Here is a 60,948-nt window from a genome sequence, read left to right on the forward strand (position 1 = left end):
ACAGAACTAGAACAGAACTAGAACAGAACTAGAACAGAACTAGAACAGAACTAGAACAGAACTAGAACAGAACTAGAACTAGAACAGAACTAGAACAGAACTAGAACTAGAACTGAACTAGAACTGAACTAGAACTGAACTAGAACTGAACTAGAACTGAACTAGAACTAGAACTAGAACTGAACTAGAACTGAACTAGAACTGAACTAGAACAGAACTAGAACTAGAACAGAACTAGAACAGAACTAGAACTAGAACTGAACTAGAACTGAACTAGAACTGAACTAGAACTGAACTAGAACTGAACTAGAACTAGAACTAGAACTGAACTAGAACTGAACTAGAACTGAACTAGAACTGAACTAGAACTGAACTAGAACTGAACTAGAACTGAACTAGAACTGAACTAGAACTGAACTAGAACTGAACTAGAACTGAACTAGAACTGAACTAGAACTGAACTAGAACTGAACTAGAACTGAACTAGAACTGAACTAGAACTGAACTAGAACTGAACTAGAACTGAACTAGAACTGAACTAGAACTGAACTAGAACTGAACTAGAACTGAACTAGAACTGAACTAGAACTGAACTAGAACTGAACTAGAACTGAACTAGAACTGAACTAGAACTGAACTAGAACTGAACTAGAACTGAACTAGAACTGAACTAGAACTGAACTAGAACTGAACTACAGAACTAGAACTAGAACTGAACTGAACTAGAACTGAACTAGAACTGAACTAGAACTGAACTAGAACTGAACTAGAACTGAACTAGAACTGAACTAGAACTGAACTAGAACTGAACTAGAACTGAACTAGAACTGAACTAGAACTGAACTAGAACTGAACTAGAACTGAACGAGAACTGAACTAGAACTGAACTAGAACTGAACTAGAACTGAACTAGAACTGAACTAGAACTGAACTAGAACTGAACTAGAACTGAACTAGAACTGAACTAGAACTGAACTAGAACTGAACTAGAACTGAACTAGAACTGAACTGAACTGAACTGAACTAGAACTGAACTGACTGACTAGAACTGAACTAGAACTGAACTAGAACTGAACTAGAACTGAACTTTACAAACATCCTAAATCCATAATACCCTTGCTGTAGGGTATAAATAGTCAGTAAATAAAAGTCTTATGTGAAGACTAAAGTGTTAAAAAATTAATAGCTGTTTGCATTTAATCCCGGATTTTCAAATGAACTTTAATATTTGTAGATTCGATTGGTTGATTTGTAATCAATTTAAATTCATTTCAATTGTAAACAAGAGAAATTTAATTAAAAAAATAATTGCTTTAATAAACTAGCAATCGACTAGGATGACAAAAGCATTGGAATTTTGATAGCTGCTGTGGTTCAAGGATTTGAGGGACTCGTGGACAGTATTTAGAGGGTCTGGATAAGATAGAAACTTATATGGATTTTATAACGGACAAAAAACTCCCACGATTTCATTGTTTATTTCTTCTATAAACATTTCAAAATCAAACCTACTGCTAAATGATGGATTGGCTGGAATCTTTACAAAGAAACACTCTTCACTCTTGACAACTTCCACTCTCACAGATTTACAGTTAAAAGGTCAATTTACTCCACCACTTTCCCTAGGTTTTCACAATTGTTTTCATTTAGCTCATGCCAAAGATTTATTCATAATCATATTATTGTCGCTTCCTGTCAACCAACATGATCGATTGTTGATCATGAGTATCAATTGTTAATTAAGAGCGAAAAAAACACATTTTCATAGGCAAATTTTGTTTAGCATTTGTCACTGTTTGTCCTGCCTTTAAGTAGAACAGTAATGTTAATGAGTCAAGGAGTAGAATAGAGACTCCTTTACACTTTTCATTTCATAGGTGTGTCTGGACTCTTTTGACTATTTATGAGCAATTAAGGCAGATGTTGAAATTTGCAAGTACGTGTCTTATTTTGTTTTGTTTAATAAAATGTTAAAATGCATTAAGATTGCAAATTTTTTATGGTGAGTGGTGTGTAAGATTTTTTTCTACATAATTTACACTGTTAGAATTAAGTTGAGAGAGGCATTAATGGAAATTGATCTTGAAGTTAGAAGATCGTATTTTTATATGAATTAAAAGATAGATTTTAAAGGTTTAATTCATTTTAAACACATATCGTTATATATATGAGCGATCTTCAGCATGTATGAAAGCAACAAAGCTTAAGAGAGAGATACAGTTTTTGCCGTTACCTGTTTTAAATTAAAAGAAAGAACTTTAGAGAGAAGTTATGAGAGAATTTCTTTCACTGTTTTCTTATGCTCAGCTTAAGCTTAGTTTCAATTAATATTCTGTCCAAGTTGAGGCTTAAAAAAACTCTGTTGAAATCTATAAACTGCCAGTGATGATGACTTTGTTTTCTTTAAACTGTGCAGTTAACCAAGCAATATTTTATTAAATGTTTTGTGGTTAAAAGGCAACGCAAAAGTATAAAAAATTCTACTATATCTATTTACCTTGATTCTTCCTGCGTACTGGCACGAGTTTAAAAGAGCCTGCAACGGCAGGTGGCATACGTCTTAAGCATACAGCGATCAACCAAACACGAGTTTAATTTTCAAAAAGTTTTTAACACATTTAGTGATCATGTTGTTGTTGTTGTCGTTCTGGCTTTGGCTGTCTGCTTCATTTGCTGATTCTTTGTACACCACAGGATTTTGTCTGGAGTCTACTTCTACTACTACAAACCTCTTATAAGGTTTAAGAAGAAGTGCGAATTATGTCGTTTGTAGTTGGCACTTCAGTTCAGTTGTTGTTGTTGTTTTTAAAGGGATTTTATGACTGTGGCTGTAAAGTAATTGTGGCATAAATTTGTGTTGTGTTGCAAGAACTGAGGTTTATATAGTATGAGTTTTTATTACAAATCTACTAATGTTGTTAAACAAATGCACAGTTTTTGTCTACTTTGTAGAGTGTTAGACGACTGCAGCTGAGGTTCCCTAAGGTGTCATTGTAGACATTGATTGTTTTTAAAACCTGAATTCATTTAAAATTCCTAATGAGATTTTTATGAAAAAAAAAAACTCCACATTTAATGGCCTGTGTTGACATATTGCCTTTTTTTCAAAAACAAAATATCAAGGTGAGTTCTAGAAGTTTAGAAGCGTGTGTGGTCAAAATATTTGAAATTTTGTAAAAAAATTCAAATCCTAATACTGGGAACTTGTAATTCAAAGGAATTATTAGTTATTACTAAAAGAACAGTGATCTTGTTTAACATTGATCTTGTTCCCATAATTAAATAAAAAATTGCTTAATTTCTCCTAATAAACATCAAAAACCGCTAATAAACTTCAACATGTTAAGGGTGTGTTAACATGAAATGACCAATATTCCTTTAAATTACCTTAACAACCTATTAAGTTCTTGGTTTTACAAATTTGTTAATTCCCAACGACCGGTTTAAGAAAACCTTAAACACCAGTTTAACTTTACTCCGTTAAACTGCGTTTTTAAGGGTAACTTCTCTGTCTCTCTCTCTATTTCAAGCAACGCAAATTGTTTAACAGTCCATTTAATGTTTTCACTATCTTAAGGTATTGTTTTCATTATCTTCTTTGTCCAAATGTTTAGGGTTTGTTTGCCTCACTTTGTACAATTTGTTTAGAGTCATTAGTACTTATTTAAGGGCATTTAGTTTTCAGTCTTTTTAATTTTTTTAACACTCTAGTTTTATTAGCTTAAGACACGCAATTGTGTGTTTTATCGACGTGGGAAAACTAGAGCATAAACCTCTAAACGCTGTTTATATAGCTGATTGATCCTCTTCACACCTTAAGATCGTGTTTTTTTTTTGGGCAGCAGCAGTTTTGCAACTTACTTTTAACACCTTCCTTTCTAGTTAGGTGGGGTGTGTGTGTGGGAAGTTTTGTAAAAAATTAGGAATCTTCTTCATCAATATCTATTCGCTATTCGATACGCTTTATTTATAGGTTTGCTTTAGAATTTTGTTATTTATGAGAAAGTTTTTTAACTTTTTTTCTGCCTGTAATCTTACAAATTAAGCGAATAAAAACCTTTTATTTGTGGGAAAAAAATTTAAAATTTTGTGTTAAGAATGCTTTGAATAGAGGGTTTCTAATATTAGAAAAATAATTTTTCTTAAAATTTTCGTCAAAAGATCATTAACGCAAGAATTTTTAATTTTCTATCAATGATCATACATTTGTTCATCTAAAATGAGTTAAAAATTTGATTGTTTTTATTAAATATTATAATGAATTGATGAATATGAGAGTTTTAGCTTTGAAGACCGATCAGTAATCTGAAATCATAACACCGAAGCGTTATATTGACATAAGATAACAGAGAACATTAAAGTCGAATTTAATGACCAAAGTTATGCTAAAACTGATGATCTTGCAATCCAAATGCTAAAACTGATGATCCTTTTGCTCTAGCATTAGATTTGCAGAATCATTTTGACATAAGTGATAGAGGACATTACAGTCGGGTTTACTGCTCATAATTATGCTTAAACCAATGATCTTCAATTGATCCTCAGGATTGATCCTGATATTCGAATTTACAGCTTATAATTATATTAAATGTAATTAATGATCTTGTGAACTGCAGGACTGATCGTTGAGTCTGATCGTTTTGCTCGACGATTGAATTGCGTATTTCGGTCGTCGAGTAAACGTAAGATGAAATGACAGAGAACGTTACAAGCTTACAAATCACAAGATTAATCTTGAAGTCTAATCGTTTTGTTTCAAACCATAAACATTACAAAGTATTAAGCATATTTTGGGGATAGAGATGAATATTTGATACCCAAGCTCTTTTCTATAAATATAGTTCGTCAGCCACTTCTGTTCTTTCTGGACATTTTGCTAAAGTCTGTGGTTTCTCTTAACGAGGTTATAGGCTTCTGCCTAACCTACTTAGCAGAAGTTCTTCGAGAAAAGTTTGCAGTGTAAGAAAGAGCTGTCTAGATTAGGATGGATCTTCACACAAATAGATTGATATTGTATTGATGAGGCCTCTTAAATCTGTTATATTCAGACTGATCTTGAGGCAAGTGACGGCATTAAGGATACATTAGACGATCAAGGATCTTATCTTTAAGATATCTTGAGACTAGTGATCGGATTTCTCTTCAGCGTCTTCAGAGGTAGCAAAAAGTGCAACGAATTTCGTATTTTATATATATCGAATAACCTTACTGTGTCTATATAAACTGTCCACAAGGCGATTGGTAAACTCGCGGACTTTTCTTTAACAGTTTCCGAAACTGCAATGAAGACGGAGGGAGAGTTTTCTTTTTGTCTTCATTTTTCGCGTCATAGTTTCCTATAATTACAAGAGACATATTATCTACCGGAGGTATTGAAATCGAATGCATTTTAACTTCAGACTTCTCTCTGCTCTGCATTCGCAACAGCATTAGCATCCGGTAAACATACGGATTTTATTAAACAGTTTCCAAAACAGATTCTTATGAGAAAAGTCAGTCTTTGCTGGATCTTAAGATTATACAAATAGAAGAATATGATCATAAGTAGATTGTTGCCCTTGTCAGAGAAGGGTCTGCTTCAAATAGCTCAAATGAAGTATATATCGGTTCGAACTATTAAAGGATATATATAAATATGTGTAAATAAAGAATCTTCAGAATATCTTCAAATTAGTGATCACTAAATGATCGTACACATTTGAAAAAGTACATTTATAAGGCGGAGAGATAAAGTGAAGAGAAAGTCCATTTCGTCTAATAGAAAACTTATTAAATATAGTTTGGTCTACTTAGAATTCATGTTTTTAGCTCCTATAATGGATCTTATATATCGATCTAATGGTATGAAATGATCTTGTCGTAACGGATTTATAGCGATAGACGAATCATACAGCTGTGAATAAATACTGAGAAGTACATTGATTTGTAGATCGTAATATTAAGATGCTTAAGTCTATGCGCCTGAAAAGAAGTAATTCACAAGCACAATGATCGATTTCAGAAATCTTAACCAAAGTCTAAAAAATCCACCGAAAGTAATCATGTAGTAGCAACGAATCAAACACAAGATTGTTTTCTTTTTGAAATCTTCAAGAACCTTTAAAAACAACTCCTAATGATGTTGCTACTTTAAAAAGAAAGTGACAGTTGCATGAAGATGTTGTTGATCAACAAGAGTCTTAAGAGTAGATTTCTAAGATTGTTTGGCAACTTCTACAAGAGACAACAATCAAGTTTTATGCTTACGCATAAACTTGTTCCTATTTATAACTCCAACGATGCCAAATATGTTACAACGAAAACTTGCTTTGCCACATTCCTTTAGCGGCAAACCCTGTTAGTAGCAGCAGCAGTAACTAAGTAAAACAAGCTCCCATCCACAAAGGTCGTTGGGCTAAAAGAATTCTAGAAAAGGCTTATTTATTAGCACAATAAAACCTTTAATAGTGTTGCGGAAACATTAATTCTAAAAGTTTATGTCTTTGCTGCAAAAATGGACTGCAAGTATAAAAGCTCCTCTCCAGAGTTAAATGACAATCAGTTGTAACTAGACTTTCGTGGACAATGTTAAAAAGTGTGCGTATGAAGTTTTTGTGCTGGTGTTTAACTTCGTTTGTGGCAGTGAGTTGGGCTAAATGTGAAAAAGCAGCCAAAGAAGTGGATGATTTTATTATGGGCAGTGACAAGGAGTTATCGGATTTGGTATTGACCACAGCTTTGGGTAAAATACGTGGCACTCTGTTGACTTCACAGGCGGGTAGAAATTTTTATGCATTTCGTGGCATACGTTATGCTAAGGCGCCTATAGGTGATTTACGTTTTAAACCAGCAGAACCGGTAGAACAATGGTTTGATATCTTTGATGCCACCATCGATGGACCCATGTGTCCTCAACCGGGTCTTAATAGTTTGGATGTTTCAGAGGATTGTTTGCGGGTGAATATTTATACACGAGAATTGCCCTCGGAAAATAATCCGAATGTGAAGAAACCGGTTATAGTGTTTATACATCCGGGAGAATTTTATTCTTTATCGGGTCAGAGTAAAAATTTCGCCGGGCCTCAGTATTTCATGGATCGCAATATTGTATTGGTTACTTTTAATTATCGTTTGGCTAGTTTGGGTTTTCTGAGTACAGGCACCAGAGAGGCACCCGGCAATTTGGGTCTTAAGGATCAGGTATTATTATTGCGCTGGCTTAAATTGCATATATCACGTTTTGGTGGGGATTCAACTTCTATTACCCTGTTGGGTTATGGTGCTGGGGCTTTGAGCATAACTCTGCATATGGTCTCACCCATGTCACGTAATCTGTTTCACAAAGCTATAATAATGAGTGGTTCGGCTACCGGTCAATGGGAATTGCCAGAGGAGCAATTGGCTTTGGCTCAACGTCAGGCTACTTTATTGAAATGTCCCTCGGAAAATATCACCGAAATGATGTATTGCTTAAAAGACGTAAGTGAATTTCTGGATAAGATTGTTAATATATTAATGGGTTACTTATTTTGGTTCAGAAACATTATTTACAATATGCCAATAGCTTGACCTATATGTTTGAGTTTGGAAGGCAAAATCCTTTGATATTATGGAAACCTGTAGTGGAGAGAGATTTCGGACAAGAACGTTTTCTCATCGAAGACCCTGTGAAATCCTATCAAAATGGTGAATTCATGAAAATACCCATTATTACCGGAATGACTAAAGACGAATTCGTGGGTCCAGCCATAAGTATGAAATGAATTTGTTGTTTTGAAACTGAAGTGATCTTGTTTTTTAATTTCCTAGATATTTTGGAAAATGAACATCTATTGCGCACATTTGAGTATCATTTCGATCAAGTGGCTCCCATATGTTTTTTGTATAACAGCAGTAGTCCTAAAGCGGCCAATATTAGCAGTGAATTATGGAATTTTTATTTTGGTGATCAACCTTTAAGTTTGCAGCTTTCTTTGGAAAATCTTACTAAGTTGTACTCGGATGCTTTGACGGGATTTTCCGTGCATCGTTTTGTACATTTAGCGGCTCGCTCTACGAAAGTGTATTATTATCGATTTTCTTATCAGGGTCAAAAGAGTCATATTAACTATCCGGAAAATGGTCCTTATGGTAAAGTTTGGCGATCACTTGCTTAGATATTTTTAGATCAAAGCCTTCTTAATATTTTCTAAATTCTCATCTAAATTAGACAACAGAGTTGATTTTCACTTTCGGATAGACTTCTTAGATATAGGCAAATGACAAATTGTATCACTATATTTAGATGAGAACTAAGATCAGCTTAAGATCATGTTGATCGTATTGAAATTTCATATTCCTTTTAAGTATTATTTCCTCTTAGGTGTGGTTCATCATGATGACTTAATGTATTTATTTGTGGAACCTTCCGTTAGTCGTATGTTCACCGATGACGATGATGACTTTACCATGGTCAATATTTTGACTCGAATGTTCAGTTCCTTTGCCTATAAAGGGTAAATAGAAGACTAAACTAAACTCAGATCATCAAACCAGAAATGTTCTATAAATTTCAGAGATCCCAATAAACCCAGTGATGAACAGTTAAGAAATATGCGCTGGCGTCCTTTCAGCTATAAAAAACAACATTATTTGGATATCGGCGATGAGCTGGTAATGCGTGGCGGCCTTAATACCGAGCGCTATGAATTGTGGAAACGTTTATTCCCTCTCAACTGGAGACGTCAGAGTAAAAATGGTGCTGGCAATATCATCAATGATTATGAATAAGATTTTTTAAATTAATAACAAAATATATTTTAAAGTTCTATTCTAAAAAGTTACATTATTTTGTTTTTATTATAAATAACATCCATTATTGTCCTGCCATTAAAATGTCATCAATTATGATGATACAAATAGTCCAAAAACTAACATCTGATAATGTTAATTGTCTGTTTATTTTCGAGTGGTAGAAAATTGTTTTACAGTTTCAGTCTTTATTGCCAACAATGAATAAATTAAGAAATGCAATTGGAATATATGCCGCGTCATTAACAGTCCAAAAACCAATTGGTTAATGCACGAATATTTAAATTCAACTTGGTGGAAGTTTTTTGTAAAGTAGTAGTGTCTCTTCTATGTGTCGGTTTTTTGGTGGGTGATGGGTGCATAATAATGAAGGAATGCTTTAGCTACATGTGTTTTTAGTATAATGTTGTAGGAGTTTACACTGAGAGAAAGTTTTGGTGAATTAGAAGCGATAAACTAAAAGTGATCTCTTTTAGTGATCACTAAAACAGACGCCCTAGATCTTAGAACTAAGTGAAAACCTAGATGTTCAGTTCAGAGGACCTAGATCCAACAGAATGTGATCACTTTTGAGTGAAAACCTAAAAATTATGAGATAACTTTTATTTTCTAGCCAAATTTTGTTTTTTTAGAGAAAACCTGAAAATGCATTTTCTCGTGGAATTAGAGGCACTGGAGCAAAAAGAATAAACATTTGTGATCACTATTATTTCTTAACAAAACTCTACGTTTGGGTGAAAACTTAAAATCTATTTTCTGGCCAAACAAGAGAATATTGGAAGATCTGCGATCATCAGAGTCGCTTCTGTGACCAATTTTATTTCTTAACAAAACTCGACTTTAAAGTTGAATACTTAAAATTCCAGATGCTGGCGAAACAAGAGGCGCTAGTGCCAATAAGAAAAAGATTTTCTACTAAAACTCGATTTCTGAGTAATAATCGAAAAGGCTCTAGAGGTAAAATGAGGAATATCTGTGATCACTTTTATTACAGTGCTAAATTCAAGGTTTTGAGTGAAAACATTTAAATTTCATTTTCTTTTGATATCACTTTTTGTTGCCACCAAAACTTGAAGTAAAAACATTTACTTTTAGACGAAATTAGAGGATCAATTCTATACGGATGAAGATCACTTTTTGTTGCCACCAAAACTTGGATAAAAGGAAATCCTAAAAGTCTATTTTCGGACGAAACCAATTCCATAACGATCAAAATCTGTGATCACTTTTGTTTTCTAGCAAAACTCGACTTTTTGGGTGAAATTTTAAAAGTCTATTTTATGGGGAAAAGGTTGATCATCTATGATCAATTTTATTTTCTATTAGAACTTGATTATTTAAGTGAAAAAATCTATTTTTTACTAAACAAGAGGCCCTAAAAAGAATGCAAATCTTTGATATTTTGAAGATCACTTTTGTGAAGATCGTTAGCTATTATTTCCTAAAATTTTTGTGAAAACATAAATGTCTATTTTATGACAAAACGAGGCCTTAGAACAGAAACAATGTAAATGTGTTAACTTGAGGATCACTTTTTGTAAAGATCATTAGCTCTAAAATTGGGGATCAAGATCACTTTTATTTAATAACAAAACTAGATTTTAAGTAAAGATCACTTATTGTAAAGATCATTAGCACGAAATTAGGGCTCCAGATCACTTTTATTTTTCAACAAAACTCGATATTGTTATTGAAAATTCACAATTCTATTTTCTACTATACTTTTTTTATTTGAAGATCACTTTATATGAAGATCGTTAGCTCTAAAATCGTCCTAGTCCTTGATCACTTTTATGTTCTGACAAAACTCGATATTTTGATTGTAACTAGTGGCCCTAAAACAAAAACAATGAAAATATGTAAGATTGTAAATTTGGAGATCACTTTTGATGAAGATCGCTTGTTCTAAAATTGGGATCTAGATCAGTTTTATTCAATAACAAAAGTAGATTTTAAGTAGTGGACCTACAGCTGAAAGCGTGAATATCTGTGATCTTTCTTGAATATCTGTGATCTATCTTTATTAAAAGATCACTTTTTGTGAACATCATTAGCTCTTACATTTGAGCTACAGATCACGTTTATTTCCTAATGTTAAATTGTGTAGTGAAATAAGAGGCCCTAAGCAAAAAGGTACTGCGATCTCCTTTATTCGAAGATCACTTTTTGTGAAGATCGTTAGCTTTAAATTTGAGGCTCTAGATCACTTTTATTACCTAACAAAACTCTATTTAATGTTTGAAAAGTCTATTTCAGGATAAAACTAGAGGCGCTAAAGCAAAAGCGTATGAACATCGTGATCTTTTTTATTTGAAGATCACTTTTGTTCGTTTGCTCTAAAATTGAACATAGAAGATCGTTTGACACATAAAAAAAACATTTGCAGGAAAGAGAGATTTTGTAAAATTTCAAAATTTCATTACCGATCATGACATGATCATGTTTGTGTAATAAATTTCTTACCAAATATTTTTTCCAGTGTAGAATTTTCAAACAATTGACCACAGATGTTGTTTTTGAAAAATTATTAAAACGCAAAAATATACAATAAAACTATTAATGGCTACTGTTGAAATTGAAATTGGTTTGTGTTGTAACACAGTAAAATAGCAATTGTATTCTTATCGGACTTAAGTCACGCTTCAGGGCTTCAAGTATCATCTGTACAGACGGACACAACAACAGACAGACATACTAGAAGGTGTATTAGAATTCCACTACAACTGATGCTATTCCAATTAGCGTGCTGACTTGAAATTTAAAATTATTTTTGAATAAATTAACAAAGTGACTCATCCCTGTAGGTTACATTTGAAATAGTCCTTATGTTGATAGTTTTATTTGTTTGTTTGTTGTTGTTGTGGAAATGGTGGGTGAGATGCTCTTACCAGGGTTGTAGTTTAGTTAATTTATGCAAATAAGTTTTATTTATGTCCTTTAATATGTGGTTTAGTTTTATTTTAAGTTTGTGTTTTGTTTTTCGACTAAAAATTTTTATCGTTTCCACTTAAATTTAATTGTTTTTTGTCACATGCCACAGACGAGTAAAGTAATTTGTTTAGCTCGTGTGATAAGCGTTGGACTCTACTATATAATTGCATGTTTAAAGTGCAACATTTAAAGTAAGCAAATGCAAGGGGGCCAGCAACAACATAACATATGTTGCAATATCACTTGTGTGTTTTCATATAAAAATGGACCACAATTCTGACAACATTCTAATGAATTTTTTCGCAAACATTTGTTGAAAAAAAAGATGTGTTATGATGATACAACAAAATAACAAAAATGTTGCTTACAATTTTTTGGAAAAATTTAGCTATAAAATTGAGAACATTGTTGTTGTTAACAGTAACAATAACAATTGCTGCAACAATAACATATAAACATGTAAAATTTTCCAATGAATTTTCATTTCATTGATTTCTTAAGAAACAACGAAAACCCTCGTCTATCAAATGGTCAAATGAATAGAAAGAAATAAAAATTGCCCATAGAGTTGGGTTGTTGTTGCTGTTGTTTGCCACAAAACTATGTTGCAAGTTAAGTTTTCATGGTGAGCTTGAGTGTGTGTGTGTGTGTGTGTAAATGGCAAATTGACATAAACACCTATTGGGTCATCATGGGTTGGACAAAACGCAATAATATGAAAAGCTTAAATAGAGTTGTTTTCCAGCCTAAAAACTCCAGAATCTGATAGTGCAACAACAAACCAACAAACACCAACATTGCCACAACCAAGAGTAGACGACCATAGACTGACTGACTGTTCAGTCATTTTAGCTGTTTTATTTGTTTCTATTTGGCTGTAACATGTTTGGCATTTTTGCCTACAAAATTTATTTGCGAGTCGTGCCAGAAACTTAAAATTTCACGCTGTTCCTGTTGCGATATTGGCTGATTGAAATCATTTTGAAAAAACAAAAAAACAAAAACTCAAGTGATCATTTGAAACTAAAGTTTTTCTACTTAAGTCAAAGTAAGTTTTATTTCTAAAATAAGAAAAAACAAAATCAACACCAACCATTTGAAGAAGCTTCAATATACAATTTACAAGCTGAAATCAAATAAATTCAATTTGTTGCATGTTGCAAGACATCAACTCTCAGCAATAAAAAATTGACTTGAAGATTCTTTAAGCAAAAAAAAAAAAAAAAAAAAAAAAACACACACACACAAACTCTTACTTATTTGAAGAAGTCTTAAGAAATGACTCCATACAGTCTGGTCTAACGTAATGAACTGCCATCTTGATACACTAGTGACATGCGGAAGGCTCTCTTTCTGTGATTCTTAAACAATTTTATTAGGAAATCGAGTGTGTGTGTATATGTATCCAACAAAAACAACATCTCCATCACTTTAAAATTTGAAAATCACACTATTGTTTTGAGCTTTGACTGTTGTGTCCCCAAAGCCCTAAACAAATAAAGTTGTTGGCTGATCGATCGGCTGTTTGAAGTGATGTGAAATTGAAAATTGAATTGTAGACTCAACTCAAGTCATTAAGTGTCTTGATGAAGATTGTTATTGGTTTGTTGTCTTTATTGAGGCGATAGTTTATGGCGCATTAGCGTACTCGGCAAACTAGGCTATAACTAGACTAGACGACTAGACTAGACTAGACTATAGACTAGACTTATGACTAGACTATAGACTAGACTATAGACTAGACTATAGACTAGACTATAGAGCTAGACATAGACTAGACTATAGACTAGACTATAGACAGACTATAGACTAGACTATAGACTAGGACTATAGACTAGACTATAGACTAGACTATAGACTAAGACTATAGACTAGACTATAGACTACACTATAGACTAGACTATAGACTAGACTAGACTAGACTATAGACTAGACTATAGACTAGACTATAGACTAGACTATAGACTAGACTATAGACTAGACTATAGACTGGACTATAGACAAGACTATAGACTAGACTATAGACTAAACTATAGACTAGACTATAGACTAGACTATAGACTAGACTATAGACTAGACTATAGACTAGACTATAGACTAGACTATAGACTAGACTATAGACTAGACTATAGACTAGACTATAGACTAGACTATAGACTAGACTATAGACTAGACTATAGACTGGACTATAGACAAGACTATAGACTAGACTATAGACTAAACTATAGACTAGACTATAGACTAGACTATAGACTAGACTATAGACTACTATAGACTAGACTATAGACTAGACTTAGACTAGACTATAGACTAGACTATAGACTAGACTATAGACTAGACTATAGACTAGACTATAGACTAGACTATAGACTAGACTATAGACTAGACTATAGACTAGACTATAGACTAGACATAGACTAGACTATAGACTAGACTATAGACTAGACTATAGACTAGACTATAGACTCGACTATAGACTAGACTATAGCCTAGGACTATAGACTAAGACTATAGGACCTAGACTATAGACTCAGACTATAGAACTAGACTATAGACTAGACTATAGACTAGACTATAGACTAGACTAGCGACTGACTAGAGATAGACTAGACTACTATGACTAGGACTATAGACTAGGACTATAGACTAGACTATAGACTAGACTATAGACTAGACTATAGACTAGACTATAGACTAGACTATAGACAGACTATAGACTAGACTATAGACTAGACTATAGACTAGACTATAGACTAGACTATAGACTAGACTATAGACCTAGACTATAGACTCAGGACTATAGACTAGACTATAGACTAATACCTTAGGACTACGGACTATAGGACCATGACTATAGACTAGACTATAGACTAGACTATAGGACTAGACTATAGGACAAGACTATAGACTAGACTATAGACTAGACTATAGACTAGACTATAGACTAAGACTATAGACTAGACTATAGACTAGACTATAGACTAGACTATAGACTAGACTATAGACTAGACTATAGACTAGACTATAGACTAGACTATAGACTAGACTATAGACTAGACTATAGACTAGACTATAGACTAGACTATAGACTAGACTATAGACTAGACTATACTAGACTATAGACTAGACTATAGACTAGGACTATAGACTAGACTATAGACTAGACTATAGACTAGACTATAGACTAGACTATAGACTAGACTATAGACTAGACTATAGACTAGACTATAGACTAGACTATAGACTAGACATAGACTAGACTAGACTAGACTATAGACGAGACTATAGACTAGACTATAGACTAGACTATAGACTAGACTATAGACTAGACTATAGACTAGACTATAGACTAGACTATCGACTAGACTATAGACTTAGACTATAGACTAGACTATAGACTAGACTATAGACTAGACTATAGAATAGACTATAGGACTAGACTATAGACTAGACTATAGAATAGACTAGACTAGACTAGACTAGACTATAGACTAGACTATAGACTTGACTATAGACTAAACTATAGACTAGACTATAGACTAGACTATAGACTAGACTATAGACTCGACTATAGACTAGACTATAGACTAGACTATAGACTAGACTATAGACTAGACTATAGACTAGACTATAGACTAGACTATAGACTAGACTATAGACTAGACTATAGACTAGACTATAGACTAGACTATAGACTAGACTATAGACTAGACTATAGACTAGACTATAGACTAGACTATAGACTAGACTATAGACTAGACTATAGACTAGACTATAGACTAGACTATAGACTAGACTATAGAATAGACTATAGAATAGACTATAGACTAGACTATAGACTAGACTATAGACTAGACTATAGACTAGACTAGAGACTAGACTACAGACTAGACTAAAGACTAGACTATAGACTAGACTATAGACTAGACTATAGACTAGACTATAGACTAGACTATAGACTAGACTATAGACTAGACTATAGACTATAGAGACTAGACTATAGACTAGACTATAGACTAGACTATAGACTTAATCATAGACTTGACTATGACAAGGCTATAGACTGGACTTTAGAATAGGCTGTGGAGTAGACTATATACTAGTCTATAGATTAGACTAGACTATAAACTAGAATCAACAAACTGGTTTAAGGATTACAAAAGTCAGTTGGGATTAAAAGAGTTATCGCAACACAGCTTATCATAATAGAGAATCCTTTGTAAGGAAAAACCACAAAGAAAACCACTTATTTCCATTAAGAGGTTAACAAAGGTATATAAAAATTAATTAAAATTTGTTTATGTTTTTCCGGTTAAGTCATGTCAAACCCACAAAAGAGAACCACACATTTAAATATCCTTAAAAACACACACACACAGATCCTATACTTTTATGGCGGGGAAAATGTCGTAATGTCAACGTCATCAACGTGACAAACAGAAGTAAAAGAAGAAATAAATTAAATTAACTTGTTAACAAACTAAACATTTATTTAAACAAAACATATGTAAGCAAACATTAATCCCTTTATGGGATACACAGGATATAGGACACTCTGGTAATAGGAAAAAAGGTGTAACTTCCTTTATTTTCAGCGCAACAATAGTGAGGTTAAGTGATGTTACACATGTTTATTAAAAACTGCTCAGTCAAACTGGATTTAAATTTAGAAAGAAAGGGTTACTTACAAATCCACCATAAAGGTTTATTATTATCTCCTCTTGAAAATTTTCTCTTGATTTTTTGCCAGATTTGTTGGTGGGAATTTTCTTTAATTTGATACTTTATTTTTTCTGTGCAGATTTTTGACACATGTAGACAAGATTGATGGATTTAAGCCTTCTGCTGCTTTATGTGAATTAATGAAGAGGAGGGAGTGCACCTTTTATTTTTTGTCTTTCTTTAGCTGCATTTCCATGTTGATTGTGGTTTATTGTTCTTTTTGGGTATTGATGAATAGGAAAGTGATGGAGTTACTCAATTATTTTGCTATTATTTCAAGAGTTAGATTCCTGTAGTCTAAGTCTATTAACACTTTATGATTTCATTACAATAGTTACAATCTTTGGGATTTTATTTCCTATTTTCAGTTGTTTGCAGTAGGATCCTCGTCTGGGCTTGATTTGATGCGATTGTATGAGATTCTTTAAGAGTTTTGTGTATTGAAATTGAAACTGAAATGGAAGAGTTGAAAATGAATTGAATGAAAGATGTAGGTTTTAAACAAGCACGAGCCTTTTGACTTTCAATCATCACCAACCGTTTGAATGTCTGTCTGTCCGTACTTTTGTGTGTTTCTTTTTAAAAATCTTTTTTTATTGGAATGTAGTTCAAAGTGTAGTGTGTGCCCTTTACAGTATGGGCTATAGCAAGGTGGTTGGTTGTTGCCACAAACTCATACATGTTTAGAATTATATATGTATATGAAAAAGAATATACCAGGAGTTTTTCTATTAGGTCTACTTTTGCTTTGACAGTTACAGCTGCTTCTTGACAAAAGGCGTTTATTGTTTGGTTTTTAATTTGTTGTGTCTACTCTTTCGGGCCGCTCATCATAATGATCATCTTGAAACGTTTAACCAAAAATCATTTAAATGTATTTTCAATTCGTTTTAGTTCATAAGGTATTGTGGTATCATTGCATTGGTTTTGATTACGTTTTTCCAGAAAATCCTTTTCATTGATCGTAGGCAGCGATCAGAGTAAATCGAATCAATATTACACAACACACAATAGCAGATGAAATTTTCAAGAGCAAAAGGAGTAAAATAATACCTCTCTTATGATCATTGTACAAAATACACAGAAACGTTTTCGAATCTAAAACACAACCATGTAGTCCAGTGGTGGTGTCCCTATAAATTTTTCTTTAATTTTTTTAAACATTTTATTTGGTTGTTTATTTTGTTTTTGAAAAGAACAAAGTACCTACTGAGTGTGTATCTTTCCCAGCTTTAGTTTGCTTGTTGTTTCATCAATATTTCATAAATATATCAAATTACACTGTTAAAACACACTCACTCACTCGCTCGATCATATTTAGTATTTTAGAATGAATCAGTTCTACTAATGACAATACAAATTGATGCATTTTTTCTCGAAGCACGAGCATCTTTTGTCAGTTTTGTCTGTCTGTCTGTATTTACTTGGGTTTCGTTTTCTGGGAACACTTTTAAAAACATTTTTTATTTGTTTAACAATTTATAGGATTAAGAAAACAAAAACCAACTCTACTAAACATGTATGAGGAAAAAAAACCCTAAAATATTTAAACATTTATTCTGACAACTTACCACCTTAAAGTCTGGTTTTATTTGGTATTTTATTAATTCAATCAAATACATATTTATTTAGAATTTTTTGTTTAAATAAAATAGAAATGTTGTTTCGAGAAAAACCTTTAACACCGAAATTAAAGAAAAATCTTTTGAACAAATTTTAATTTTAAATGAATTGTAATCCAATAACGAAACATTCAATGTGCTGAACTATTCCAGTTCAGTTCTAGTTCAGTACTAGTTCAGTTCTAGTTCAGTTCTAGTTCAGTTCTAGTTCAGTTCTAGTTCAGTTCTAGTTCAGTTCTAGTTCAGTTCTAGTTCAGTTCTAGTTCAGTTCTAGTTCAGTTCAAGTTCAGTTCTAGTTCAGTTTAGTTCAGTTCTAGTTCAGTTCTAGTTCAGTTCTAGTTCAGTTCTAGTTCAGTTCTAGTTCAGTTCTAGTTCAGTTCTAGTTCAGTTCTAGTTCAGTTCTAGTTCAGTTCTAGTTCAGTTCTAGTTCAGTTCTAGTTCAGTTCTAGTTCAGTTCTAGTTCAGTTCTAGTTCAGTTCTAGTTCAGTTCTAGTTCAGTTCTAGTTCAGTTCTAGTTCAGTTCTAGTTCAGTTCTAGTTCAGTTCTAGTTCAGTTCTAGTTCAGTTCTAGTTCAGTTCTAGTTCAGTTCTAGTTCAGTTCTAGTTCAGTTCTAGTTCAGTTCTAGTTCAGTTTAGTTCAGTTCTAGTTCAGTTCTAGTTCAGTTCTAGTTCAGTTCTAGTTCAGTTCTAGTTCAGTTCTAGTTCAGTTCTAGTTCAGTTCTAGTTCAGTTTAGTTCAGTTCTAGTTCAGTTCTAGTTCAGTTCTAGTTCAGTTCTTCAGTTCAGTTCAGTTCTAGTTCAGTTCTAGTTCAGTTCTAGTTCAGTTCTAGTTCAGTTCTAGTTCAGTTCTAGTTCCGTTCTAGTTCAGTTCTAGTTCAGTTCTAGTTCAGTTCTAGTTCAGTTCTAGTTCAGTTCTAGTTCAGTTCTAGTTCAGTTCTAGTTTCAGTTCTAGTTCAGTTCTAGTTCAGTTCTAGTTCAGTTCTAGTTCAGTTCTAGTTCAGTTCTAGTTCAGTTCTAGTTCAGTTCTAGTTCAGTTCTAGTTCAGTTCTAGTTCAGTTCTAGTTCAGTTCTAGTTCAGTTCTAGTTCAGTTCTAGTTCAGTTCTAGTTCAGTTCTAGTTCAGTTTCTAGTTCAGTTCTAGTTCAGTTCTAGTTCAGTTCTAGTTCAGTTCAGTTCAGTTCTAGTTCAGTTCTAGTTCAGTTCTAGTCAGTTCTAGTTCAGTTCTAGTTCAGTTCTAGTTCAGTTTCTAGTTCAGTTCTAGTTCAGTTCTAGTTCAGTTCTAGTTCAGTTCTAGTTCAGTTCTAGTTCAGTTCTAGTTCAGTTCTAGTTCAGTTCTAGTTCAGTTCTAGTTCAGTTCTAGTTCAGTTCTAGTTTCAGTTCTAGTTCAGTTCTAGTTCAGTCTAGTTCAGTTCTAGTTCAGTTCTAGTTCAGTTCTAGTTCAGTTCTAGTTCAGTTCTAGTTCAGTTCTAGTTCAGTTCTAGTTCAGTTCTAGTTCAGTTCTAGTTCAGTTCTAGTTCAGTTCTAGTTCAGTTCTAGTTCAGTTCTAGTTCAGTTCTAGTTCAGTTCTAGTTCAGTTCTAGTTCAGTTCTAGTTCAGTTCTAGTTCAGTTCTAGTTCAGTTCTAGTTCTAGTTCAGTTCTAGTTCAGTTCTAGTTCAGTTCTAGTTCAGTTCTAGTTCAGTTCTAGTTCAGTTCTAGTTCAGTTCAGTTCAGTTCAGTTCTAGTTCAGTTCTAGTTCTAGTTCAGTTCTAGTTCAGTTCTAGTTCAGTTCTAGTTCAGTTCTAGTTCAGTTCTAGTTCAGTTCTAGTTCAGTTCTAGTTCAGTTCTAGTTCAGTTCTAGTTCAGTTCTAGTTCAGTTCTAGTTCAGTTCTAGTTCAGTTCTAGTTCAGTTCTAGTTCAGTTCTAGTTCAGTTCTAGTTCAGTTCTAGTTCAGTTCTAGTTCAGTTCTAGTTCAGTTCTAGTTCAGTTCTAGTTCAGTTCTAGTTCAGTTCTAGTTCAGTTCTAGTTCAGTTCTAGTTCAGTTCTAGTTCAGTTCTAGTTCATTCTAGTTCAGTTCTAGTTCAGTTCTAGTTCAGTTCTAGTTCAGTTCTAGTTCAGTTCTAGTTCAGTTCTAGTTCAGTTCTAGTTCTAGTTCTCGTTCAGTTTTAGTTCAGTTCTAGTCAGTTCTAGTTCAGTTCTAGTTCAGTTCTTAGTTCAGTTCTAGTTCAGTTCTAGTTCAGTTCTAGTTCAGTTCTAGTTCAGTTCTAAGTTCAGTTCTAGTTCAGTTCTAGTTCAGTTCTAGTCAGTTCTAGTTCAGTTTCTAGTTCAGTTAGTTCAGTTCAGTTCAGTTCTAGTTCCGTTCTAGTTCCGTTCTAGTTCAGTTAGTTCAGTTCTAGTTCAGTTTCTCTGTTTAGTTTCAGTTCTAGTTCAGTCATTCAGTTCTAGTCAGTTCTAGTTCAGTTCTAGTTCAGTTCTAGTTCAGTTCTAGTTCAGTTCTGAGTTCAGGTTCTAGTTCAGTTCTAGTTTCAGTTCTAGTTCAGTAGTTCAGTTTCAGTCAGTTTCAGTTAAAATCTTGAAATTTACCAAATTTTAAAGTCCAATCAACGGCCAGAAAGTATTCCATCCTAATAATACCAGGAACTTAAGATATAAACAAACCTAAAACGATTTCTCAGTTTTAGCTCGTGCTATATTATCACACCCGTATGTTAAATTACATACAGCAACATTCCTGCAACTGAGGCTAACATACAAAGCAAAATAACACCAAGATAGACAACACTACGAAACTGTTCAAATACATATAATTAGAATATTATCAGTTGCAGTACGAGTAATAATAAGTGGCAGTAGTTTTCGAAGAGGAGGTTGAAATGAATTTGCATAGATAAACTACAGAAAACAGAAATAAACACACATGTTTATATCAACACCCACCACAAAACACGTTCAGAAAAACATTTTCATATTACAACAATAAATTTTACCTAAAATATTTTAGTAACATTTTATTATAATTATTTCGGCTGCAACTGGATATTGTTACTAGAATTTATGTTGCATGATGTTGAAAATGATGATCTTAATGGAATTGAAAGTGTTTTAAACTAAAAACTGTTTAATCATATTCTAAGTGGAGTATTGTAAGTCCTTCCAACTGTGTGTGTGTGTTTTTGAAATAGAAAAAGAATAGAGCGATAAAACAATTAACACCAATCAAATAGTGATCTAGCCAAACTAACCATCCATCTAACCACACATATGTTAATAAGTTAAGGTCAATTTAATCCTCTTGGCGTTAGATGATAATAAATAATTTTAATTATAATGTCCATAATGATGACACCCTAGAAAATTCAAATTCAAATTTTCCATTAAAATAATTTTCCTATTAGGAAACATACATATTTATATATGTATATTACTCAAACATAGCGTGTTGTCCATCAAATTGGAATTTTATATTTTTTTCATTTTTCTATATTGTAACATGAGCCTCGAAAATTGAATTTTTAGGCACGCGACATTCTTGTTTTTATTTGTAACATTTTGTAGAAAACTTATCATCATCATTATTGTGAAGATCATTTGTTAGTTAAAAATAATAAACAAAATATTGACGTTTTAGAAAAACTTTCATCTGTTTATACAAAAAGAAACACATATACCCAACGTTTATTATTATAAAACGTCACATCCGAGTTTGCTTAGATCAGCGCAGATCATATTACATGTCATCATTTTTTGTGATAAGGAGAGGTGATCATGATATTGGGTTTTGGGTTGAAAGGTAAAGTTAGAAAGATGATCGCTTTATAAAATTAATATTTGTAAATATGGTTTTGTTTTTAAATTTTTTACGAAGGGAATATAGACCTTGACAGAAAGGGAAATATTTCCGTTAGGTTGGTAAAACTTTAGCCTGGCACTAGAAGAGAACTACAATAGAACTAGAAAAGAACTCGAATAGAACTAGAACAGAACTAGAACAGAACTAGAACAGAACTCGAATAGAAACTAGAAACAGAACTAGAACAGAACTTAGAACAGAACTAGAACAGAACTAGAACAGAACTAGAACAGAACTAGAACAGAACTAGAACAGAACTAGAACAGAACTAGAACAGAACTATAACAGAACTAGAACAGAACTAGACTAGAACTAGAACAGACTAGAACAGAACTAGAAACAGAACTAGAACAGAACTAGAACAGAACTAGAACAGAACTAGAACAGAAACTAGAACAGAACTAGAACAGAACTAGAACAGAACTAGAACAGAACTGAACAGAACTAGAACAGAACTAGAACAGAACTAGAACAGAACTAGAAACCGGAAACTAGAACAGAACTAGAACAGAACTAGAACGAACTAGAACCGAACTAGACAGAACTAGACAACTAGAACAGAACTAGAACAGAACTAGAACAGAACTAGAACAGAACTAGACAGAAACTAGAACTAGAACAGACTAGAACAGAACTAGAACAGAACTAGAACAGAACTAGAACAGAACTAGAACAGAAACTAGAACAGAACTAGAAACAGAACTAGAACAGAACTAGAACAGAACTAGAACAGAACTAGAACAGAACTAGAACGAACTAGAACAGAACTAGAACAGAACTAGAACAGAAACTAGAACAGAACTAAAACAGAACTAGAAACAGAACTAGAACAGAACTAGAACAGAACTAGAACTAAAACAGAACTAGAACAGAACTAGAACAGAACTAGAACAGAACTAGAACAGAACTAGAACAGAACTAGAACTGAACTGAACTAGAACTGAACTAGAACATGAACTAGAACTGATGAACTAGAACGAACTAGAACCAGAACTAGAACAGAACTAGAACAGAACTAGAACAGAACTAGAACAGAAACAGAACAGAACTAGAACAGAACTAGAACAGAACTAGAAACTAGAACGAACTAGAACAGAACTAGAACAGAACTAGAACAGAACTAGAACAGAACTAGAACAGAACTAGAACAGAACTAGAACAGAACTAGAACAGAACTAGAACAGAACTAGAACAGAACTAGAACAGAACTAGAACAGAACTAGAACAGAACTAGAACAGAACTAGAACAGAACTAGAACAGAACTAGAACAGAACTAGAACCGACTAGAACAGAACTAGAACAGAACTAGAACAGAACTAGAACAGAACTAGAACAGAACTAGAACAGAACTAGAACAGAACTAGAACAGAACTAGAACAGAACTAGAACAGAACTAGAACAGAACCTAGAACAGAACTAGACTAGAACAGAACTAGAACAGAACTAGAACAGAACTAGAACAGAACTAGAACAACTAGAACGACTAGAACAGAACTAGAACAGAACTAGAACAGAACTAGACAACTAGAAACTAGAACAGAACTAGAACAGAACTAGAACAGAACTAGAACAGAACTAGAACAGAACTGAAACTGAACTGGAATTAAAGCTAAATAACTTAAGGCATTGTAAACTTTTAACAAAATTCCCGGAAATTAAAATAAATTAATCTTAAGTTCGAATTTTACAAACTTGTTGAGTTGAAAATAAAGTTTTTCAATTCTTTTTTTCATTATTACACGACGCCAACTTAAGTGGCGTCTAAGAAATTATTTTTCTAACTTTAAATTCTATCAGATAATCAATTGTCTGTAATGTCTTAAATAGGTAAAAAACAAGTGCATTATTAAGGCCTCAAGGTGTTTTGGGGAGGAGACTTTTTTTTGAAAACCCAATAATGAAATGAACTACTGTTTAGTCTAGAAATAATTAATCAATTAGTAAAATATCGGATTGTTTTGGGGGGAACAAAATTTGTTCCCAGGTTGTACGAAACAACTTACTGATTTGTTAAGTTAAATGAAAGATATATGATTGACTGTCTTTAGAGTTTAGAAGACAAATTATTTGTTTATAGAAAATCGAAAAAAACTAACCTCAACCTTATTTTCATTAATTGTTTCAGATACAAAAAAAAGGAAAATATCTATAAATATAAACAAACTAAAAAGTTGATTGAAACAACCAACTCCACACCCGCATGCCACTTTAGAGAAATTCCCACGACGCAACATCATCATCATGATCACTGGCATGTATGCAATGATGATCAACATTAACATCATTATAGTGAGTGGTATTTTGCTGTTAGTTTACGAGTTAGTCTCTTCTCTCCCTTAGTTATAACTAAATATTTTTTTAAATTTAAGTTTTACAATTTTCATTTTTTACTTTTCTACAATTGGGTTAAACTTACCGAGTGTTCGGAGTTTTGTAATTTGGAACATTACAACAAACAAGCTGCTGTTAGTTTTAAATGTTTCTAGTAGTACTTGCAGCCGTAAGGTTTATCTCACGTTCTTGGTAGTTAGTTGTTGGTTGTTTTTTTTTTTTTTTTGGTTTAGACGGAAACTGTATTAATTGTGTTGCCGGTTTTAGCCAGAATAGAGGAAGAAGAAAACATTAGTACTTCTAAGCACGTAATTAAATTAATGTTTAAACAAAAGGTGTTTATTTAAACTCTTTGACAAAAAAATATAAAAAAAAAATTAACTTGACATTACACAGTTGTCTAAAACTCCTGTTAAATCCTTAAGGTGAGAAAGAGCAGCTGCTTTTTTTTTAATTCTAAACTGCAAACTTTAAAATTCAAAAGACAGAGTTTGAAAGCACTATTTTAAAAGCAGCAACAACATCCACCACCACCATCAGCATTAATTACTTCTAGCAGTTCTAGAGTTTCGTCCTTTTTATCTATTTTCTAGTTTTGTCGTATAATTTTTTTCAATACTCTCCCTTGTTGAAGTGTTTCGAAATTTCAATTCTATTCTAGTTTTTCTAAACTCCTGTCATTTTCATCAATAACCCAGACAAAGCATTTAGAGTCTGTTGAGTTGCAACACTCACTCCCCTTGTTTGTTGCAAATACACAAAAAAAAAAACACTTATATTGCTTGTGACACAAAGCATACGTTTTTTGTTGCTGCTATATCCTGTATCCTTTTTGACATTATTAAAAGCACATTATTAATCTAATGTGACAATAAAGTGTTGCGATTTACAATTTTGCCACCAACCACCACCAACAACAACCACTCTTAGCTATAAACGAACTACTACTACTGCTTGCCACCAGTTCCCACTGCATGACTGCAGCAGTCACAAACATTTTACTGGTTGATTGCTGTTATTAATACTGTAATTTATTTTTCCCGAAAATAAAAGTGAAAAAAAAAACAAAACAAATAGTAGCGAAAAAATCCCATCAAAAGTCATCAAGATTTTGTGGCATGTTGTGTTATTACATTGTAATGACTGTTTAGTGGTTTATTAAATGATCCATTGATGGTTATGATTATCAATACTGTAGTTTAAGCGTTCCAAGGGATTAGGCAAAAAAACTAATATGAGTTTTATGGAATAAAAACTAAAAATTTGTATGATTTTCACACAAAATAAAAAAGAGTTTTTGGCAACAAGTTGCTGCAACATATGGTTATCAACTAAAGACAGAACAAGATACTAGACTATAGACTAGACTATAGACTAGACTATAGACTAGACTATAGACTAGACTATAGACTAGACTATAGACTAGACTATAGACTAGACTATAGACTAGACTATAGACTAGACTATTGACTAGACTATAGACTAGACTATAGACTAGACTATAGACTAGACTATAGACTAGACTATAGACTAGACTATAGACTAGACTATAGACTATAAAAGCATATCGAACATTTTGAACAATTTGCTTAATTTTAATTGTAATTTTTATTACACCAAGTGACAATTAAGATGACATGTGATGTTAAAAAGATTTTGTTAATTGTAGCAAAAAGTGTCATTAAGATTAAGAAATAAATGTTTGTTTTTCGTCAATTAATCAAACACCTTTTAATGATGCTAAATAAGCAAAAGAGAAAAATACAAACACAGCTCCCAACATGTGCAGTAAATATTGGTGTAATTAGTCTTAAAGGATTAAGAACTTTCGCTTACGTTTTTCGTTTATTTTTCCCTTAGCAAATCTTAAAGGTAACTAAATTTATACAATCTTGTATTATTTATTTTTATTATCCTAGCAAAGATGTTGATGTTGTTGTTTATTAGTTTACTAGAATTGTGTTGATAGTATTTGAGTTGCTCCTTTATCCAGCTATTTGTTGTGTTTCCTTAATTGCCTTTGTTACTCGTCCTTTTGTTGCCAAAATAAGAAGACACACACATCCAAGCAACAAATTTAGAAGGGGAGTTGAATTCCAACAATGCTTGGTTGATGTAGTGTTATTGACATTTGAGATTAACATCGCATTATGCTACTTGTGTAAACACTTTATAAAAGGATTATTTATCCCCCCACACAATACTAAGGCATTTAGTTTATCTCCCTTAGAGAGGAAAAAATCACATAACTTTAGTAAAGAGATAATATTCAGACCACCCATTTTCAAAAAGCGTGTAAATTTGTTTATAATTCTTGGTAAGATTGAAAATCTTTTCGTTTTGTTTACTGACTTTCGATGGGAACATTATGTTAAGACATCAAAAAACAATTAATTTAATTTGTATTATTACGATTAAGAGTAGGTATGTGAACACTTGTAATATTTGCATTATATCTCACTCTGGATGTCTTTGTTCTTGTGTTTTTGTTTGTTCTTTGTTGTTGTTTTATTTTGTGATTATCCTTTGTTTGGCCTAAACTGTTGTTCATTATCCTGTTACTGAAATACAAATACTAAAATACAAAGGACTTTTCTGTGTGTTATCTGTCGACTGAAATTCTGTTTGAAGTTGTTTGTTATATCTGGATGTACATATGTATGTATGTTTGTCTGTCCGTTCATCAGTCTGTTAATTTTATGCCAAAGTGATTTCTCTGTATGTGTGTGATAATTTCCTAATGTTTTGAAATGTTCATTAATATTCGTTGTCATTTTTGTTGGGATTTTTGAGATTTGTTTTTGGGTTTAAAATGCCAGTTTGTTAGATTAAATCGAAAATTAATTAATCATATGTTTGTTTTAAATGCATTAAATATTAGATTGGTTTCAAAATTTAAGAAGAAGTTATTCTATAGTAAAGACTACAGATTAGAAAGAGTACATTTTAGAATGTGGTTAAGCCAATAGTGTAGACTATAGTCTGTAGTCCAGTCTATAGTCTAGTCTATAGTCCAGTCTATAGTCTAGTCTATAGTCTAGTCTATAGTCTAGTCTATAGTCTAGTCTATAGTCTAGTCTATAGTCTAGTCTATAGTCTAGTCTATAGTCTAGTCTATAGTCTAGTCTATAGTCTAGTCTATAGTCTAGTCTATAGTCTAGTCTATAGTCTAGTCTATAGTCTAGTCTATAGTCTAGTCTATAGTCTAGTCTATAGTCTAGTCTATAGTCTAGTCTATAGTCTAGTCTATAGTCTAGTCTATAGTCTAGTCTATAGTCTAGTCTATAGTCTAGTCTATAGTCTAGTCTATAGTCTAGTCTATAGTCTAGTCTATAGTCTAGTCTATAGTCTAGTCTATAGTCTAGTCTATAGTCTAGTCTATAGTCTAGTCTATAGTCTAGTCTATAGTCTAGTCTATAGTCTAGTCTATAGTCTAGTCTATAGTCTAGTCTATAGTCTAGTCTATAGTCTAGTCTATAGTCTAGTCTATAGTCTAGTCTATAGTCTAGTCTATAGTCTAGTCTATAGTCTAGTCTATAGTCTAGTCTATAGTCTAGTCTATAGTCTAGTCTAGTCTATAGTCTAGTCTATAGTTAGTCTATAGTCTAGTCTATAGTCTAGTCTATAGTCTAGTCTATAGTCTAGTCTATAGTCTAGTCTAAAGTCTAGTCTAAAGTCTAGTCTAAATTTAATGGCGCCCAACGTGGGGCCTCAGCTAAATAGTTCTACATGCCTTTGGTAAACACTTAGGACATATAATTTGAACAATTTTATTTACATGTTGGCTGAAGTTCCAAACAAAACAATCAATCGTGGTATTAACTAACTTTCTCTTTATTTTGTTTTCCTCAATTCCGTTTTTGAAAATATTTTGGATTTTCAGATTTTTTTTAAATAGAATTCTGATCCAAATATTTAATAAAACTTCTATCTTTTGTATGATTTTTTTGTTTGAGATTTTTGATCTTGAGTTTTATTGAGATCTTACTCGCGAATAACATACATTATTTTTGGGTAAATTTTTAGTTTTCAAAATTTTTGCTTAGTTTTTATTATGATCGGGATTTTTGTAATTGGAGTTGTTTTGATTACCTACCCTCATATAATAACTGAGATTTTTCCTCTATATTTTCTATACTTTCTTAATGAGATTTATTTGTTGATATTTATTTGTCAATAAAATACTCTTTGGAAAGTTTAGATAAGCCTTATTTATTTTTTTGTTTTATAGTTTGAATTTAGGTCATATTTTTTTTATTATCTGGTTCCTAACTATATGTTAATTAACCGAGTAGTGGAATATATTATCTTTATTGAGTTTAAATACAATTTGAAACATGCCTTTGACACGAAGTCAAGAAAATTTATCAAACATCGATCAGCCAACTAATGTGAGCTTCACGGTAGATATGGACTCATCAAACACAGGTGTAAGAACGCGATCGAAAAGAACAGGACAATCACAAAACGGACCAACTGGCAATTCAAACGAGACACAAATTAGACAAATTGTTGCTGAGTCCTTGGGATCATTTCGAAATGAAATGATGAATTTAATTTCAAATGAATTGTCAGCAGTAGTTCAAAACATTGCTATTCAAAACAATCAGACTAGACAAGAAAACCACGATAATATTTCACCTATTGAACCGAGACCTAACCATAACTCAGAACAAGAACCATTTCTTGCTGAGAAAGTTCTCAATATAATTCGCAATTGGCGAATAAAATTCACCGGACATGACAATCAAATGACTGTGGACGAATTCATTTACAGAATTAATATTTTGACGACCAACAATCTTCGAGGAGACTTCGATATTTTGTGCAAACATGCACACTGCCTCTTTGAAGGCAAGGCCCTCGAATGGTATTGGAGATACCACAGACAGACATATGACATGGACTGGCATTCTTTAACAACAGCATTACGGAACCAATACAAAGATGACACGACGGATTTTGACATCCTTGAAGACATTAGAAGACGAAGACAGAAACACAATGAAAATTTTGACGAATATCTAGACACAATTTTGGCCATGACAGATAGACTTAAGACGCCAATTTCAGACCGTGACTTGTGTGAGACCCTAATTCGAAATTTAAAGACAGAAGTTCGTCATGAACTTCTACATTTAGAAATTTCCAGTGTTTCCCAACTTCGTAAAGAGGTTAGGAAACATGAAAAGTTCATGAAGGACGTACAAAAATACGATTATCGCAAGACTGACAGAGGACGTATTTCGGAAATTGACGGCGAGGACAATGACCTTGACATTAATAATACAGAAACTGAGGACATTTGCGCACTTCAACAAGTTAAATGTTGGAATTGTGACAAAGATGGACATACATATTTCGACTGTATGGAACCAAGACGAATCTTCTGTTACGGTTGTGGTGCCAAGGACATATACAAACCGAACTGCACTAAATGCTCGAAAAAGCATTCGGGAAACGGACAGAAGGATGTTCGACGGACGCATTAAGAACATCCGGTGATATTAGACATAAAACTTCGTACATTAACTCGGACAACGAAAACGGGACTGATACTAAAGACAATAAAACAGAAAACGTACACCCTCTGATGAAGCCATATCACATCCGTTTGGCTGAATATAAGAAAGCTCGTGCGAGGATTTTCGGTGAAAACAAGATTAGTAGATCTTCAAAAAGAATTAGAGAATTTTATCGCAAAATTAGGAAGTTCAAAATTTATACAATTTCTCCAATTATTTCTCAAGAATTTGATAGTAGGCCCTACATTAACATAAAAGTTAATGATAAATTCCATTTGGCTCTTTTAGATAGTGGCGCGAATAAGAGCGTAATTGGAGGAAATTTAGCGTTAGAAATTCAGAGTGAACCAAATTTTAGTAAATGTTTAGGCAACGTACGTACTGCAGACGGGCAACGACAGAACGTTTTAGGGACAGCGACATTAGACGTGACATTTCAAGGACAGACTAAACATTTTGAATTTTTAGTGGTTCCGACGATCAGACAAGACATAATTTGTGGCTATGACTTTTGGACAGATTTTGGACTAAAAATTTCTTTGCCAATTGTTGGTGAAATTGATTGTGCCGAATCTGACCCGGACAAACTTCAACTGACTGCTGAACAGAAACGTTCCCTAACTCTGAAGTAGATGGTTTAGGCTGTACTACTCTTATACAGCATAGTATTGACACGGGTGATGCAAAACCTATAAAACAACGTTATTATCCGATTTCACCGGCGGTAGAGAAACAGCTTTGCGGGGAATTAGATCGTATGATTTCTCTCGGAGTTATAGAGGAAGCTCCAAATTCACCTTGGTCATCCCCAACAGTCGTTGTTGTCAAACCTGGAAAAGTTAGGATGTGTGTGGACAGTCGAAAATTAAACTCCGTGACAGTTAAGGACGCATACCCGATACCGAACATTGACGGAATTTTATCGAGACTTCCTCCAGTTCATTGTATTTCAAAGATTGATCTGAAAGACGCCTTTTGGCAAATTAAACTGGACGAAGCCTCGAAACCAAAGACAGCTTTTACAGTCCCTAATCGGCCATTGTATCAATTTACAAGAATGCCGTTTGGACTTTGTAACGCACCGCAATCGTTGTGCCGACTAATGGACATGGTCATTCCGTACAACTTGAAAACTCACGTTTTTGTATATCTAGATGACTTACTTGTTGTTTCGCAGACTTTTGACGAACATTTGACACACTTGATGGAGGTTGCAACGAATCTTCGAAAAGCAGGTTTGACAATCAATGTAAGGAAAAGTAGCTTTGCACTAAGCCGTGTTAAATATTTAGGATTTGTTGTAGGAAACGGGACGTTGCAAGTGGACGAAGACAAAATTAAAGCTATTCAAGACTTCCCTGTACCAAAATCCATAAAACATTTAAGACGATTTTTAGGCATGACTGGATGGTACAGGAGATTTATTCAGGATTATTCGGCGTTGACATTTCCTTTGACAGAACTACTGACAAAGAAAAATACTTTTAATTGGACTGACCAAGCTCAAGAAGCTTTTGACAAACTAAAGACAAAACTGACGTCAGCACCATTACTCATTCATCCCGATTATAGTAAACCTTTTATTTTACAGTGTGATGCTAGCACTTATGGGGTGGGTGCAGTATTGGCGCAGAAAGACGAGGACGGGACAGAGAGGCCAATTGCCTATATGTCTCATAAACTCAATAAAGCTCAAAGAAACTATACCATTACGGAACTAGAATGTCTAGCCGTAGTGATGGCGATCAAAAAGTTTAGATCGTACATTGAGGGCTTAGAGTTTAAGGTTGTGACCGATCACGCTAGTTTGAAGTGGTTGATGGGTCAACGTGATCTCTCCGGTCGTTTAGCTCGGTGGGCATTGAAACTTCAAGGTTTCAATTTCACGATTGAACACTGAAGTGGGAGAGAAAACGTTGTCCCTGATACGCTGTCTCGGGCCCATGAAGGCGAAGACTTTTTGAGCTCTATTGAGTTGGAGACATTACCGGCAATTGACCTTGACTCGGACGCATTTAAAACTGTCGAATATTCTAAATTACGAGACGATTTTCAAAATTCAGGGTTACCGGACTACAAAATTTTGGACAATTACATTTATAAGAGAACTGAATTTTTTTCTGGTGAGACTGACGAATCAAATTTGTGGAAACTATATGTACCGACAGAACTAAGACGAGACGTTATATATTCGGCACACAATACACCAACATCGGCACATGGTGGAATCACTAAAACTATCGAACGGATTCGACAATACTTTTATTGGCCTCGACTTGTTACTGACGTTAAGGACTATATTAAAAATTGTGACCTTTGTAAGACTTCGAAGACTCCGACAAATATTTTACGACCACCTTTGGGACAGATGACAGATACTGAACGACCATTTCAACGACTATACGTAGACTTAATAGGACCATTTCCAAGGACAAAGAAGGGACACATTGGACTACTAATTGTACTGGACCATTTTTCAAAATTCACTTTTCTTAAACCGCTTAAGAAATTTGTTTCGAAGGACATTATAAATTATTTACGGACTGACATTTTTAACTGCTATGGGGTTCCGGAGACTTTGGTTTCAGACAATGGATCTCAATTTAAATGCAAAGATTTTGAGTCTAGTCTATAGTCTAGTCTATAGTCTAGTCTATAGTCTAGTCTATAGTCTAGTCTATAGTCTAGTCTATAGTCTAGTCTATAGTCTAGTCTATAGTCTAGTCTATAGTCTAGTCTATAGTCTAGTCTAGAGTCTAGTCTATAGTCTAGTCTATAGTCTAGTCTATAGTCTAGTCTATAGTCTAGTCTATAGTCTAGTCTATAGTATAGTCTATAGTCTAGTCTATAGTCTAGTCTATAGTCTAGTCTATAGTCTAGTCTATAGTCTTGTCTATAGTCTAGTCTATAGCCTAACCTATAGTCTATTCTACAGTCTAGCCTATAGTCTAACCAATATTCTAGTCTATAGTCTTATCTATAGTCTAGTCTATACTAGATACTAGACTAGACAGTAGTCAGTTGAATAGTTTTTACTATAATCTTGTCTGTAGTCTAATCAATAGACTATCAATAGTCAATCAATCATTACATTTATAGGACTATTTTAACAAATTATTACGTTCTTTCAATTGATACTTGGTATTTAAATGTGTTCACAATTCCCATCAAAATAGTACAATTTACAAAAGTCAATAGGAAATAATAACAAAATTATGGACCCGCATTTCCCACTGATAAGAAAAATTCACGTGTATGTGATTCTTGTAGAATATAAAACTAAAGTTATTAAAATATTTATTTTATTACTATTACTACTACATCAAAATCTATAATAAATTCTCTTAATGTTTATTTTAAAATGTGTTAAATAAAAAATAACGCTAAATTGGCTTTTGGCAATTTAGTACTTTTCCCTTTTAATATTTTCATTTAAGAAAACCCCACTGTTATATTGATTTCTTTACTAAATAAACAAAAAGTGTTAAACAAAAAAACTTTAAAATTTAAACGCGTGTCAACCTTTTGTTTTTTAGGTCCGCGAAAAAAACGTACCTACTCTCTAAAGGTACTAAGACTGTGAACAATTGCAACATTTTTATCCATATCCTTTTCAATAAGAGTTTTTTAGTTGTTGTTGAAAACAGAACCTTCTGCTTGACTTAATCTATTTGTCTTATTGTCCATACGCTTTAAATTTTGACACTTTTACCAAATAAACTCTTGGTACCAAAAATTTCCCCGACACTCCTTTTTTCCTACTTTTGTGAATTTGTTCGCTATTGTTGTTGTTTTTAACTTACAAATGCGCAAAATTTATTAGCGTGACAGTAGGACCATAATACACGTAATAATAATGATTGTCTTTCCTGGTCTTTCCTACTCAATCACACGGATTTCGTTCTTAGTGTAAACATGCGTTAAACATTAGTCATGGTTTTTGGTCCTGCGTGGTGCTATCGTCCGTCCGTCCGTCTATTTTATTATCTCTACAAGAGAGTTGACTATTCGTTACACACTTTAAAATGACAATTATGTGTGTGAGTGTTTTCTTTTTAGTTTTTTTTGTTGTATTTGATTTTTTTAATAATTCATTTTATTAAAAAATTTTAGCTATTGTTTAAGATTTTAAACTTTTTGCGCTTGATTGCATTTTGGGTGTTAGGGAGAAATATTAAGGGGTGATACTGTTATTAAGGTTTTCAATTTAAAATGTCTCTTGCCGAAAAAAATATGTTTGAAATCTATCTTTTCGTGTTTTTTAAGGATAATTAAGAAAAATAAAAAATCCGAATGATGTTTTTTAAATTTTGTAAAAGATTTTGCTAATTGCTGTTTATTGCTTGTAACGAATTTATTGATTAAAGGTGTGAAAACTATTAATCTGAGGAGTGGACGAATGTACGTTTTACACGAATGTGCAAAATAATAATGATTTGCTTAAATCAATTAGTTTCTGCAGTAAAATATTTTTAAAGAAAAAACTTTGTAAAATTCCCAGCAAAACGGAAAATTTTTAAATTCTGTTTTAATTCACAATTCTGGTGCAGTTCTAGTTCAGTTCTTGTTCAGTTCTAGTTCAGTTCTAGTTCAGTTCTAGTTCAGTTCTAGTTCAGTTCTAGTTCAGTTCTAGTTCAGTTCTAGTTCAGTTCTAGTTCAGTTCTAGTTCAGTTCTAGTTCAGTTCTAGTTCAGTTCTAGTTGAGTTCTAGTTGAGTTCTAGTTGAGTTCAAGTTCAGTTCTAGTTCAGTTCTAGTTCAGTTCTAGTTCAGTTCTAGTTCAGTTCTAGTTCAGTTCTAGTTCAGTTCTAGTTCAGTTCTAGTTCAGTTCTAGTTCAGTTCTAGTTCAGTTCTAGTTCAGTTCTAGTTCAGTTCTAGTTCAGTTCTAGTTCAGTTCTAGTTCAGTTCTAGTTCAGTTCTAGTTCAGTTCTAGTTCAGTTCTAGTTCAGTTCTAGTTCAGTTCTAGTTCAGTTCTAGTTCAGTTCTAGTTCAGTTCTAGTTCAGTTCTAGTTCAGTTCTAGTTCAGTTCTAGTTCAGTTCTAGTTCAGTTCTAGTTCAGTTCTAGTTCAGTTCTAGTTCAGTTCTAGTTCAGTTCTAGTTCAGTTCTAGTTCAGTTCTAGTTCAGTTCTAGTTCAGTTCAGTTCTAGTCAGTTCTAGTCAGTTCTAGTTCAGTTCTAGTTCAGTTCTAGTTCAGTTCTAGTTCAGTTCTAGTTCAGTTCTAGTTCAGTTCTAGTTCAGTTCTAGTTCAGTTTCTAGTTCAGTTCTAGTTCAGTTCTAGTTCAGTTCTAGTTCAGTTCTAGTTCAGTTCTAGTTCAGTTCTAGTTCTAGTTCAGTTCTAGTTCAGTTCTAGTTCAGTCTAGTTCAGTTCTAGTTCAGTTCTAGTTCAGTTCTAGTTCAGTTCTAGTTCAGTTCTAGTTCAGTTCTAGTTCAGTTCTAGTTCAGTTCTAGTTCAGTTTAGTTCAGTTCTAGTTCAGTTCTAGTTCAGTTCTAGTTCAGTTCTAGTTCAGTTCTAGTTCAGTTCTAGTTCAGTTCTAGTTCAGTTCTAGTTCAGTTCTAGTTCAGTTCTAGTTCAGTTCTAGTTCAGTTCTAGTTCAGTTCTAGTTCAGTTCTAGTTCAGTTCTAGTTCAGTTCTAGTTCAGTTCTAGTTCAGTTCTAGTTCAGTTCTACTTGAGTTCTAGTTGACTTCTAGTTGAGTTCTAGTTCAGTTCTAGTTCAGTTCTAGTTCAGTTCTAGTTCAGTTCTAGTTCAGTTCTAGTTCAGTTCTAGTTCAGTTCTAGTTCAGTTCTAGTTCAGTTCTAGTTCAGTTCTAGTTCAGTTCTAGTTCAGTTCTAGTTCAGTTCTAGTTCAGTTCTAGTTCAGTTCTAGTTCAGTTCTAGTTCAGTTCTAGTTCAGTTCTAGTTCAGTTCTAGTTCAGTTCTAGTTCAGTTCTAGTTCAGTTCTAGTTCAGTTCTAGTTCAGTTCTAGTTCAGTTCTAGTTCAGTTCTAGTTCAGTTCTAGTTCAGTTCTAGTTCAGTTCTAGTTCAGTTCTAGTTCAGTTCTAGTTCAGTTTCTAGTTCAGTTCTAGTTCAGTTCTAGTTCAGTTCTAGTTCAGTTCTAGTTCAGTTCTAGTTCAGTTTTAGTTCAGTTCTAGTTCAGTTCTAGTTCAGTTCTAGTTCAGTTCTAGTTCAGTTCTAGTTCAGTTCTAGTTCAGTTCTAGTTCAGTTCTAGTTCAGTTCTAGTTCAGTTCTAGTTCAGTTCTAGTTCAGTTCTAGTTCAGTTCTAGTTCAGTTCTAGTTCAGTTCTAGTTCAGTTCTAGTTCAGTTCTAGTTCAGTTCTAGTTCAGTTCTAGTTCAGTTCTAGTTCAGTTCTAGTTCAGTTCTAGTTCAGTTCTAGTTCAGTTCTAGTTCAGTTCTAGTTCAGTTCTAGTTCAGTTCTAGTTCAGTTCTAGTTCAGTTCTAGTTCAGTTCTAGTTCAGTTCTAGTTCAGTTCTACTTGAGTTCTAGTTGACTTCTAGTTGAGTTCTAGTTCAGTTCTAGTTCAGTTCTAGTTCAGTTCTAGTTCAGTTCTAGTTCAGTTCTAGTTCAGTTCTAGTTCAGTTCTAGTTCAGTTCTAGTTCAGTTCTAGTTCAGTTCTAGTTCAGTTCTAGTTCAGTTCTAGTTCAGTTCTAGTTCAGTTCTAGTTCAGTTCTAGTTCAGTTCTAGTTCAGTTCTAGTTCAGTTCTAGTTCAGTTCTAGTTCAGTTCTAGTTCAGTTCTAGTTCAGTTCTAGTTCAGTTCTAGTTCAGTTCTAGTTCAGTTCTAGTTCAGTTCTACTTGAGTTCTAGTTGACTTCTAGTTGAGTTCTAGTTCTGTTCTAGTTCTGTTCTAGTTCTGTTCTAGTTCTGTTCTAGTTCTGTTCTAGTTCTGTTCTAGTTCTGTTCTAGTTCTAGTTCTGTTTCTAGTTCTAGTTCTAGTTCTGTTCTAGTTCTAGTTCTGTTCTAGTTCTGTTCTAGTTCTAGTTTTGTTCTAGTTCTGTTCTACTTCTGTTCTAGTTCTGTTCTAGTTCTGTTCTAGTTCTGTTCTAGTTCTGTTCTAGTTCTGTTCTAGTTCTGTTCTAGTTCTGTTCTAGTTCTGTTCTAGTTCTGTTCTAGTTCTGTTCTAGTTCTGTTCTAGTTCTGTTCTAGTTGTATTCTAGTTGTGTTCTACTTGTGTTCTAGTTCTGTTCTAGTTCTGTTCTAGTTCTGTTCTAGTTCTGTTCTAGTTCTGTTCTAGTTCTGTTCTAGTTCTGTTCTAGGTCTGTTCCAGTTCTTTCTGTTCTAGTAGTTAGATTCAGAATATCCGGTTTATTATTTTGAAAATTGTTGGAACTATCACAAAGTTTTTATTTATTGAAATTATTATTGTCGTATCATTTACTTTAAAATAAATAATTTCGTTTAATAAAAAGTATCCCTAAAGGCATTTGAACCCTAATTTAATCATTAAAAATAAATAACCATACATACAGTTACACTACAACATCTCCAATAATTTCGAATAAATGTTAAAATATTTCTAAAAACGAAAATTTAGAATGTAAGTTTGAATAGATGAGTGAGTGGTTGGTGCGTAGTTTGGTGAGTGTGCAGCTTAATTGAAATTAATTGAAAAAGAACAAAAAATGAAATTATTACTTTTTTTTGGTTGTAAAATGCATTATTATATTTTACACTTTGAATATAAAAACTCCATTTTGCTTGGGTTTTTTTTCGGGAAACACTAATAGTTGTTAATATTATTAATAAATAAGAAGCTGCACAACGCAAACAAATGTTTGAATTAGAAATGATTGTTGTACCGAAAAAAGCACCCTAAAAATATAAACACGAAATCTCTAATTAAATTTAATAAAGTGAAGAAAACAGAACTAAATAACAAGAATAACAATAATAAAAATAAATAATAATAGATCTATTAAACGAGAAGTTATAAAATACTCATACATTTAGAAACAAAATGTGGACGTGCAACATGAATGAGTCAAAGTGAGTCTGCAAGCGGGGAGGAAGTCAAATATTTTCTGTTTGTTTTTGTTGTTGTTGTAAATGATGATTAAAGAAAATAATCGTTAAAAGTTAAATTATATTTTTCTTTCTGTCGATTGGTTTGTGTTGAATGCAAATCACACAACAATGTATTTCAGAGGTTAATGCACTTTTCAATTAATTTCATTTTCTGGAAAGTCTAGTCAAATATTGTGTTTCTATTTTATAATTTAGAAAAAAAAATAAGAATCTAATGATTTCTTTTCTTTGCTATTTAAAGCAAATGTCAAAGAACTTTTTTGTAATAAAAAAAGTGACAATATCACTTGTTTGAGGAGATATTATATAGAATTGTTTTGATTAATAAAAGTCCAATAAATTTTATGGAAACTACTAGAAAAGTTTTATTAAAGATAATGTGATTTTGCTACAAAGTTAGAAAGTTAGTAGAACTTACTTTTTCATTAATAAACAAAAACGATATTGTCTAAACAGATTCCTTCATAATTATTTAAATACTCACATATTATTGAAAAATTCACACACTTTATATGAACAGTTTTATCCTTTTGTGGGACACAAATTAAGCAACAATCTGTTGTTGTGCATAAATTGCAAAAACCTTGTGGTGTTCCCCCTACTTGAGTTCTAACCACTTCGGTAAGCACGAAATTTTAAAGCTTGTTGCTGCCTCTTATACAAAAAATCGCACTGGATGTTGCAAATTTATTTGAAGAGACCACTTGACAAAATCATCCCTTTCTTTAAAAAACAATGTTACAAAACTGTTAAATATGACGAAGATGATGACGAAAAACAATCCAGAGACCTTAAACTACTTGAAATATTATGAGCAATAAGATTCCTATGGTTTTGATAGTAATAAATATAATATTTTTTTAATATTTATTATTTAGGGGTTGTTTAGTAGTTATTTTATTAATATAAAACATTATTATTGAGCTTCTGTAGCTTTTTTGTAGAGTAACACTTTAAATGGGTCTCGGACGTATTGCACAACTTACTGAAGAAGTTCTCACGCATCGTTGAATGTTTAAAATGACAGACATTGCCAGCTATTGTTGTGTGAGAGACGAGAATGTGTGATTTGATCAGTTGTGTGCAAAATTTTCCAATGGAATAGTTAATACTGTTATGTTCTAGAATTAACCCACAAGGGAACAGTTAGATTTGGGATCAAGAACTAGAACAGAACTAGAATAGAACTAGAACAGATCAAGAACAGAACTAGAACAGAACTAGAACAGAACTAGAACAGAACTAGAACAGAACTAGAACAGAACTAGAACGAACTAGAACAGAACTGGAACAGAACTAGAACAGAACTAGAACAGAACTAGAACAGAACTAGAACAGAACTAGATCAGAACTAGAATAGAACTAGAACAGAACTAGAACAGAACTAAAATAGAACTAGAACAGACTAGAATAGAACTAGAGCAGAACTAACAGAACTAGAACAGAACTAGAACAGAACTAGAACAGAACTAGAACAGAACTAGAACAGAACTAGAACAGAACTAGAACAGAACTAGAACAGAACTAGACAGAACTAGAACAGAACTAGAACAGAACTAGAACAGAACTAGAACAGAACTAGAACAGAACTAGAACAGAACTAGAACAGAACTAGAACAGAACTAGAACAGAACTAGAACAGAACTAGAACAGAACTAGAACAGAACTAGAACAGAACTAGAACAGAACTAGAACAGAACTAGAACAGAACTAGAACAGAACTAGAACAGAACTAGAACAGAACTAGAACAGAACTAGAACAGAACTAGAACAGAACTAGAACAGAACTAGAACGAACTAGAACAGAACTAGAACAGAACTAGAACAGAACTAGAACAGAACTAGAACAGAACTAGAACAGACTAGAACAGAACTAGAACAGAACTAGAACAGAACTAGAAAAGAACTAGAACAAACTAGAACAGAACTAGAACAGAACTAGAACAGAACTAGAACAGAACTAGAACAGAACTAGAACAGAACTAGAACAAACTAGAACGAACTAGAACGAACTAGAACAGAACTAGAACAGAACTAGAACAGAACTAGAACAGAACTAGAACAGAACTAGAACATAACTAGAACAGAACTAGAACAGAACTAGAACAGAACTAGAACAGAACTAGAACAGAACTAGAACAGAACTAGAACAGAACTAGAACAGAACTAGAAAGAACAGAACTAGAACAGAAACTAGAACAGAACTAGAACTGAAACTAGAACTGAACTGAACTGAACTAGAACTGAACTAGAACAGAACTAGAACAGAACTAGAACAGAACAGAACTAGAACAGAACTAGAACAGAACTAGAACTGAACTAGAACTGAACTAGAACAGAACTAGAACAGAACTAGAACAGAACTAGAACAGAACTAGAACAGAACTAGAACAGAAACTAGAACAGAACTAGAACAGAACTAGAACAGAACTAGAACAGAACTAGAATAGAACTAGAATAGAACTAGAACAGAACTAGAACAGAACTAGAACAGAACTAGAACAGAACTAGAACAGAACTAGAACAGAACTAGAACAGAAACTAGAGCAGAACTAGAACAGAACTAAAACAGAACTAGAATAGAACTAGAATAGAACTAGAACAGAACTAGAACAGATCTAGAACAGAACTAGAACAGAACTAGAACAGAACTAAAACAGAACTAGAACAGAACTAAAACAGAACTAGAACAGGCAGGACAATTTTCTTATATATAATCCAGACCAAAGACCTGTCTTTAGTCCTTCATTTAGCCAATATTAAGTGCTTTAATAAGTGTAGAGGTAAGAGGTACCCATATGACCCTCTATACATAAGAGGGTTAAGAAAAATTTTATTCCCGAAATGTGCATTCAGTTGAAAAAACCACATCAAAAATAAATATATTTTCAAATTACAATTAAAGAAATTTATATTAAAGAATATTAACAAATCTTTTCACTTAATGAATATTCAAGAGGATTTTCTAGTCTTTCAAATAAACATCGATGATTTTTCGCAGAATTAGCATTGATGAAAATTGCATGCATTAGAGAGCATGTGAGGTCTCATTATTGTTTTGCTTTCAGTATTGCGACATTTGAGATCTTTATTTTGTTCATAAAAATATCGTTTTCTTTTGTATAGTTTTATTTAAAATAAAGTACATTATTGAGTTGTTCTTCTTAAGGGCTCGAATATGTCTTGTGTTTTGGGTATTTATTTGGGATTTACCAGCGCATTTGTGGTTGTGTATTAGCACACTTCATGCTATTGTTGTTGTCGTCTTCTTGTGTGGAAATCTTCGTTGTCAGGCAAAGGAGATTTGGTATGAACTGAAATGTTTTGTATTCTCAATGAATGAGGAGTCCTAAAGATATGGGGTTACTTGTTGTCGTAGTTGTTATTGAAAATATGCATAAACTTTTAACGAGGGTTGTGTGATAATATCAGTCTGTTGTGGTTTAATATGATTTCTGATTGGATACCAAAGATATTTGGAGCCTTCGAGCAGATATACAGAATGACAGATATCGCCCAGTGGACTCCATTATCAGTATTTATGTAAAATAGTTTAATATTTATAAGAAATCTTGAAAATATTTTGCAATGGAAAGTCCTTTGAAGTACCTTGCAGATGATGTATATATTGTCAAGATTTAAATGCCTAAGATATCTGTGGACTAGTTCTGGTACTTATTGCTCATACCTCGTATATATTTATCTGCATCTTTTTACACATTTTATATTTTATTCACTCCTTCAAACATAATCAGCTATTGAAAATTTTGAACACAAATTCTCTAATGCCCTTAATTTACAATTTAAAAATTTTCTCTGAATTTTGATAAAAATTTGTTTAAATAACAAACAAATTTTAAACGCAATGTGTCTTGGAAAGAATATGTTACAAGATTGTTAAAGATTTTTTTTTTTTAATTTTTGGTTATTTAATATCACAAAATTCTAAGGTTTTCCCTAGAGTATAGATTACAAAATTACAATATTGAAATTTATACCACAATCTGCTCGTATCTACTAAAACATAACACACGTACTACTCTGCAGCACCACTTATTTCATTCATTCAAAGTATTTTCTTTTGTTTGGCGAATTTTCTATATTTGTTAAAAACATTATCAACAAACCTTCCTTAATAAATATGTTTGTATGTACTAAGTAACATTTCAGTTGTGTTATTGATATTGTTATATTGTTGTATTGTTTTACAATTCTTACTGTGTTAAAGGGCCAGTGCGTTATGTATGCAAATGGGCTTTGTAACGCCTCTATTGTGTGTTCTTTGATCTGTGTGTCCTTTTTTCTTATTCTTTTCAATAATTGAGTTTTAAAGTATTTTAGCAATCTTAAGATTTTTTTTTCAGGCAAAGAGAGAGGTTCAATTTAAATATTTGCTTATTCAACAAAATATCATTTTGATCGATTACTTTTAAGTGTGTTATTTCATAATGTTCATATGCAAAATATACTTTTTGAACCCTTAAGTAGTTTAATTATTTCTTTTTTCCTTTCAAACGCCTTCAGGCCTTTCAAAACCTTAAGTATTTGGTAGGTTAATATATCGAAAATTCTTTATGGCGGTCACTTGAAAATTCATTTGTATTTAAATGATTGAATAGGTTTTGCAAAAAGGAAAAAACAGCTGCTTATTTAAATGATACATATTGCAAATGTAATTCTAAACAATTACAGAAATTCCAAGTTTACGTTCCCCGGATTCTCAATCTTAACAGTTATGCTACTTTCACACAAAGATAACTGATCTTCAGCTACCATGAGTGCTTATTCCCAAAACCAGAACTGAGCTAGAACAACTAGAACTGAACTAGAACTGAACTAGAACTGAACTAGAACTGAACTAGAACTGAACTAGAACTGAACTAGAACTGAACTAGAACTGAACTAGAACTGAACTAGAACTGAACTAGAACTGAACTAGAACTGAACTAGAACTGAACTAGAACTGAACTAGAACTGACTAGAACTGAACTAGAACTGAACTATAACTGAACTAGAACTGAACAAGAACTGAACTAGAACTGAACTAGAACTGAACTAGAACTGAACTAGAACTGAACTAGAACTGAACTAGAACTGAACTAGAACTGAACTAGAACTGAACTAGAACTGAACTAGAACTGAACTAGAACTGAACTAGAACTGAACTAGAAGAACTAGAACTGACTAGAACTGAACTAGAACTGAACTAGAACTGAACTAGAACTGAACTAGAACTGAACTAGAACTGAACTAGAACTGAACTAGAACTGAACTAGAACTGAACTAGAACTGAACTAGAACTGAACTAGAACTGAACTAGAACTGAACTAGAACTGAACTAGAACTGAACTAGAACTGAACTAGAACTGAACTAGAACTGAACTAGAACTGAACTAGAACTGAACTAGAACTGAACTAGAACTGAACTAGAACTGAACTAGAACTGAACTAGAACTGAACTAGAACTGAACTAGAACTGAACTAGAACTGAACTAGAACTGAACTAGAACTGAACTAGAACTGAACTAGAACTGAACTAGAACTGAACTAGAACTGAACTAGAACTGAACTAGAACTGAACTAGAACTGAACTAGAACTGAACTAGAACTGAACTAGAACTGAACTAGAACTGAACTAGAACTGAACTAGAACTGAACTAGAACTGAACTAGAACTGAACTAGAACTGAACTAGAACTGAACTAGAACTGAACTAGAACTGAACTAGAACTGAACTAGAACTGAACTAGAACTGAACTAGAACTGAACTAGAACTGAACTAGAACTGAACTAGAACTGAACTAGAACTGAACTAGAACTGAACTAGAACTGAACTAGAACTGAACTAGAACTGAACTAGAACTGAACTAGAACTGAACTAGAACTGAACTAGAACTGAACTAGAACTGAACTAGAACTGAACTAGAACTGAACTAGAACTGAACTAGAACTGAACTAGAACTGAACTAGAACTAGAACTGAACTAGAACTGAACTAGAACTGAACTAGAACTGAACTAGAACTGAACTAGAACTGAACTAGAACTGAACTAGAACTGAACTAGAACTGAACTAGAACTGAACTAGAACTGAACTAGAACTGAACTAGAACTGAACTAGAACTGAACTAGAACTGAACTAGAACTGAACTAGAACTTGAACTAGAACTGAACTAGAACTGAACTAGAACTGAACTAGAACTGAACTAGAACTGAACTAGAACTGAACTAGAACTGAACTAGAACTGAACTAGAACTGAACTAGAACTGAACTAGAACTGAACTAGAACTGAACTAGAACTGAACTAGAACTGAACTAGAACTGAACTACTGAACTAGAACTGAACTATAACTGAACTGAACTGAACTGACTGAACTAGAACTGAACTAGAACTGAACTAGAACTGAACTAGAACTGAACTAGAACTGAACTAGAACTGAATTAGAACTGAACTAGAACTGAACTAGAACTGAACTAGAACTGAACTAGAACTGAATTAGAACTGAACTAGAACTGAACTAGAACTGAACTAGAACTGAACTAGAACTAGAACTGAACTAGAACTGAACTAGAAACTGAATTAGAACTGACTAGAACTGACTAGAACTCAACTAGAACTGAACTAGAACTGAACTAGAACTGAACTAGAACTGAACTAGAACTGAACTAGAACTGAACTAGAACTGAACTAGAACTGAACTAGAACTGAACTAGAACTGACTAGAACTGAACTAGAACTGAACTAGAACTGAACTAGAACTGAACTATAACGAACTAGAACTGAACTAGACTGAGCTAGAACTCAGACGTTTATCCTTCTACGATGCTTCATTTGTATAAGAATTGTGCATGATCTAGAATATTTATTTCCAATATTCTCCCACAATGAAACATTTTCCTTTTCATCGTCCTTTTCACATGTCTATTTACTCAACATTAAAGCCCGCATAATGAATTTGAATTCCAACATAAAATATATATTTCAATTTTACTTTAACTAAAGAAAAATCCAGAGTTTTTCTTAACCCAACTTTTTATTACTAAAAGTAACTTATTTTCAGGAAACACATTGAACAGTCAGATCCTTAAGGGTTGAAGGGTAATTGAAAATAATTTTCCGCAGTAATTAAAATCTAAACAACTCTTTAAAACCTACAAATCCAAAAAAGAAAATTAAAATTCGTAACATTGAAAATTATAACACCATCATATATTGAACAATATTACGATTTTTCACTATGAAACAACGATTATATTCTCACACAAGATTACTAGCGAGAAGAATTCACGCATGCGCTGCTGTTAGACAGTTAGAGAGAGAGAGAGTACAGTGTACTAACTGTGTAATGTGAAAACAAATCTTTGTCACAATTTATTTTCAGTTTCTTTTTGCAATTTTGAATAGTTATGATCCTACGCCCGCAGCTTTTTTTTTTTCAAAAAACAAAGATCTTTTTCATTAAAGTATTTGGTTCTCATCGTTGTTTTATTGGGTATGAATATATAGATGATTGTTGGGTGTAGTGATTTAAATGATTTCCTTATTAATGCATAATAATAATAATAATGAAATGTACTCGACACTTGGTGGTAATTTTAAATATTGTCATTATTGGACAAGAGTTTCCCGTTTGCTACTAATTAAATGAAAAAAATATCAATTCAAATAGTCTTCAAATACGAATGAATACAATTGACAAAGCGAACTAAAAAATCAATCACATCCGTTTCTATATACATATTCTGAGGAATTAGAGAGTCTATGGAAATTGATTGATATGAATGACAATGGTCATTGTTTTTTAATTTAAATTCTAGAAGAGACAAGCATTAACCTCAAAATGTTTTGTCGTTAATCTTTTTTTATTATTTAAAACTGCAACATTTGTTGCAGTAATTTTGGCGATCGTGAGAATGTATGAATATTTAGAAAAACTAAATTCCTTTTTCATTTTGAATCCTTTTAATCTTTTAATATCTCTTGTAATAACTTCATTATTCATGTATTTTTTCATTGTTAAAGTAAATTAAATTTTAAATTACCCAACAATACCTTAAGCAGGTTCATTTTGGGCTCTGTGTGTAACCTGGCCTAATCCGCTTTTAGTTAAATGAAGGTCATTTTCGTTACAAAATTATATTATTGTCTCTTTGTCTTTTGTGTTCTAATAACGTTTTAAGTTTTTTGTCAAAATCGTCGTTTTTTTGTTGGAAAATAAATTGTTTTGCAAATAAATGTCTAAACAAATAATTTTTATTTCTGTATTTCTTTGTATTACAATCTCTTTATGTTGAAAATGTTTGGTGTTTTATCAGTAGTTTAACATCAGCTCAACCGTCTCTTAGAGTTGCTTTTCTCTGATTCTGGTTTGTAAAACCCTGCAGGATACTTTACTACAAAATGACTTAGTTAGCTGGGAATTTAAGTTGTGTGGACAATGTACGTTTGCGCACAAGTACTAGTTGTAGTTGTTGTTGGTAAAATTAAATTTTTATAGAGTTGTTATATTAACCCATAGATGTAGAAGAGAGCAGGTTGGTCTTCTATAAGAGAGTCAATTACAAAATGGGAAAAGCTACTTAAATGAATGGAATGAAGACCAGAGCATTAAGCTGCATATGGAAATTTCGGGATATTGTTAGTCTGCATTCACGAAATTCTATCAGAAAGTGTTCTGAATATAAACTAAGTGGGAAAGATCGACAAGATTCTTCGAGAGTTATAATTGCTGAAACCCATTTCCCCTTAACTAACCGAAATAATGAAAAGAAAGGAAAGGGAGGAAAGGAAGGAAAGGAAGGAAAGAAGGAAAGGAAGGAAAGGAAAGGAAGGAAAGGAAGGAAAGGAGGAAGGAAGGAAAAGGAAAGGAAGGAAAGGAAAGGAGGAAGGAAAGGAAGGAAAGGAAGGAAGGAAGGAAGGAAGGAAAGGAAGGAAAGGGAAGGAAGGAAGGAAGGAAAGGAAGGAAAGGAAGAAAGGAAGGAAAGGGGAAGGAAGGAAAGGAAGGAAAGGAAGGAAGGGGAAAGGAAAGGAAGGAAAGGAAGGAAAGGAAGGAAAGGAAGGAAGGAAGGAAAGGAAGGAAAGGAAGGAAAGGAAGGAAAGGAAGGAAGGAAAGGAAGGAAGGAAGGAAAGGAAGGAAAGGAAGGAAAGGAAGGAAAGGAAGGAAAGGAAGGAAAGGAAGGAAAGGAAGGAAAGGAAGGAAAGGAAGGAAAGGAAGGAAAGGAAGGAAAGGAAGGAAAGGAAGGAAAGGAAGGAAAGGAAGGAAAGGAAGGAAAGGAAGGAAGGAAGGAAAGGAAGGAAAGGAAGGGAAGGAAGGAAGGAAAGGAAGGAAAGGAAGGAATGCTTGATCCTAACGACCTTCATGTATTCAAGTATACATCTCTGCCTGTAGAGCAGCGAAACTTGCTGCGTTCGGATGTTGGTGAGTAAGAACATATGAACATGTGATCCTTGAAGCAATCATGTGACTATGTCACCTCAAATACGGACTGGTAGAATGTTCAGAGTCAAAATTCCCTGCATGAGCGAGTAATGCTCTTGCACTTGGTTCTGTTTTATTCTGTAACGAATCTGGGATAAGAATCTCGTCTCATCTATGATCTATTAAAATAAGTATAATCCGTAATAAATGGGTGCGGCGTAGACATGTAAGTCGACATAAGCTCCAATCTATGAATCCTATCACAATCTCCTCTCATCTGTGGTCTATTAAAATTAGTATAATCCATAATAAATGGGATATATCGAGGTTGCTTGCAGTAATAGACATTGGGTGCGGGGTAGACATGATCCAATCTATGAATACTATCGCAATTGTAGAGAGAAGACAAGGTGTACTCTGCGATTGCAGCGAAGATCAACTTGAGGTTGTGGGAAACCAAATTCCTTTAATCTTTGAGTCAAAAAACTTTAATTGAGTGGTTGCTTATTATGCTAAGCTAAGGTTAAAATGTCAAGGAAGGAGCAGTCCATTCTTATAGCCAGTTGTAGATTTGAAAAACATTCGATCAGTGGTAATAGAGTCGCTCTAGAATGAACATCAAACTAGTTCAAACGAGTTCAAAACCAATCCGTCCGCAATGTGTTTCATGCAGTATAAGAGTGTTACTCTCTATCTTATCTTCATTCTTCTAATACCTCTCGTTTCCTAGGAAATTTCCAAATTCTTCTAAAACAATCTTAGGGTTAATGCTCACTAACTGAGAGATCACCAAGCAGAGTTTAATACTTGAGAGTTTTTCTCTTATTCAGTGCTTAGTTTTTGTTTTTTTTGAGGGCTTCCTTGCTGTTTTGTGGTTATCAGTTAGTGTAAATCTTTATGAGGTTGTTTGCGTCTATTGTTTTCTGGTGTACAACAACACTTAACAAAAAAAAAAAACTATTGAAAGTGTGTTTCTATTTTTTCAGTTATCAACATGAATTTAATAGAATATACAAAATTTACAATTTTCAAAAATTCTTTAACAAAAGAAAACTAAAATATTAAAATATTTAATGTTGGTTGCAATCAAGGCATTTTTATAATAATAATTAAAAATGAATTTTCCAACAACAACAACAAAAAACAAGGGTTGTTGGCTGAATAAAAGAAATAATTGTTGACAAAACAGCATATCACTGACTCTCGCTAACTGTGTGATTGTTTGATTGTTATTTGAAGGCTGTTATCAGTGATGAACATCTTTTAACAGCAACATTAATAATAATTTTTGTAAAAATTTTAAAAGTGTAATGAAAAATCCAGTAGTTTATATTGTTAAGGAATGCATTTTACTATTTGAGGTTTTTAATTGTGTGTATAAATTGTCCTTGTATATTAAATTTTTTTTTTTTCATTTTCATTTAAGCTAAAAAGTTAATTAAACAAAAATATGATGGTATTTTAGAAAAACTTCCTAAGGTATTCGATATTAATTGGGAAAATAAAATCCCTTAGGACTAACAAGAGTTATGATATACACTAAAGATAAGGTCAGGGAAAATTTCTATATTAACACCACAGGATATCAATTGTTGGAATGAATGGCTGTTCTAATATAGAAATTATTTAGTATTTAGAATTTTTGAATTTTATTTATTTGCTTTTAACCTCAAAACAAGGCGGTTTTTATGGTCGCTTTAGTTTTTGTTTCGCTTTTAAAATCATCAAAAACTCTTCAAATTTACGATGACATTTTAATGTTTGAAAATTTTAATTTCCTTTTTGAAACCTTTAACACCACCACCACCACTACTAACTAAATGTATAAAGATGATCCTTTTTTTTTCTCTCTAAAACGCAGGAAATCATAAACTCGTTCAGTTTTTATTTGTGTGATCTAATTACTGATGACAGCTATTCGTTTAGCTCTTTGTTCTCTTTTAAATGTCATAAACAACTCTTCAATTGTTAATTGACTTCGTCAATTATTAATTGTTTGGCATAATTATAAAACCACACCTACTTTTTACCTTTTCTTTTCTTCTACTCTTTTCTTTACTACAACTATTTTTTTTAAGCAACTCAATTGCTGTAATTACTGTTCAAGCAAATGGATTTCTAACAACCCGTTTAACTTTTTAAAACTCCCTTTAAAATGCCTTGGTTTCTACCTTTCTTTCTCCTAGTCTTTTCTTTAAGTAAAAAATACCTTTTAATGTAATTCCTATTAATCCTTTTTTCATTGTTTCCTTTGCGTAAAGTCACAACAAGATTTGGCAACAGTTTCATGTGACACCCTTAAAAAAAAGAAACAAAGATGTTTCTTTCTTTTCCTTTTTTCATCACCTCTAATTGTAGAGTTGCGTAAATTATAGACTTTAGTGGTCCTTCCCATTTTGCCGTTTTATAACTGTAAACATTGTGAGGCCAACAGATCCTTTAACATTAGTGTCTGTATCAGTTTGAAGAGATCTCTTATATGACTTACATAAATTATGGTTGTTATATTATTTTGACGTTGTTTTTAACACCTTGGTTTATAAATTTTTGATTCTTTTCTGTTAAGACTATGGCCTTGAAAGGGGTTGTAACGTGCCATATCTTGTACAATCTTCTTAGCAAAAAAGTATAAAGTTATCTGATTTTCTGCCACATTTAAATGCGTGAGAAAATGTTTGTTAGATCTCTGGATGATATCCTATGTTAGCATATGACGTAGTATAACATATTGATTGACATTGAGAAATTTTCAAGGTTTTTCTAAGAAAATCTTAATCAATAGTAATGTTTTTGATAAGCATATGATTTAAGAGTCCTGAAGAAAGGAACTGTAAGGAATTGCTAACGTTTGTTATATAATTTTAAATCTCGTTCTTGGAATTCTAAAGAAATTTTCTTAAGATTTAAGATAGACTCATCATTATAGGGATTCGTTAAAGTTATTACCACGTGCTTAATAGATTAAAGAAAACACTTTCGTTTAGATAACGGAATTCATTACCCAGTGAATATTTAATCCTTAATAATATAGTTTTCCAACTGTAACTACTCCTTCATTTAAGAACGTAGAACAATAATTGATAGTTTGAATTGTAATGGTTCTCTTGCGGAATCGTGCTCACTAAAGAACGGAGGTAGGCGAAGCTTGAAGCACTTGGATGTTCGTACCGATAGTATCTATGTGGCTTAAATTAGTTCAGATAGTTACTAAAGGAGAAGGTATTTCTAAAGAGATTCTTAGTCAAATATCAACTTCATATCGTGAACAACTCCGATTGATCGTTCCTACTTATTTCCTGGTATATTGAATTTCAGTTGATATTACGATTTGACCCTGGGCTGAATGTAGTATAAGTTATAAAGCGGAACATTGTTCAAAAGTAAGTTATCAGAAGATTTATTTCCTGCGTAAAGAACTTTCAATTGATAAGCGAGACTCTATCGAAAGCAAAGATCAAATTATGGTACTGGGAATCAAAATTTCAGTTGATTCAGCTCTCTCTTAGTTTGATTGCATGCAGCTTAAGTTGCGAAGCTGGGAATGGAAGGAACATTCAAGTTATCAGAAGATCATAAGAAACAGTAAGATAAGCCAGACTTGAACTCTATCGAAAGCAAAGATCAATTATGGTGCTGGGTATCAGCATTTCACTTTAAACAGCTCTCTCTTAGTTTGATTGCATGCAGCTTAAGTTGCGAAGCTAGGAATGCAGATTTGACAAACTTTAGAGGAGTAAGATTCTCTGAAAAGAAGATCAAATTGTTCCTGGGAAATGAAACTTCAGTTGATGTAATTATCACTGAGTCCATAGCCTTTGACTGAACGAAGTTAAGATTGCGAATCTGATATGTCAGTTTATGATCTGTTAGATATCAATAACAATTGAATGGATAATAAGTATCAAATAAATAAGTATCTCTCCCAATTGAAAATCGAATTGTTGTGGAAAACATAGACAGAGTCTTATCGAAATGGAGAGCATTTGACTAAGCTAAGTGTTTGAAGATTCCGTGAGGATCAATAGAGGATTCAATATTAACCCGGCTGCAAGGTATGATCGAAATGGAAAATCAGAAATATCATTGTCGTACTATGGATACTATAGTATCCATACTATCATTTGCATACAAATTGATCGATAGTCGCAAGAATGAGAAAGATGGAGAAAGTTTTATATAGATCTTGGTATTGACTGCATGACACTGATTCGTACATCTGAGTGAAAATGAGATCTTAGTTACTATTCTCTTGTTCCTTCGCTTGTGGCAAACGATGATCTTGGTTCAGTACGATGGAACTTGAATCGATTTCAAATTCGTTGACTATAAAGTCTAACAAAGATTGATCAATTCCCTATTTAAATGATTTTCAATGAAATTTAGAATACTATTCACGTGACGCTTGCTGTTGGAAGGACTAAGAAGTTTAGGAAAAATTAAGTTATATTTTAAAAATATGATAATTAATTAGCAAAGGAATGCGGAATTGGTGTTATAAAAAGTTGGGACTCCCGATTGCCGGTGTAGCATTATTGATGTGATCATGAATAGTGTTTGAAATTCATACTTTGAGTGTTCCAGTGTATGTCTCGCTATATAGTTCGTAATAATAATCTTGAATTATCTTTGTAGCTGACAACTGTTCGCATAGTTGGAAAACTAGTAATCAAAACATCGTTCGAACTATGCAAGGAGTTGCAATGTTTTCAAACCCCCAGCTTTATCATAATGAGTAGAATATTTATACCGAAAAACATAGATTTTCTAGACCCATTATGTCAATGGACAGGCTCTTATAAGTACAACACCTTAGACAAGAAATCATCGCTGAAACATTTCAGAAAATGCGGTCACATGCATCGGTTGTAGTAAGCATCGAACTTGGATAATTATAGTAATTCCGGTACAACTACGAATATGTTTCATCATCCATAATATTCCAAAATGTATCGAAATTGTGATTTAATGCGAACTTTGGTGCCAAATTATTTGGTATTCGTAACCAAACAACTTAAAGTGAAAAATGTAACAAAAGTCTATAAACATAAAATTAAATAAAAAATACTTTAAAATCTTCCAAAAAACATCATGTCTGTCGGTATGTTTGCTATTACTTTCCAATAGGACCAAAATTTGGATAATTTAAATATGTGGTAACTGTAACTACTTGTATGAGTATAAATGAAAAACCCACAAGATTAAATTGTAAATAAGAAGAACAACAGCAACAACAACATTACCTAAACTACCTACTAACTACTACTTAGTATAACATACCGCACTACTTCTCTCATACTTACAACAATTTTGTTAAAACAAACATTTAAACGCTCTCTGTAAAAATACTTTAACACTGCAACAAAAATAAAAGGTAAACTAGTGAATGGATAACTTTAAACAGTGGTTGAAAGTGTGTAAGTGTGTTTTCACGGATATTGTGGATAATTGTTTATCCAAACTAAAAAGTAACCAATAAGAGACGGGCAGAAGTTGTTGGTTCACCATTTGTTGCCGCTAGTGAAGTAGTAAGTTAAACAACAAAACAACCCTCAAATATTTCGAGGTCTATAGCATGATTCGGTTGCAAGGAACTTAGGCTTGTGGCATTGCAGAGTGAAGTCAGTCAGCATTGCGCAGTCGTTTCGAACAGTCATAAGTTGAGTTCGGTTTAACATAAGAAAAAAAAAAACGAACGAAAAAATTATATTAAAAAAAGAAGAGAATTTGTAAAGAAAATATTTAAAGACAGTTTATAACAGACATTAGAGAACTATTAAATGTTTAAGAAAATTTCTAAAAATTAAAAAAACAAAAGTGTGAAAAACGTGTTAAAATAAATTATTTAATTTTAAAGAATATAAATTAACAAAATGGTTATTAACACACCTTTAACCGTGCCATGTGGCGCCAGCAGTCCTCCTGCTACCAGATCACGCGTACAAATCGATTGGGATATTAATGATACCGTTATACCCATGGTCAATGAATTTGATGATTTTCATGATTGGGCCAATGGTCACTGCAGATTGGTCTATCCAGCCACTAATGAAGATGCTAAAAAACATTCTTCCGGCTGGGCCATGAGAAATACCAACAATCATAATATTAATATTTTGAAAAAAAGTTGTCTGGGAGTTTTATTGTGTTCGGCTAATTGTAAATTGCCAAATGGCAATAGTGTTCATCTTAGACCCGCTATTTGCGATAAAGCCAGACGTAAACAACAAGGAAAACAATGTCCCAATAGGTAAGTTTCTAAAAATAAAAAAGAAGTTTTAAATTTTTAAAGAAATTTGAACAAAAAACTAATGTTGAAATCTCCTTTCTGGAAATTTTAGAAATTGCACCGGACGCTTGGAAATACAAGCCTGCCGTGGTCATTGTGGCTATCCAGTAACACACTTTTGGCGTCGTTCGGGAAATGCTATATTCTTTCAAGCTAAGGGTACCCATGATCATCCTAAGCCAGAAGCCAAAGGTTCCTCAGAAGCTAGAAGATTATTGGGCAGTGGACGTCGGGCCCGCAGTTTGGCGGTTATGTTGGCCAGAGATGCTGCTCTTAATGAGAAATTGAGCAGTTTAAGAGGTGTTAAGAGACAAAGTAAACAAATGGATACCAGCAATGATGGCTTAATGCAGCAAACCGCTAAAAAGAAACGCAGCTTAAGAGACATGACCAATAGCTCCAGCAACCCAACCGTAGCTTATCAACATGATGCAGCCCACTACGATAACACCTTAACAAACTCCCAATGGTTACCAGAAATGAATACTGCGGTATATAACACTCCTCTGCCGGAATTCAACTACAACAGCCACAATGTTAATCTAGATCCCATGTCTTATAATATACACTATGATACTGCCGCAAATCAACAGCCCTTAAGCTCACCACACAACAACACAGCCTACAGCTATAACTCCCAGCAATACTCACCCAATAGCTCCTTAATCGATGATTCGGTATTATGTCAACATACCGCCGGCATCTATGAACAACCAGCCTCGCAAACATTACCCCAAGACTATCCACTGCAAGATAATCAAAAATGGATGTATGAAAGTTGTGATGATACCTCCAGCCTCACCAGCAGTTCCGGTTACAATTCCGATGACTATTATTTTCCCAATTTCCTATCCTCCACACTAAATTCCTATGATGTCAATGCTACAGTAGCCTTGGAAAATCCCTCTTACTATTCTCAAACACCCTCCTCAGCTGCCTCGCCCAACACTGCTGATATCTATACGAATGTGTTTGATGGCGACCTACCACCAAGCTCCGCTTTGTATGGCGCTGCTGATAACTACCAGACAAACATTTCACACTCTGGCTTCAGTGATAACATGCTTAATCAAGGCGAGCAGCAGCAACAACAACAGCAGCAGCAGCAGCAACAATATCATAACTTATCTTCTTATACTTCCGATGCAGGTCCCGATTTCTATTATAGCAATTCGGGTGGTGATAACGGTGGTGAATGGAATATACAAATGGATTCCTCAACAACGAATCTGTACTCAACTCAAACCGCTCTGCCAGCCATGCAAAATCATATGTTGCCTCTCTCAGCGGGAGTTTTTTAATTACAACATTCATTTCCTTTAAACTCCAAACCTCGTTAGTTGAAGTTTAAGTTTAAACCAGATCTTGTTATTATTCTGTTGTTTTCTTTTTACCACTAATATCAAAAAGTATCTCCTCTTATGGAAGCCTTTTTTTATCTAAAGTATTTTACTTTAATCAGCGTCGTTGTTCTAGTCTAGTCACCGTTAGAAAGTTTCTGATTTCATTTATTCCTATGAAAATTATATAAAAAACAAAGTTCTAAAGGTTTGTGTTATGTTAACATGTTGCTACTATTTTATTATATCGAAACTATCTCATAAACTATTTAAAGTTTTTCGTAAGTTATCTATAAGCATTTGTAGTTGTAAGTACTTTGTTTAAGTTTACTTTAGTTTAAGAGTTAAAACACTTTAAGTTTATATTTGTTTTTAAAATGAAAAAAAAATCGACTTCTTAAAATGTAGTTGTTAAGCCAAAGAATTGAAATCATTAGTCATCGAAAAAAAAAATAAAATTATAAAAATTGTCAAATATTATTCCTCCTTTTTATAGAACTTGAAATTAAGTACATCTGATAAGAAAATATAAAAAAAATCTTGAAATCTTTAAAAATTCTGGTTTTACTATTTACAAAAACTTATTAGTTTAGTTCTAGTTCAGTTCTAGTTCAGTTCTAGTTCAGTTCTAGTTCAGTTCTAGTTCAGTTCTAGTTCAGTTCTAGTTCAGTTCTAGTTCAGTTCTAGTTCAGTTCTAGTTCAGTTCTAGTTCAGTTCTAGTTTAGTTCTAGTTCAGTTCTAGTTCAGTTCTAGTTCAGTTCTAGTTCAGTTCTAGTTCAGTTCTAGTTCAGTTCTAGTTCAGTTCTAGTTAGTTCAGTTCTAGTTCAGTTCTAGTTCAGTTCTAGTTCAGTTCTAGTTCAGTTCTAGTTCTAGTTCAGTTCTAGTTCAGTTCTAGTTCAGTTCTAGTTCAGTTCTAGTTCAGAGTTCTAGTTCAGTTCTAGTTCAGTTCTAGTCAGTTCTAGTTCAGTTCTAGTTCAGTTCTAGTTCAGTTCTAGTTCAGTTCTAGTTCAGTTCTAGTTCAGTTCTAGTTCAGTTCTAGTTCAGTTCTAGTTCAGTTCTAGTTCAGTTCTAGTTCAGTTCTAGTTCAGTTCTAGTTCAGTTCTAGTTCAGTTCTAGTTCTTCTAGTTCAGTTCTAGTTCAGTTCTAGTTCAGTTCTAGTTCAGTTCTAGTTCAGTTCTAGTTCAGTTCTAGTTCAGTTCTAGTTCAGTTCTAGTTCAGTTCTAGTTCAGTTCTAGTTTAGTTCTAGTTTAGTTCTAGTTCAGTTCTAGTTCAGTTCTAGTTCAGTTCTAGTTCAGTTCTAGTTCAGTTCTAGTTCAGTTCTAGTTAAGTTCTAGTTAGTTCTAGTTCAGTTCTAGTTCAGTTCTAGTTCTAGTTCAGTTCTAGTTCAGTTCTAGTTCAGTTCTAGTTAAGTTCTAGTTAAGTTCTAGTTCAGTTCTAGTTCAGTTCTAGTTCAGTTCTAGTTCAGTTCTAGTTCAGTTCTAGTTCAGTTCTAGTTCAGTTCTAGTTCAGTTCTAGTTGAGTTCTAGTTGAGTTCTAGTTGAGTTCTAGTTGAGTTCTAGTTGAGTTCTAGTTCAGTTCTAGTTAAGTTCTAGTTCAATTCTAGTTCAGTTCTAGTTCAGTTCTAGTTCAGTTCTAGTTCAGTTCTAGTTCAGTTCTAGTTCAGTTCTAGTTCAGTTCTAGTTCAGTTCTAGTTCAGTTCTAGTTCAGTTCTAGTTCAGTTCTAGTTCAGTTCTAGTTCAGTTCTAGTTCAGTTCTAGTTCAGTTCTACTTCAGTTCTAGTTCAGTTCTAGTTCAGTTTTAGTTCAGTTTTAGTTCAGTTCTAGTTCAGTTCGAGTTCAGTTTCTTTATTTTAAAAATAAGGTATCATTCCTTGTGATTTTAGTTCGATAAAATTGTCATCCCTAGCTGTTAATATTATTTGAAGTTTTCAATTTTAATATAACAGTTTTAAAGTTTGAAGTGAAAAATTTGTTTTATATTTTTTCGATTGTTTCCGTAAACTTTTAAAATAGTTTCCGCTTTCAAGTCTTTAAGAAATTCTTAAAACATTTTGGACTCCAATAAAAATTTGAATACAAGATAAAATTTGATTTTAAAAAGTTTCCACAAAAATTTCTAAAATGGATTCGAGAAGAAGACGACGCTCGACTAGGCAGCGTTCACGTTCCAGACCTTTAGGAAATTTCGAAGAACCAGTAAATTTAATGCAACTCTTGCGACGACGTTCTCGTTATCGTCCTTATAGTGTTAACAATAGAAATATGCGTCAAGTGCAACATCCTTTCTTTATGGCCAATAATGAAATACAAAGCGAAAATATAGCAAATTTTGGAAGTTTTTACAGGCGCAATATAAATCGGTTGAACGAGGAAATATTACCTTCTTTTAATACAGCGCATAGTCTAAATAGACAAGATATGGGTACTAATACTGAAGTACCTTGTTGTGCCGCACATTCTTCCTCTACTTCTACTTCTACAGAACAAACACCACAAGCTGGAGGCGATGTACCTGAACAGATGGCTTTAAATGATACTAGAAGTTTAATATATGAGGATTTGGTAGAGTTACAAAATAATTCAATGCCTTCCTTTGATAGTACCGTTACGAATAATATTCCAAGTGAAGCTACTTTAGAAGATAATAGATCGATATCTTATGCTGTTTTGGGCACAACAAAATCAAATCATTCAAAATCCCAAGAAGAATCCAGCTCCGATGCTACAGGTTCCTCAGTTTCTTATACCGAAAAAGATGAACTTGTAGGGGAAACACATTTATCAGATGTAACCTCAAAAACTGATCCCCAAATCAAAACAGATCTTGTGCCGACAGAAAATAATCGGGCCGAAAGCTCGGAAACAAATATTGCAAATGAGCCTCTAGATTCCTTTCATTCTTATAGCGGAAATTTTAGATCCTTGGAAGCTAATATCAATAGAGATTATTCTTATTATTTTGAAGATATGGAAAGGCTAGATGCTTATATGTTACCCGATATTTTTGAACCAGAAGAAAGTTTATTAACGGAAAATGAGGTGAGAACAAATGAGACACAAAACGCTTCAACGTCGGAAGAGTTTACAGTAAAAGATAATACTTCGGAATCTGACAATACTTCCACAAAGCTTATAAAACGAAATGAATCTAATACAACAGTCAATATTGCAACGGATGAGTCGTCTTCAGCGGAAGATGTAAAAGTTATAAATCATACTATAGAAATCCCTGCATCATCCTCCGATTCTCTAGAAGTACCAACTACAATCAGAATTGCTCATGTTGAGGTACATTCAAACACCTCCACCGAGAATAATGCCAGTGATTCTACTTTAAATATTGAGGATAATGATTCCAATACTGCTGCTGCTGATGATGAGGCTGGTGGAGATGGTCTTTATAATGATTCCAATAATCCAAGTGACTCCAATTTGAATAATCAGCAAAGCGAATCTAACACAGCGACCGTTGATATTAAAGCTGGAGGAGATGGTTCACATAACGACTCCCTAATACAAATTGAATTTACTATAACCGCCAATTTACAATCTGACGATGATGATGACGATACCAATGCCGATGATGAGGGTGAGGGGAATGCTGACAATTATCGGGAATGGCATGATGAAGATACTTAGGTTTTTTTCAATGTGACATTTATTTGTTTAGGTAGTTTTTTTGTGATATTTGTAATAAACTTTACTAAATTAATTAAGTTGTTTTTGATTTCATAAAAAGGTGCTTGTTTTGAGTGGATTATATTTAAAATTGGTTGATTTTTTAACCACCAGTAATAAATATTTTAATATTATTTCAAAAAAGGGTTTATTGCTTTTGTTTTTTGGACATTTATAATCCGATTAATAAGTATTTTTATTTATAATTAAAAGGATTTTAAAGGATTTATGCTAAATTACTCAAGGGTGCTTGGTTTAATATGACAATTATTACTGAGGTGTGTGCTTGTGTGTGTAACCCTTAAATCAATTTTTGAAAAAAATCAAACACAATAAAACGCCCATTTCATTTTTTTTTAAATTTTAGCGGCGCACGTCTATTGTGTTATTTAGATTCCTGGCAATTGCTCTTTTTTTAAAAATTTCATGGGTCCTCAACTAAAGTTGTGTTAGTGATGTTAATGAAGGGTAAAGTGGGTATTTTTTTGGATTTAAGTTGGACCCTTACTTAGTTTATTTTATATAGAAGTGTTTTGAATAAAAATTATTCTATAGAGAAGTGTTTCTATATAATCAAGACATCCTTCTTTTAGGCTATCTCCTATAGAAACGTGTCTCATTAGGAAATGTTCTAAAAAAAGGAGTCTTGAACCAATTTCTATAAAAAAGTGTCTTCCTTAGACACTCTTCTATTGAACAATGTCTTCTTAGACACTCTTCCATAGAAAAGTTTATTTCTAGTTCAATTATAGACAATTCTTAGACAATCTTCTATAAAAAGTGACTAAGATAGACACTCGTAGTTCCAGTTCAGTTCTAATTCTGTTCTAGTTCAGTTCTAGATCTGTTCTAGTTTAGTTCTAGTTCAGTTCTAGTTCAGTTCTAGTTCAGTTCTAGTTCAGTTCTAGTTCTGTTCTAGTTCTGTTCTAATTCTGTTCTAGTTCTGTTCTCGTTCTGTTCTCGTTCTGTTCTAGTTCAGTTCTAGTTCAGTTCTAGTTCAGTTCTAGTTCGGTTCTAGTTCGGTTCTAGTTCTGTTCTAGTTCTGTTCTAGTTCTGTTCTAGTTCTGTTCTAGTTCTGTTCTAGTTCTGTTCTAGTTCTGTTCTAGTTCTAGTTCTGTTCTAGTTCTAGTTCTGTTCTAGTTCTGTTCTAGTTCTGTTCTAGTTCTGTTCTAGTTCTGTTCTAGTTCTGTTCTAGTTCTGTTCTAGTTCTGTTCTAGTTCTGTTCTAGTTCTGTTCTAGTTCTGTTCTAGTTCTGTTCTAGTTCTGTTCTAGTTCTGTTCTAGTTCTGTTCTAGTTCTGTTCTAGTTCTGTTCTAGTTCTGTTCTAGTTCTGTTCTAGTTCTGTTCCAGTTCTGTTCTAGTTCTGTTCTAGTTCTGTTCTAGTTCTGTTCTAGTTCTGTTCTAGTTCTGTTCTAATTCTGTTCTAGTTCAGTTCTAGTTCTGTTCTAGTTCTGTTCTAGTTCTGTTCTAGTTCTGTTCTAGTTCTGTTCTAGTTCTGTTCTAGTTCTGTTCTAGTTCTGTTCTAGTTCTGTTCTAGTTCTGTTCTAGTTCTGTTCTAGTTCTGTCTAGTTCTGTCTAGTTCTGTTCTAGTTCTGTTCTAGTTCTGTTCTAGTTCTGTTCTAGTTCTGTTCTGTTCTAGTTCTGTTCTAGTTCTGTTCTAGTTCTGTTTTAGTTCTGTTCTAGTTCTGTTCTAGTTCTGTTCTAGTTCAATTATAGACAATTCTTAGACAATCTTCTATAAAAAAGTGTCTATCTTAGTTTCGTAGTTCTAGTTCAGTTCTAATTCTGTTCTAGTTCAGTTCTAGATCTGTTCTAGTTCAGTTCTAGTTGTTCTAGTTCAGTTCTAGTTCAGTTCTAGTTCAGTTCTAGTTCAGTTCTAGTTCAGTTCTAGTTCAGTTCTAGTTCAGTTCTAGTTCAGTTCTAGTTCAGTTCTAGTTCAGTTCTAGTTCAGTTCTAGTTCAGTTCTAGTTCAGTTCTAGTTCAGTTCTAGTTCAGTTCTAGTTCAGTTCTAGTTCAGTTCTAGTTCAGTTCTAGTTCAGTTCTAGTTCAGTTCTAGTTCAGTTCTAGTTCAGTTCTAGTTCAGTTCTAGTTCAGTTCTAGTTCAGTTCTAGTTCAGTTCTAGTTCAGTTCTAGTTCAGTTCTAGTTCAGTTCTAGTTCTTCTAGTTCAGTTCTAGTTCAGTTCTAGTTCAGTTCTAGTTCAGTTCTAGTTCAGTTCTAGTTCAGTTCTAGTTCAGTTCTAGTTCAGTTCTAGTTCAGTTCTAGTTCAGTTCTAGTTCAGTTCTAGTTCAGTTCTAGTTCAGTTCTAGTTAAGTTCTAGTTCAGTTCTAGTTCAGTTCTAGTTCAGTTCTAGTTCAGTTCTAGTTCAGTTCTAGTTCTGTTCTAGTTCTGTTCTAGTTCTGTTCTAATTCTGTTCTAGTTCTGTGCTAGTTCTGTTCTAGTTCTGTTCTAGTTCTGTTCTAGTTCTGTTCTAGTTCTGTTCTAGTTCTG

At 33.2% G+C, this 60,948-nt stretch overlaps 3 protein-coding genes across 3 annotated transcripts; all 3 read left to right on the plus strand.

The window, feature by feature from the left end:
- The first annotated feature begins 6,553 nt into the window (after positions 1 to 6,553).
- Positions 6,554 to 8,748, plus strand: LOC119608817 (venom carboxylesterase-6). The gene is made up of 5 exons (XM_037963351.1): positions 6,554 to 7,458; positions 7,518 to 7,731; positions 7,789 to 8,109; positions 8,342 to 8,474; positions 8,535 to 8,748. The coding sequence occupies exons 1-5, from the start codon at positions 6,565 to 6,567 to the stop codon at positions 8,746 to 8,748; spliced, it is 1,776 nt and encodes a 591-aa protein (XP_037819279.1). The 5' UTR covers positions 6,554 to 6,564.
- A 44,280-nt stretch (positions 8,749 to 53,028) lies between these two features.
- LOC119608819 (transcription factor glial cells missing) lies at positions 53,029 to 54,888 on the plus strand. Its single transcript, XM_037963352.1, has 2 exons — positions 53,029 to 53,405; positions 53,497 to 54,888. The coding sequence occupies exons 1-2, from the start codon at positions 53,029 to 53,031 to the stop codon at positions 54,743 to 54,745; spliced, it is 1,626 nt and encodes a 541-aa protein (XP_037819280.1). The 3' UTR covers positions 54,746 to 54,888.
- A 2,016-nt stretch (positions 54,889 to 56,904) lies between these two features.
- Positions 56,905 to 58,422, plus strand: LOC119608812 (dentin sialophosphoprotein-like). Its single transcript, XM_037963337.1, has one exon. It carries the CDS (start codon positions 56,905 to 56,907, stop codon positions 58,420 to 58,422), a length of 1,518 nt encoding a protein of 505 aa, XP_037819265.1.
- The last annotated feature ends 2,526 nt before the right edge of the window (positions 58,423 to 60,948 follow it).

Source organism: Lucilia sericata, unplaced genomic scaffold, assembly GCF_015586225.1.
Source record: "Lucilia sericata isolate MDLA Ls3-8-SP2 unplaced genomic scaffold, ASM1558622v1 Contig000883F_arrow, whole genome shotgun sequence".
NCBI lineage: Eukaryota > Metazoa > Arthropoda > Insecta > Diptera > Calliphoridae > Lucilia > Lucilia sericata.

Coding starts and splice junctions, on each gene's coding strand:
- LOC119608819 (XM_037963352.1), top strand. CDS start 53,029: ATGGTTATTAACACACCTTTAACCGTGCCATGTGGCGCCAGCAGTCCT. Junction 53,406..53,496: donor GGAAAACAATGTCCCAATAG/GTAAGTTTCTAA, acceptor TGGAAATTTTAG/AAATTGCACCGGACGCTTGG.
- LOC119608812 (XM_037963337.1), top strand. CDS start 56,905: ATGGATTCGAGAAGAAGACGACGCTCGACTAGGCAGCGTTCACGTTCC.
- LOC119608817 (XM_037963351.1), top strand. CDS start 6,565: ATGTTAAAAAGTGTGCGTATGAAGTTTTTGTGCTGGTGTTTAACTTCG. Junction 7,732..7,788: donor ATTCGTGGGTCCAGCCATAA/GTATGAAATGAA, acceptor TTAATTTCCTAG/ATATTTTGGAAAATGAACAT. Junction 8,475..8,534: donor AGTTCCTTTGCCTATAAAGG/GTAAATAGAAGA, acceptor TATAAATTTCAG/AGATCCCAATAAACCCAGTG.